The sequence below is a fragment of the Medicago sativa genome, chromosome 8 (genome assembly GCF_051527215.1).
Source record: "Medicago sativa cultivar Bolivia chromosome 8, Bolivia_mono, whole genome shotgun sequence".
In the NCBI taxonomy this organism is placed as follows: Eukaryota; Viridiplantae; Streptophyta; class Magnoliopsida; order Fabales; family Fabaceae; genus Medicago; species Medicago sativa.
The window spans coordinates 81345300-81417388 of NC_140756.1; the positions used below are offsets into that span (position 1 = coordinate 81345300).

Below are 72089 nucleotides of genomic sequence, written 5' to 3' on the forward strand. Positions count from 1 at the left end.
ATTCCCGTTATTTTTTCAAAAGGGCCCTATAATTAGGGACGGAGGTAGTATTATTTAGTGTTATATTGTATTGAGAATGATGAAAGTTGTATTGAAAATTGAAATGAGTCAGTTATTTTGGGACACTTTTTTTTAGAAAATGTGTCAGTTATTCCGGGACGGAGGGAGTACTACTAGACTAGATTATTATTTGCTTAAAAAAATATTCAGTTTGATCGTAAATTATTATAAATATAATGATTTGGTTCGTGTATCAGCGATCAGTTTTGAATTATGTGAAATTAATATTGGAGTTAACTGAGGTCAAATTTGATTTATTTGGTTTGGTTGATACTCGAACATGAAAAAAATATCAAACTAATTCAATTGGTTTGGATTGGATATTAAGTTTCATAGAGACAGACGTTGGTTCGATTCTTACCTTTGCCGATAGCAAGTATTTCAACATATTTTGGATGTACCCTTATTTTATCTTAGAATTTGAGTTAGATTTAAATATAGCAAGTATTTCAACATATTTTGGATGTACCCTTATTTTATCTTAGAATTTGAGTTAGATTTAACTCAAATCTATAAAATCGACTTGTAAGATAAAGATCGCACTCAGTTCTAGATACATGTTCATTAATTCAATGTGTGATTTGAAGTGTGATTTGAATGGCTCTATGGTGATATTATAATAGCAGGTGATCCAATAGATTTTGGATAAACTTTGATATCTTCTTAAAATTTGGGTTGTCTCAACTCTTACAAAATTGGCTTACGATGCAGGAATGATCGGCTACTCCTTATAAAGACGTATTTATATCATACCTCATTCAATGAGACATCTTAATACAAGATCTCACGCCTAAGAGTGAACATTTGAAACATGATTGCACCACATGTCTCGTCTTTTCTCTTTTTTTCTCATTTAAGTTTATTGGTGTGATTTTGAGTACCAAATTCACAACAATTGACACCCACGGTGGGGCAGCGGCTGAAGTTTGTCAAGTGAGGAACATTAGTACCCAAAGGTTACATCTTGGAAATGGAAGCAAGCATGGTTCAATGGAAGTGTTTGGAAGTATTGAAAGGTTTGAAAGGTGAGACGGTGATGTCGGTCAACCTAGCACAATCAAAGGTTGCAAAGTGTTAAGAGAAGAAGCCTTGATGGTCAAGTTCGGCGGTGATGTGTGTTCCCAAAGGTCAAGTTCAGAGTAGAGAGACAGAGGTAATAATAGTCATGTTCAGCCTATGAGGCAAAGGTAATAATGATGTTTTTATTTAAGTTGCTCTTTAAGTATGCACCTGGAAATATTTTTTTGAATAAGCTAAATTAGCCTACCCAAATTAGCACCGGAGAGAATCGAATCTGAAACCTTAAGGAGGAAGCACTTGAAAATATTGAACGGTAGTCAATTATCGTTTGACGTTTTTTAATCAATATCTGATTTAAAGATTACTGATTTAAAAAACATCGAACGCAATTGACTACCAATTATAAAAATGTCAAATGACAATTAACTACCGTTCGATAGATGTATGTGAACAATTGCTAGATGTCTAAAAAAGCAATCACCATAACACATATAGAATGATATATTCAAATCCACAACCCAGCAAAATTAGGCCATGAGTAGACTACCAAACAAAAAAAATCCATTTCATTCGAGATATTTCTTAAATGCCCTTGCAAGATTTCTCTCATTTTCCCCAACCAAATTTTGATTGGAAAAATAATAATTCGTACGAGGAAAGAAATAAGGGAATGATGCTTTTTGTCTTGGCATCAAAAGCCTGAAGGGGGAAAAACAAAATAAACAAGCAAAAGGCAAGTTAGCGTCGTTACAAGTGATAAAGTTTTTTTATACATTGAGATAGTGTAGGCAGATCATTGATTCATAATTAGAATGTGAGGTCTCTATATATATAATACTCCCTCCGGTCATTTTTACAATAGACAAATTAGTCAACTAAAGTTGATGTATTTGGTTCAAAATATAGATCAAATACATCAACTTTAGTTGACCCATTTGTTTCTTGTAAAAAGGACCGGAGAGAGTATAATTAATAAAAGAGAATGTTATTTGAACAACATTTTTCTTAAACTTTTTCTCTCTCTCGAATCAATTTGAACTATTGTAAGTTTTTCTTTGATACAATTGTATTATATAATATAAAAATATATTGGAAGTTTTTCTTAGGATAAAAACAATTAAATTCAAAGCATGTCGTTTAATATAGAATCAATTTAGAAGAAAATCAAAATCATGGAGACTATGTTTGAAAGTGACCACCTTTGTTGAGTTATTTGATGTTTATCATGATTTTTTTTTGTTATCAACAACTCTATTCAAGGAGCTATTTGTAAGATAAATCATCTATAAGTCTTTCACCTTCTTCAACATCCGAATCACTTGCATATGCATGTATAAGTTTCTCTGTTAATGAAATTTTTTTAGTCCTAAGAAGTATATCCATGAAATTTCTTTCCGACATATGCTTATAGAGGGCAACAAGTGTGCAGGTTTCTTGGCCAAACTCTAGTCACTACAAGAAAATACTAGATAATCTTGATAGAGATATCTTTTCTAATTAAATCTCGGTTCATTAGCTATGCCTATACTACAAACAAAACTACCCTAGCTAATAATGCTTAATTTTTTAAAACAACACAGTTTCAACCATTTTTTTCGTTCAGTTCTAAAAAAATAAAAAACAATTTGTTATATTAAAAAAATCATTTTTTTTGACATAGATGAAAATAAAAAAATAAATACTTAAATTAAAAAACAATTAGTTCAGTTTCAACCATTTTTTCTTTCAAAAAACAACTCTCTCTCTCTCTCTAAACACGTTCAAATCAATTCTTCGCACCATCAACGATTCATTCAATGGATCTTCATAAGTGTCTCTGATCTCGTTCTTCATCACTGGATCTCTGATTCACCATCACCAATTTTGTTTCATCATCGAATCCCTGATTCAACGCGGAATCCATAATTTATGTTATCGTTCGCAGAATCGTGCTCATTATGAGAAGTTCTAGTTATCATTGGTTCTTGATTTCACATCAAAACCATTCTCACCATTTCTAGATCTGCTATCGCAAATTGTGCTTGTTCCAGGATGTTCTGAATCGCTAATCGATGTTCTCAGATTCTCAACCGAGGTCGTCTTTTCTCCAATCTACTATCAATCTAAGGTATATACCGGCTTAACTTCTCTTTTATGATTAATCAATTCAATTTGTTGTTCTGAATTTTTCAATTTAACATGTGTGATTGATTATGAATAAGGATTTAGGTTGAAAATTAATTTCATAGCACATCAGTTTTTTGTTGTAAGGAAGAAGTTGAAGCATGTAGACAAAAGTTGGAGGCTACAAAATGTTATTTTTCTTATTTTTCATTGTAAATTATTTTAAACGCATAAAAGAAAGCCATTTCATTTTTTTATCACTAAAATAAATTGTTAGTTGAAATTTCTACTATATCCAAAATATAAATTATGCATGTATTAGGTGTTAGGGTTTACAAGCATGCTCGATGCAGTCCTCAAGCATCTCAGAGGTGAGAATTGAAAATGTCGTCACACAAGACCTTGAGAATCAAGAAGTTGGTGCAGAATATAAGGAAGAACAAGGACATCCCTTACCCGATCCGTATGAAGACCAACCACACCATCAGGTACATTGTTAATGCAATATTTAGGATCTATTTTCAGTATGTCCTTTCAGCATCCAGTGAGAGAATTACTCAAAGGACTTACTGAAAATAGATCCAAAATATTGCATTACCAATGTACCTGATGGTGAGGTTGGTCTTCACACGGATCGGTTAAGGGATGTCCTTGTTCTTCCTCATCTTTTGCACCAACTTCTTCTTGATTGTCAAGGTCTTGTGTGACAACATTTTCAATTCTCACCTCCGAGATGCCTGAGGACTGCACCGAGCATGCTTGTAAACGCAGACACCCAATACATGCATAATTTATATTTTGGATATATTCGAAATTTCAACTAACAATTGATTTTAGAGACAAAAAAATGAAATGGTTTTCTTTTATGCGTTTCAAATAATTTACAATGAAAACATAAGAAAAATAACATTTTTTAGCCTCTAACTTTTGCCTATATGCTTCAACTTCTTCCTTACAACAAAAAATTGTTGTGCTATGAAATTAATTTTAAGTAAATTAAGGATATGAGAATATGTACCTTTACAGGGGTATCATCTCCATTTTCCTTGACCTTATCCTTGCACTTTGCTTTAAAACTTTTTAACATCCTCTCTGACATGTAACAAGATAGATTTGTATAATATTAGTTATAGAAACTCTTGTATTATTCTAATAGAATAGTAAATTAATGATGGATGAAAAAATATTGATTAATACTTACTTTGATGTTGTCTCTAAGCAAGAGACTCATGGCTTTGCCATAGACATCTTTTTGATTGCTATCCATCGTACCTTTGGAGTTTTTTCTTTTTTTTTTCTCTTGTGTTGTTGTAGTGTGTTTTTTCCATTCATGAGGCTCTCCTTGTGCCTTTGCGTTTTAATAAAGTTTTAAACAATGTAACTTCTCTTTTAGGTTGTGCTTATTATGAATAAGGAGTTAGGTTGTATTTGATTTTGATTAATCAACTCAACAAGATATCTATTCATACAAGTTACATTGTTTAAAACTTTATTATACACAAAGGCATAAGGAGAGCCTCATGAAAGGAACAAACACACTACATCAGCACATAAGAGAAGAAAAAAAAACAGGAAAAAACTCCAAAGGTATGATGGATAACAATCAAAAAGATGTCTATGGCAAAACATTGGGTCTCTTGCTTAGAGACAACATCAAAGTAAGTATTAATCAATATTTTTTTATTCATATTAATTAACTATTCTATTAGAAGAATATAAGAGTTTCTATAGCTAATGTTATACATCTATCTTGCTACATGTCACAGAGGATGTTAAAAAGTTTTAGAGCGAAGTGCAAGGATAAGATCAAGGAAAATGGAGATGATTTGTACCCCTGTAGAGGTACATATTCTCATATCATTAATTTACTTAAAATTAATTTTATAGCACAACAGTTTTTTGTTGTAAGGAAGAAGTTGAAGCATATAGACAAAAGTTGGAGGCTAAAAAATGTTATTTTTCTTATGTTTTCCTTGTAAATTATTTTAAACGTATAAAAGAAAACCATTTCATTTTTTTTGTCACTAAAATCAATTGTTAGTTGAAATTTCAACTATATCCAAAATATAAATTATGCATGTATTGGGTGTCAGGGTTTACAAGCATGCTCGGTGCAGGCCTCAACCATCTCGGAGGTGAGCATTGAAAATGTCGTCACACTAGACCTTGAGAATCAGGAAGAAGTTGGTGCAGAAGATGAGGAAGAACAAGGACATCCCTTACTTGATCCGTATGAAGACCAACCACACCATCAGGTACATTGTTAATACAATATTTTGGATCTATTTTCAGTAAGTCCTATCAGAAGCTTGTGAAAAACTTATTGTCGTCTGTTAATGATGTTTAACACTTTTTTTGAATCAAATGGGATTCCTTGCAAATAGAAAAAAAAAATGAATGTATTGAGTAATTAAGCAACCTACTATTCATTTATTTGTTATAAGATTTTTTTTCCATTTTTTTTGCAATAATTAAAATGTTATAACAAATAAATGAATAGTAGGTTGCTTAATTACTTAATGTACTCTTTTTTTTTATTTTTGCAAAGAATCCCATTTGATTCAAAAAAAAGTGTGAAACACCATTAGTAGACGACAATAAGTTTCTCACTAGCTGTTGAAAGGACTTACTGAAAATAGATCCAAAATATTGCATTAACAATGTACCCGATGGTGTGGTTGGTCTTCACACGGATCGGGTAAGGGATGTCCTTGTTCTTCCTCATATTCTGCACCAACTTCTTCTTGATTCTCAAGGTCTTCTGTGACAACATTTTCAATTCTCACCTCCGAGGTGCGTGAGGACTGCACCGAGCATGCTTGTAGACCCTAACACCCAATACATGCATAATTTATATTTTGGACATATTCGAAATTTCAACTAACAATTGATTTTAGTGACAAAAAAATGAAATTGTTTGCTTTTAAGCGTTTCAAATAATTTACAATGAAAACATAAGAAAAATAACATTTTTTAGCCTCCAACTTTTGTCTATATACTTCAACTTCTTCCTTACAACAAAAAATTGTTGTGCTATTAAATTAAATTTAGGATATGATAATATGTTCTTCTACATGGGTATCATCTCCATTTTCCTTGACTTTATCTTTGCACTTCACTCTAAAACTTTTTAACATCCTCTATGGCATGTAACAAGATAGATTTGTATAATATTAGCTATAGAAACTATTGTATTTTTCTAATAGAATAGTTAATTAATAATGAATGAAAAAAATATTGATTAATACTTACTTTGATGTTGTCTCTAAGTAAGAGACTCATGGCTTTGCCATAGACATCTTTTTGATTGTTATCCATCCTACCTTTGAAGTTTTTTCCTTTTTTTTTTCTCTCTTCTGTATTGTTGTAGTGTGTTTGTTCCTTTCATGAGGCTCTCCTTGTGCCTTTGTATTTTAATAAAGTTTTAAACAGTGTAACTTCTGTTTTAGGTTGTGCTTATTATGAATAAGGATTTAGGTTGTACTATGGACTCAAGTAATTTAAACAGTGTACCTTGTATGAAATGATATCCAACTTTTAGTATAAGTAAAATCTACTCCACCTTTTCCTGAAATTACATTATATATACTTTGTCTTGCTTTCACTCATTCGAAATTCATACGCTTCTAACTTCTAAGGCATGCTTCCAAGTCCACGACATCCCATTCAATTCCTCCCTCAACGCTTCTAAAGTTTGTCACATCAGAGAGATTGTTGATAAAAATTATTTAAAATCTCTTGTTGACTCTATTACAATATAATAGATCCAAAAATACAGATAAATAAATGTAAAAATACATCAACGAATGTAATTACCTCTTAAAGAACAATTTTCAAATTTATGCATGATAGTGAATTTAGGTTCAATTAGTCAAAATAGATATAAAACTACAATATCAACCCTACTTGTTGCTCCAAAAAAATTGGTTAAGAGACTTAAAGAACTTTTATATATAACATAATATAGGTAAAATCATTCTTTCAAAAAAAGAATAAAAGAAAAAAAAATTAGGAAAATTGTAACAACCGTCTTGCCTCCAAAAGTTTGCTTAAGAGACTTAAGAACATTTATATATAAGTAATGCGATAATTTTCTAAAAAATTAAAGAAATAGCAAAAAATGAGGAAGGATATTTGCGACAACTTTTTTTACCTCCAAAAAGTTGTCTAAGAGACTTAAGAAGTTTTGTATATAAGATATGCGACCACTTTCTAAAAAATAAAGAAAGAGCAAAAAATTAGGAAGGAAATTTGAAACAAATTTTTTGGCTCCAAAAAGTTATCTAAGAGACTTAAGAACTTTTATGTATTAGATATGCAACCATTTTCTTAAAATTTAAAGAAACAATCAAAAAAAAGGAAGAAAATTTGCAACAACTTTTTTTGTGCCAAAAAGTTGTCTAAGAGACTTAAGAACTTTTATATATAAGATTCACAAATAAGAGAAAATAAAATATTTTTCCAATAAAAAGAATATTCTCATATTTCTCACTTAAAATTATGATACACAATATATTTAAAACTTTTAAAATATACTCAAAAATTATAACAAGTCAAATCATTCTTTGTGTTTTACACAAATAAAAATAGATATTATATACAGGGGTTGCTTACTTACTTACTCTCATTCAAAAACATGAATGAATAAGTTCGCAAGCATTACTTTCACTTGTGTTTTACCAAAAAAATCTAAAGGGTTAAATAGTGTTTTACCTCCTTGTAATATAGGTCATTTTCTGGTTTACCCACTATAAAAATTTTGTTTTGGTTTTCGTCCTTGTAAAATTATTTTTTTCCATAATACCCCCTAATAGGCCATTTTGAGATTTTTTTTCAAAAATTTTGGTTTTTGAATGGCCTATTAAGGGGGTATTCTGGAAAAAAATTTTACAAGGACGAAAACCAAATTAAAATTTTTACAGTAGGCAAACCCGAAAATGACCTATATTACAGGGGGTAAAGCACATTAACCCAAATCTAAATATTCTGTTTAATCTACTTTCAATTAGAGGGCAATAAAGTAATTAACCTTTTTAAAACACAATTAACTAGTTTCTCGTAATCTTTTTTTCGCTCGTGTTTTCTAGACTTTTTTTTTTAAGGAATTATTTTTTTTTTTAAAGGAATTATGTTTTCCAGACTTATTTCTTTTTTAGGACTTTATACACTTTTTTTTTTCACTTAAAGTTTTCAGATTTTTCTAAGAAAGACTACCGATTGTGTATTTTGTTTAAATTGAAACTGGTTTTTTTGTCAACAAATTAAATTGAAATTGTTGTCTTTATGATTGGAGTGATATGTCTTACTAACTTACTCTTTCATATTTTTTTGGTGGGAGTAAGTTACCAACCCATGATATATGTATCAATAAGGTTTTTATTTTTGGTTACATATCAATAAGGTTTAAACATTCATTTCAATATATAATATGGTAAAAAAAATTAATTTCAATATTTATCCGATTTTTATCTTCTTTATTTTGATGTCCAATGACATGATAGTTAAATCTTTTGATTGGTAAATTACGAACTAAAGAAATGGGCATAATTATAAAATAATTAACTAAACTAAAATGTAAAACTAGTGCTGTCTAGTATATTTAGAATATATAAGAAATAAAGTTGATTCCTTACCAGCAAGTATAAGAAAATTATCTACCAAAAAAGGGCATGAACATTACATAAGTGTTAGAAATTCTATTCTTTTGAATCCAATAATTTATCAAAAGCTCTAATTCATGTAATATAATCGTCAAATGGTCACTGGATTCGAATTTAAAATTCTATTCAACTTGGATAAAAAAGAGAATTGTATTAGCTAATGAATGAAGTATTATTCAGTTATATGAGGGAAAATATTCTTGTGGGCTTTGTGGAAAGCCAAGGACAGTTCGTCTACGGGTCGAAGAATTTTGCATCATAATATATTATAATAGAGAAATGATATTTTGACAACCATTTTGTGACATCCTTTAAACAACTTTCTCTCTCATACTCACATGATGTGGTTATTCTCTCTCTTTCTTTTTCTCTCTCCATTGCTATTGACCAATAAGAAGAGAGAGAAACAAAGTTGCAACCAAAGTTGTCATTAAATTGATGTCAAAATATCATTGTTCATTATAATATTATAACATTATACAATAATATATGAGATAAAGAATCTCTACTGGACCTGTTGACTAAATAAAAATAAAAGTATATTACCAATTACAGGATTATTCCTCTAAAAATTCTGTGATTCACTTGAGGATTGATTCTCAGTTCTTTTTGGCATCAAAAAATGAAAGGAAACAAAAAAAAAAAAACAATTATGTGATTATTCACTTTTTATAATAATAAATAAACATTGCTATCTAGCTGTTTGCAAACTAGCTAGCTTACTTGCAGGTGGGCTAAATCCATAAATAACTCTCTGCAAGGTTGAACTTGATCAACCTCATTTTTCCAACATGCTTTCATTTTTTATTTAGCCGGAGTTATAAACATGACATGCTCTTGACCAAAAAAATAAATAAATAAATATGACATGCACAACGATATAAATCATCTCAAAATGAATCTCACTTTAAATTTTCAAAATAGTAGTTTTTTTTAATTGTATCTCTGATTAATGTTACCATCTGTATCACTTTCGGGTCAATATCTTTTTATAATTGGTTAAAATATTGAAATTAAAAAAAAAAATATTGAAATTATTAGGTCAAATGTTATAACTTATAATTGGGATTCAAACTCTGACCATTCCACTTATGTGTGTGAGTTTTAATGGTTATTTGTCATTTAATTACATGTATCACTTTCGGGTCAATATCTTTTTATAATTGGTTAAAATATTGAAATTATAAAAAAATATTGAAATTATTAGGTCAAATGTTATAACTTATAATTGGGATTCAAACTCTGACCATTCCACTTATGTGTGAGTTTTAATGGTTATTTGTCATTTAATTTATATATAAAAAAAATATTTGCTTCTAAACTGATTTAATAAAAACGATGTCAAATATCATATGTCGTATTTAAGCTATATGATTATAACAAGCTAGTTCTTTAAAAAAAATCGTTACAAATTAGTCATTTAAGTCTTAAAATATCTACATCATTATTTTATTTTCATCAAACTCGATTAAAAAGTGTTTATGTAGACTTTTAATGTTAAGTTGGTATATCAAAGTTCATCGCTCTCAAAACTAAAGTTCATATCTATATTATTCAGTTTTGATTTGAAACAGAATTGATCGCATAATGTATTTATAATATTATTGATGAAATATTTATACGGAAAATTAGATTTGAATTTAAAAATAAGAAGAAAATATGTTTTAGTAAAAGACTTATAATTTGTTGATCGGTTTACAAGAAGATTCGTACTATATTTCAAAAAAAAAAAAATCGTACTAAGATGAGATATAAGGACTGGTTAACTAAAAGAAAATGAAACTCATGACTGAATATAAACATTTGTATCTTGTTCAAGGTTTGCTCGTTCCTTAAAAAGAAAATCATCAATTATATTAAAACAGACTAAAATTTAACATTTATTTATCTCTTAAAACGACCTCCATAGAATTTGCTTTTAAAAACGAGTACAATGAACAATTTAATTTGTATGTACCAGGTCCGGCCCTAGAGATTAAGAGGCCTAAAGCAAAAAATTTAATGTGGCCTTTAAAAATATATTTTTCTAACAAAATATTTGTATAAAATCAATTTTGTAGAGATCAAAATTTGAATTCATATGACCAAGAGTAATTGAGGCATTTTTAGTAATCAATTATGTTATGCAAATGTCTGTAATTTATCTATCATATAATATACTTATAACCAAATTAATTTTTTAGAGGCCTTTTTTCTCGCCCATAATTTTGAGGCCTAAAGCCCTTGCTTGGGTTGTTTGGCCCTTGGGCCGGCCCTGGTATGCACTAGAAATACAATTTACATTTACATAGCATCCAATTAAATTATGTCTTTTAGATACACGATAATATAATGTTATTACTTAAAATAAATGCATAAATATTGTACCCAAAAAAAATGCATAAATATGAATGTGAGTGTAAAATTATTTTAAATCCAGATCTCTATCGAAATTGGGTTTAACTCATGGCTCATTGGCTTGTAAGGTGGGAAATTCTCTCGTTATAAAATTGCATCAAAGAGTCTTGTGTATCTAACGTGAAGCTTGAATTTTATTTTTTTCAATAATCTCGTACAAATGAAATTCATTTTTTGTTTATAATTACGAATGAAATTCATAAAATAATATACACTCACACATTATACACTCTTCAACAAAACAAAAAAAAAGCTTAATTGCACTTTTACCCCCTATCTTTTGCCAATTGTGCGATTTTGCACCCCTCCTTTTTTTGAGCGATTTTGCACCCCATCTTTTGTCAATTGTGTTTTGTTCAAAATCATCATTAAAAGAGGGGAAAAAGGGGAAAAAGATATGCAAAATTGCACAAAAAAAAGAGGGGGTGCAAAATCGCACAATTGGCAAAAAGATAGGGGCAAAAGTGCAATTAAACACAAGAAAGTCCATCTAACCAGAAAAGGGGCAAAAGATGGGGTGCAAAATCGCTCAAAAAAAAGAGGGGATGCAAAATCGCACAATTAGCAAAAGATAGGAGGAAAAGTGCAATTAAGCCCAAAGAAAATTATAATACAGATAGATTACTAGTGTGATAAAAAAAAGAGCTTACAAATGCTTTTATCACGTAATTAAGGTGGATGAATATTGTATCTCAGTAATCACAAGCCAAATATGGACACGTGACCAACGTATCTTCTGTAGTAGTTTTCATGTGAATGTGATGAGCACATGAATTTGAAAGAGAAGAACTAGAATACATGTGCATGCGGGGGTGTGTTTAGCATCTTAAGGATATAGAGAAATTAGTGGAGGATGGAATAGAATTTACGTTGGTCGGCCTCAATTAAAAAGATGAACTTGTAAAGAAAAAAGCCACACTAATTCAAGTGTGTTGCTCAAGACTCGAATTTTGAACATTATACGTTGAAATAATTCTTGACTTACCATTATTGTTTTTGTCAGCATGAAATAAACTACCTACATCAAACATCATTGTCCCTAAAATTCTGCACTACTAAAGTCATGACACTGAGATTGAGTTTTTGTGACAAAGTTCATGTATCTTTTTCTTTCATGAGTTTCGTGCATTGCAACAACATCAATCTTTTGTGTTTTAAAATTTGTATATATATGAATAAGATTAGGATAAAAATAAATTTAATTTTATATTCTTAGTAGTTAGTAGTTAGTTGTGTGCCATAGCTTATAGTACCCTATAGCAATTCAGAAAAATTATTGAAAGCTTTCGTTTGATGTTTCAGCAAAAACAAAACAAAAATTTAGATGCAAGTACAGGTGGGTTCAAAAATCATTTAGTGATTTATCTTAATATATTAAATTAGAACTTTCACACACTTCTTTATCTCTTTATTTTAGTCTTCATTTTATGCTTGGTTTAAAGTTGGTCTTTATTTCAAGTAGATGCACACAAAAAAAAGTAGAAAAGTTACTTGGGCTTGTAGTGATTTGCTAGTTGAGAATGTAACTTTCGCCGTGTGGATTGCTTAAAAGTCTCTTGGATTTATCATATCGTAACGCTTATCGTTGAAAAATTATCGGAAATTGACATTTTTGGAGTGGATCGTAACTCCCGATTAACTGTTCTAGAAGTTGAGCAATCCATAGGGTGTATAAAGCAATCCTCATGTCTGATGGGTAATTTGTCTTAGGCCCGTATACTATATTTCTATTTGGACTTACTGTGAATCAATTAAACAAACCTAAATATAATTTGGAAACTTCTTTTCTACACCCCATATTTCTTAGGATATAATTTGCGCTAATCTAATCTGTTTTAGGTCCGTTCATCTATCCCCGCAATTCTAAAAATTTTAAGATATATTTGATACATTTCTTCCAACAGTTGGGAGTAAATTAGATAAACAATGCATTCGTCGAGTATTTTTTGTTGGATCATCCGCCGGTATTTCTGAGCAAGGATTCACTCAAGAAATTATTTTAGCCTTTATTTGCGAGTTTGAAGGAGAAGGAATGAGTGTTTTAGAAAAAAGGAAGACCAAGTGGAAGAATAGAAGACTTTGAGAAAGGAGGGTTTTGGTAGTTCATTTTCTTCATAATACAAAATCTCTTCATTTGGGGAAATTCAAAAAGTTATATTGAATGACTTTTGAGGGTTTATATGATTCTACAAATTCAATATATGTTGTTATAATATTTTCAAAATTAAAAGTATATAATCTTAGAAACTAATTTATCATTCTCTAAAAAATATTCTTTCAAAAAAATGTGAAACTTTTTTCCATTTTTTTATATTCTCCCCCTTCCAAAATACTCTTTCATGAGCGATGCAACTCAAGTAATTATTATCTTTCTTTAAAAAATAAATAATAGGAGTATTATATTGTTTTAGGTGAGGGACTCACTCAAGTGATTGATTATTTAGTGATGGGCTCTCTGATTAGTGTACATACCTTTTTTTTATGAAGATTACAGTACGTACCTAAAAAAACACATTGAGTAGCCCATGAGAGAAAATAAAAATAAATAAAATGTTACATTTTCGACTAAACAATTTAGAAACAAATAATGTGACAATGAAAGTTAGGCATACATCATACATTGAATAGAACGTACATTGAATTTTATTTTAATTTAAAGGAAACATGAAGAGGAGTAAGCCAAAAAGAAATTCTAAAGTAATGACCACCAAGATACGCATAGTGATTCGATCAGCTGCTGTATCTTCCTCCATGTCCTCATCCGAGGTTCAAGCAATTGGTCCGCTCTCTCGGCTTCATGTGAATAGCCCCTACTTGCTTGCGCCTGCTTAGGGCCATGAGCGGAAACGGACGTGGCCAAAACATATAAAGATCCACGTAGTCGCTCATAGGGACATATCTATCCCTTAAATAGAAACGATTGATTAAGCACACATGAATAACGAAACCTTTTTGAATTTTGCTCTCCACCCAGCACAAATTGCCCGCGCCCTGCAGCCATGCCAAATATGCCCTTGCGCAAGTTAACATGTGCAAGTGTTAAACATGCGCCACTTAACTAACGCCACGTGAGTTAACTAACGCAGCGTTAGTTAACTCACGTGGCGTGCTGTCTTAAGCATCCAGACCACCTCATTTCCTCATTTCTCATTTTACACCACGTGAGTTAACTAACGCAGAGTGACTTAACTAACGCACCTTATAAGTTGTGCGTGAGTTAACTTGCGCAAGGTGGCCGGTACTAAAAACTGAAGCACAAACGTTTCTTGGACAGTAGTCAATGGTCTTCAATGGTTTTTGCACGTTTTCCTTAATATTTGACCACGTTTTTGGACCTCATTAAGTGTTGTATACCTATACCACCTATAAAAACCCTCACATACTTCCTCTTTTCCTCACATTTTCTCCTCCCACCCCCCCCCCCCCCCCCTCTCCTTCTTCTTCTTCTTCTTCTTCTTCTTCTTTGTTTCTATAGTTTCTAGGGTGTTTATACCGCTTTAGGTATATGTCGGTGGCTTATGGGGGAAGTAGTGGTCGGTCCGGTGGGGAAAAGGGCATCTTGATGTCGTTTTCCCCAACAGGACTGATCACTATTTTCCCCATGAGCTATTGGCATATACCGAAGAGGGTATCAAAAAGTAAAAACCAACAAAAGTATAAAAAAAAGTAAAAATCAGTTTTTACACAAGTTGCTCAAGTTAACTTGCGCATAGCTTATTTGGTGCGTGACTTAACTCACGCATAGGTTACAACGTGCGTTAGTTAAGTCACGCTACGTGACTTAACATGCGCAAGGGCAATTTTGGCATCGCTGCAGGGTGCGAGCAAAATGTGCTAGGTGGAGAGCAAAATTCAACTTTTTTTTTGTTCACAGCTGACATGAACAAAATCTTGAAAGCACATCTCCATCAGAAGTTGCAACATATTGTCGCATCCAAAATAGTCATCACCTAACATATAATGATGTAAATATTGTCGTGCATAATTATTAACTAATTCCAATCTCTGTCCATTGGATGATGCTCCATCTATCTATTTCTTAACACATCACTTAGTGTTAAAATTCTAGTCCAGCATGCTAAACTTTGAGTCGGGTATGAGGAACCCTAAAATAGGAAATATGTGTCTTTTTTTAAAAGAAACATGTGTTTTTTTACTTTAAAATTTTATTTTCACTCATAGCCACTCAATTATCTCTCCAAAAAAATATTCTCACTTATTTGCACGAGGGAGGAAGAAAACAAATGTTGCAACACGAGGGAGGAAGTAATTAATTAATATACTATCACGTGTAGTATCTACACCTCCTATCACATTTCATGATCACTTATTTACTCATCAGATAAGGCTAAGGCTGTTTCAAAAAAGGCTATTTTTGGGTTAATTGTTGATTCAAAATGTTGGTGATCTGGTCTTGTTAAGTATTCTACTTGTTGATTAATTTAAAAAAAAAAAATGTGTATACGTATTGCTATTTGGTGATTTATTTTGAGATCAATTCTAGTCTTTATTTTTGAATATTTCCGTCTATATTGAACTTGTACCTCATTTAGAGCTATTGGGTAGGCATGGCAACAAAACCCGTGCCCATGGGTACCCGCCCAAACCAACCCCGATTTTACGGGTTTTCCCCGATTTGACTGGGTTTGGGTATGAGTGTGGGTTTTCTCCGATTTTAAAACACGGGTATGGGACGGGTAACGGGGATATATGTACCCACCCCGAACACATACCCAAACCCTACCCGAATGTAGAAATGTCATTGTTTTGTTTTTCTTGAGGGGGTTGATAATGATATGTCATGTTATTTAGTTTGATAATTGTCATGATATAAGAACTTTTATTGATAGTTAAAGGAGCAACTGAATTATTCGGTAAGGAAATGTTAAAATGAGCGCAAATTGTTGGATAATGCATCACAATATTACCATTGAAGCTTAAAAAAAAACTTTTTTTATTAAAAAAATTTGATTCAGCGCGGGGACGGGGATGAGATTCAATTTCTCATCCCCGTTGGGTATAGGTAGGGTAACGGGTAAGTATATGGGAGTCAGGGTCGTTCCTACGAATATGGAGGCTCGGTGCTGGAATTGAAATGAGGCCCATAATAAAATAAAGATGTATTTTTTTTAAAAGAACAGTGTAAGTGTTGTTTTGGAAAGGGGAAAACATCAATTGGATGGCCGATGATGATGATGGTATGGTCAGAAATCGAATTGGTTGAGAGATGCAGTCGGAGGAAACGTTTGAGTAGTCGACAATCGCGTTTGAACCATGAAGGAAAAAGAAAAACGAAACACTGATGGTGAGAGGAATGGAACGCTCGTTGGTATGTATCAGAGAAAGAGTTTTTTTTTTTAGTGGGGGGTACTGGGCTATAAATTTTTTTTTAGGCCCATACCCAGGGGAGGCTCGGTGCTATAGCGCTGCTTGCACCCCCTAGGGTCCGGCCCTGATGGGAGTAGGGAATGGGGATGAGGAAGGCAAAACCCGTCCCCACCCTGTTCCATTGCCATGCCTACTATTGGGTTTAGGGTTGGATTTGAGTCTAATTAATTAGTCCACTCTAATTTTAGGGACGAGTGAGAGACTTCCGGCCGACATAACCTGCCATTTATACATCCCTTGCATGACACACACATACTCTATCAATTTGGCGTGGTTGTTTTTTTTTTTTAGATAGAGTGAGTCACACATATGTGCAATTTCAAAAATAAAATTAAGTGACATGAAATTTGAGGTTCATGCTCCTTGGAGTATCTCACTCCAGGTTGAGATACCTCTTAATAAGGTTCATGCTTCAACCTGACATTCATATATTATATATGGGTCATGTTAACTTGTGCCCTAATGGCACATGTTAAGAAATCCAAAATGAGTAACTTTGCATTGGAAAACATAACATTTTAACTTTTAAGAAATTGACTGCACGACTTTTAATACGTATATTTCTATATTGAGTTCCTTAAATACGTATATTTTTATATTGAGTTCCTTAACATGTGCCCTTGAGGGCACAAGTTAACATTTGCCATTATATATGAGTACATGTTATTGGAGAGTCCAAGGAGCATTTAGAGGGCAATAATAAACTAATAATTCAAGACCATCAAGAAATCAAACAACACGTCTCCCCTCAAAACCTCTTTAAGACATTGAGAATATGAAGCTCTTATATATCAACCTTTTAGTTCATTCGTAGCTGATGTGAGACTAATCACTCCTGTGTAAATTTAAAGTTCTCCCACTCAAAGTGTAAGTGGTTAGTTTCACTTTAAATGTGAATGGACTAAAAGTTAGATGTTCACTTTAAGTGGTTAGTTGTGCACTAAAAGTGGATTATTTGTGCACAACTCTTGGTTGTATTTGTTAATAGATTTTAATGAAACAAGAAAATATAGTTGGGGATCAGCAGTTTTGTCTTATCTTTATCGTGGCTTGTGTGAGGCGTCACACCCAAATGTAAAAGTAATAGTTGGATGTCATTTCCTGTTACAAGTTTGGGGATATTGTCGGTTGAGTTATATCGCTCCAAGAAATGGTAACCCACTCCAGTGGCCGCTAGGACTAAAGTAAGCGTGATCACTTCATTTTTTTTTATTAATTCCCTCCCATATTCTTGCTTCTTATTAGTATTATTATTTGATAAATTAGTTACTAATTTGTTTATATCATTTGATAGATGGACAGGTGTAGGTTCAAGATACTACGAGAATCCAAGCCATGGCACTATATCTTACAGAAAAAAGTTTGATGAGATACTAGAACATGACGTAATATATCATTGATTTTTGAATTAATAGTTTATTTTTTTTAGGGAGAATTATGAGTTTATATATATATATATATATATATATATATATATATATATATATATATATGTGTGTGTGTGTGTGTGTGTGTGTGTGTGTGTGTGTGTGTGTGTGTGTGTTAACCTTACACTAAAACTTCTCTCTTCTGTCAGTTTAAATGGAGACCATACAAGAAAGTTCCGCACAATTTGCCTGAAGACTATTGGGATTGGACTGCTACAACTTACCTTATATGTTTTGACAAAGTTGAATGGCATCCAACTGATAGGGTCATGCTTCAATTTGGTTTGCCGCAAGAAATACCAGGGCCCCCACGAGACATGCGACAATTCCATAAGTTGGACAATCGGTTCAAGACGTGGTATGAATCAAATGGTTTTTGCTTTCCAGAAGAGTGCAAACATTGGGACAACCGACGACGTTATACTTTACCTCGCTTGCGGCCAAGATCACTCACCCCAACTCATGCGTATATTGAGTGGTTGACAACCATATGCAACCCACGTCTAACTATTTCGGTTGTCACAAAACCATCAAATTCAGATCCAGATCCAGACATAGAACAAGAGCCGGAACGTCAACCTGAAATTCACAACAACCAAACACCAATTCATGATGATTTTTGGGATCAATACATTTTTTCTCAACTACAAGATCATCAATCCCAACCACATACAACACAAAACACTCAAGGTTCTGTAATGTATGAATTTCTCGACACCCCCCAACAAAATATCATCCAACCACCACCATATACCTCCCCGAGAAATGCATATGAGCCCCATTATCAGTCAACTTACCAACAAAATTCCATGCCAAACTATGGTTACAATGACCCAAACCAAGCTAGCACATCGAACACCAACTACTTCTCCTATAATGACCCAAACCAAGCTGGACCGTCCAACACCAATTACTCCCCTACAACAACCCACAATACCCAATGTACACCAACCAAAACTACAACTACCCACCAACACCAACAAACCTACTATCTCACTTCTCTCCGGCTTCGATCAACTCTAATGAACAATTTCTGGATATGGGATGACCAACACGGGAACACGATGTGTCGTTGTCGTTGGGTTATGGTAGTCAAATACAACCAACTACAGATAACAATGACGAAGACCAACATGACTCTCAAGTAAATCGCGGAAGAAATCGTCGAAGACGAGGGTGTGGGACAGGAGGGCATTTGTTATATAATTTTATTTGTTGTATGGTAATTTTATTTGTTATATAATTTTATTGTATGGTATTTTATTCACAACAACCAAACACTTTATTGTATGGTAATTTTATTTGTTATATAATTTTTATTAGTTTATTAAAATTAAGTTAATTTTAATTTATTATTATTAATATTGCATGCATTTACGTGTGGGTGTTTTATGGAATTTTTTGTCCTTATTATACCTCTCAACTCCAAGTTGAGAGGTATTTAAAAATAAAAAAAAAACCCACAAAATAGCACGCAAGCTGCAGTGGCGTGGTATACCAACTTTTAGGTACCTCGCTACTGGGAATGACGTGGTACTGAAAAGTAGGGTATTTTTGCATTTTTTCGAAAAAGTATAGTATTTTTGTATTTTTGGGAATAAAGTAGGGCAAAAAAAAAAATTCTCGTTTACCACATGTCAGCTACTGATAGCTCCGAATTATGGAGGGAATGAATGCGACGGGACAACATGTTTTGAGGCGTTGGCGCGTTCACCTACGTTCTCCAGTCAAATAGTAGTAACTCAACAATATTGAAAACAGTATCCTTCTTTAATCCGCTGTTACTTTTCATTACCGACACAGCTTAATGAATAAATAAAACTGCTTTATTAACATTAACAATTGAAATCAATTGGTAATAAAAAGTAGTACGTACTCGATAATAAAATGGAGTATGCAGTTTCCACTTTGTGAAACGCCATATCCCTGTCCATCGTTTACTTTGACATCCAATTCTAATCCAAAATCTAATACAGGGACATGTTGTACGAGGACGAAAGGAGAGAAAAATGACTTGTGGCAAAAAAATTGTGACACGGATGTAGTGACTAGTGAGCATGTTTTTTTTTTTTTTAATTGAAGTATAGTGAGCATGTTGGTGACGTATGACTATCATGATGTACGTGATTTTTAAGGAAACATGCTATTAGGAGACGAAACTATTAACCCGAAAGAAAAAAAGAAAAAAAAACGGCACATGAATGGTAACATACTCGAGGGTGTTGTCATTTACGAGACTTGATCTCTCCCGTAAAAGGAGAGTCCGGTGATATTTTAAGATCATTGCAAAGAGAAATGTTATTTGATCAACTTTTGTTAGAAACAATTTGTTAAACAATTAAAAAGAGATAAGGTATGAACACAATGTAAGAAAGAGAAAATTATAAAAAAAAAAATGATTGTTCAAATATTATTCATCTTTTACATAACACTCAAAATCAATTCTAAACATACACCGAGCATAATTAGGTCAAAAGCTTTTCGTTACTCACAAGTCACAAAACTCTGGCCAGCCTGTTCTCCATGTTAGAATACAGCAAGAGTTGATCACATTCATTATTCATTATTGTGTAAATAATTATAGTTAATTGTACAATAACTATTCATCATTGTGTAAATAATTATAGTTAATTGTACAATAACTCCCACCTTAATTGGAGTTAATGTATTGTTGTATATATGTTTGCCAAATCAATGAGAATAGACAGGCAGTATAATTCTTACATTTAGAATACAGCAAGAGTTGATCACATTCATTATTCATTATTGTGTAAATAATTATAGTTAATTGTACAATAACTATTCATCATTGTGTAAATAATTATAGTTAATTGTACAATAACTCCCACCTTAATTGGAGTTAATGTATTGTTGTATATATGTTTGCCAAATCAATGAGAATAGACAGGCAGTATAATTCTTACAATCCATAAAAGCAAAATAGGAAATTCAATAATCCCCAAATTGGATTAACATAGACACATAGTTTAAAGAAAAAAATGTGGATTAATGTGGCCACTAGAATGTCAATAACAAAAGAACATTTATGATTATCTCAAATTATAAGTACCACAAGAACACAATATCATACTCGACAGGAGTATTGATATTATACATTGTACTTACTATTTATGACCTCAAAAATGTAGAATGTTGGCAAAACAGAAGCACAATGTATATTTGCATGCCAAGAAGTTATTGTGCATATTCCAACAAAATTGACTTAAGCATCCAATTATGATGCTCATTGAGATCGATAGAATTTTAACATATATCTCAATATAATAGAATGAGACTAAAGTTTAAAGTCTCTTAAGCTATGCCATATTTTATAGTGTGCACAAGAGTATATGGCGATAACGACAATAATATTGTGTACACATTTCTCTTGATCTCACATACATATATATATATATATATATATATATATATATATATATATATATATATATATATATATATAAACAAGAGTGAGAATTCTCATTTGAGCTCATAATATATAATATTGTGTACACACTCCCACTGATCCCACATATATATAAACAAGAGTAAGTGGGATTCTCATTAGTGATCACTGATACAAAATATTATAATAATGTAATATTCAACAGTGGGATACTCAATTACTAGTGCAAGATTATCAACATAAGTGGTTATATAATTTTAGCCAATAGAGTTTCATGAACTCAACCACATATTTTGCACATGAGCATAGCAGAATTATTAACACAAGTGGTAACTCAAAGATAATATGAAACCCCATAAATACATATTTTATCAATGGCAGATATTATCAAGAATTGGGTTTCGTAGTTAACCACATATTCTGCATTTACAATTAAGGAGAACGTAAATTTTCATTTAAGAATTTTATAACACAAGATCTCCTTTTCACAATTAAAATTCCACAGAATTTTATAAACATAGTAACCGTTATATGACAGAGTATGATGATTATATAAAAAAATTATCATCATATGAGTGAGATGAGTCTCTAAAAATAGGATATAAGACTCTGTTCACAATTTTAATAACTCACTCAAAACTCAAATGCTACAATTATACTTACACAAATTTGAGAAACAATTAGGTTACAAGCAGCGGAAATACACAAGACTTATATTTTATTATTATTGAGGATATAAGAGAAAATAGTCATAAGCTTCCATAAGTATTAAAGAATAGCAATAGCATAACTAATATCCTCAATATAAGTCTCTACAAAAATTTCATATCTAAAAATATGAAAACAAATAAATATATTTGTTTATGAGATATAGTTAGTTGACATGTAGAATTTTTCTCACTTGTTGAAGAATGATATTTTCTCCACTTGGTGGAGAATGATAGTTAAACTATCTTACCCACAAAAGGATGATTATGTTAAGTAATGTCATACCGATAGGGTATGTCGATCACGTTACACAATACATAGCAATGATTCTCCCACTTGATAGAGAATAGACAATGATAGTTGAATTAAAAAGTTTGAAAGATATTTTAAATAAAATATTCAACTATTTCTCTATCACAAAATGATATGTTAAGTAACGTCACACCGATAGGGTATGTCCGTCACTCACATAACGAAGGGATATTAGCAATCCAAAATATTTATATATATATATATATATATATATATATATATATATATATATATATATATATATATAAGATCACAGTTAGGTAGAAATTTAATTCAAAATATAATAATATTGGATTGCAAAATTTATACAATTTTCTACATGTCTTTTAACTATGTAACTTACTTATATTAATCTCATTCAAGGATCTTAACGATAATAAGTAAGAACTATATCATCACAATGTACCATTCTTATGTCTTACAAAATTTAAACATTGATAGAGTATTATAATTGACATAAGTATAAACGTTTTAGGTACATTGAATAATAACAATTATATTAATAACAACACACCGATAGGGTATGACTGTTACCAATATAATGCTAATCTATTTAACAAAATTTGCATAATTGTACCCACGATAGGTGAGATTACAATTATACAAATAAATAATGTTTATGCTTAAGAGAATATGATACAATAATATCATGCATAAACAATTATACTTAAATTTACTCAACTTCGGTCATATTCAAATGATAGAAAAATGTGCTTAACAATATTTTAAATTAGCACATCATAAATATGACTTTAGAATTTCTTTTATATGAAGTAGTATAATAACAAAAGTTGTTATTTGGAATAGAAGTGTGTCAAATAGTTTTCTAATTTATCCAGAAAAGAACTCTTAGAATAAAATTTTTCAATACTCCCACTATAAATTAGAAAAAACACAAATACAAAATGGAGCATTATAGTAAGAAAATAGTATATAACAACAGAGTTCTGTTTAGAATATTCTGAAAAAGGATTTCACTTCTATATAGGATATCATAATTGCACAACAAAAGAGAAGAAGAACTAAATTTCTTCATATGTGCAATAATAAGCAATAAGTCACAAGAGGATAAAATAATTAAATAACAACTTACCTCGCAGAGTGTGACATTCATCCTTATACTTAGAGCCACTGAATTTTGATGACTTAACGAGAATATCTTATAATATAGTCATCTCAAAAATATTCATCAATAGAGAATAAGCAATTATAAATAAGCATATGTGAGACTCTAATTATAAATCAATATGATTTATATAAGAATTCAGATGTAAGGATGATACATATACATATTTCAAAAATTGCCTCAATTCTTACTAAGTTGTTTTGATAATAATTAACAGATAAACAACAAAGAGACGTACAAATTTTAATTCATAATTAGAATTTTAGCATAAAAAATGCAACAATGCATTATTCACTATATATATAGTTTAATATTATTGTGATCCAAACATTTAATTGCGACAAGACACATAATTATATAGTTAATGGTGTTTGTCACAAAATTTAGAGTAATAAACTACGGGTCTAGATTAGAGAGTATAGTAGAAAGCATAATGTATATTAAAGAGAAATATGCCAATTTTAGATTCAATTAATATAAATGACATATGTATACAACTCACTATACTCATTTTGAAAACAAAATATTATGAGGACCCTTCAAAACAATTTGTGACAAGAATCAAAGACAAGTGTCTTAGTTTAAATATGTCGCCAAAAGAATGATCAATTAGTGAACTTTGGATCTTTATGCTAAGACAATATGAATTCAAGAATATCTTACATTAGAATATTTATAATGCCAAGAATATTTAAAATCGTAAAATATAAATTAATTAAACTTGGCATTAAAATTAACAAAATTGAGCCTTCTATAAATTCACAATAGTAAATATAAGAGAGAATTTTCAAAAACAGTTTAAGCTCAAATATTGAGAATACATGATTTGAAATAAACTATTCTCAATTTAATCGATATATGATCTTTTCAAGATTTGACAAAATTTTGAAATCCATGCATCAAAAAATACAATATCAACAATTCTCAAAAATATATTAGTTTATACAAGATATTTGAGACAAGAATATAAGACTGAGTCTAAAGATTCTTCACAATACTAACACTTAAAAAGAATAATTTACATAAGTGTTATATTTTAGACTCAAATCTAAAGAATGCATGATTTAAAAGAACATATGATTCTCATATTAGTATACATCAATTATTTAGACATCTCATAAACTAATTTAAATCCCAATTTTTATGAGTACAAAATAAATCAAATCTCCTTACGAATATTTTGGGTGGAAGAAAAAAATTATATTTTTATCCCAAAATAATATAATATTTACTAATTAATTTGAGGGTATAAAATTCCTCAACACATTAATCTTGATCTACTTGCATCAAAATAAAATTCCAAAAAAAACTTTACCAAACAGTATAGAATAATAAATAACTATAATTTGGCAATTAACATGATAAAAAATTGGAATTTTCTAAACGTCTCACGCGCCCCAAAGCAGATGACACGTGAGGGCTTTCAACAAAATTGGAATTTTATATGTGCGTGTATTGCACGCGCCGGGTAACTTCTTCTCCGCCCGGATGGCCTAAAACGGGTCGAAACGACCCACGATTGATCCGATTGGATATCACTCATTAGTGGACGAAATTCGATGATTCAAGTGGGGTTGAAATCACGATTGAGAGACAAAGGGAAGCCATATATCAATTTTGGGGATTATCTCTTAATCAACGGATGTGAAGAATTAGGGTTCATCACAAAATCAAGTTTGGTTCTGAATTGATCAATTAAGTGAAGCCCTCATTAAATTTGAAGAGTCATTAATCTATTAAGGGAGATCATAGACCAAAATTGGGTTGTTAACCGAACCCCGAAGAAGGAAAAAACATGGTTTCTGGTGGATTCAGTAACGCATCATAATGATTCAAAATAAAAAAATTTTTGAGATCGTACAGATCACACAGCAATATACCATTCATAGCAAAATTACCGATCAAGGGTAAACACAATTAATATAACTGTAGAGAATATCAAATCCATGATTTATAAACATGAAGAATGCTAGCATACAAGAATTAAGGTTCATGCTATTCAACAAAATGTGATTCTTTGATTTAATAGGATTTGCAGTATATAGTATTCAATCACGTAATGCAAAATTGTGATCGTGATACAAAACATAACAATCGTATTATAATTTATTTAAAGATTAGCCATAACATGTATCTAGTTGGCTCTGATACCAATTGATGAAAGTTTTAGTGTTTAACCATAGATCACTAGATACAAATTATAGCATATCATCAATAACAAAAAGAACAAGAGATTGTGTACCTTTGAATTAGGTTGATGAAGAATAACCGTAGACAACGCCGACAACTATGAGAGGGTAACTACCCTCATTCCGTCTAGCTCTAGGTTTTCTCACCAATCTTCAGAATAATTAACCGTCTAATGGGATGACGTTTAAATAGCTAAACGGCTGAGGGCAGGGACCTCTCATTGGGCTTATCTAAATGGTCCAACCCATCACGGTCCATTTAGTAACAAAAGTCCAATCACTCAAATTCATCATATAATTAGTGCTTAACACAATAGACCATAATTTATATTATGACATCAACTTATAATAATTGATTATTGTCGATCCATAATTGATTAATTAAATAATTAATCCAACAAGCTAGTGCAATATATTCCAAGATCGATCGTTTCTTATTTAGAGCTATTTGAAGAATTAAGGAACTGAGCAAGAATTTGATTCTCTGGGTGGAAAAACTTTGCAGATTGCATTGTGTTAAATCTTGATTTAACATCATCTTAATAGCAGCAGGGTACATCATCTTGGCTCAAATTGAAGTTTGTCAACTTAGGTACGTGAAACTTGATTGAACGTTATTGTGTGTGTGCATTCTTTATTACTTTAATATTTTGGTCTATCACTTTCATTCGTTGGGGTCCACATAGAATTTTGTGATTTGTACCATTCGTTTAAGTTTTTATCTTAATAATGGGTTGAAAAATCTGAATTCAAGGTCATGTTTATATTTGTTCATAACTAGTATAGCATATATGTTTATTAATATAAAAAATTCTACTATGCCTGTTCGTACATTGAATTGTTATGAAAAATTCCAAAAATTGTGTCTTTTTGTGACTATGAACTATTGTTTTCTGCCATGCAATGTGGAATTATGTACATTGATATTATTTTCTTTTTCTTTTCCTTTCTTCTTTCATTTCTTTAGCAAATTTTTAGTTTTATTGAGTTAATGTACATATAATGTACTTCATAAGGTAGTATATTAGTATATTATATGTTATGGTGTTCAATTTCGGATTGAATTTCAAGTATATAAGATTGCATAATTTAATATATATATATATATATATATATATATATATATATATATATATATATATATATATATATCAGGTAAAATATAAATGGGGTGTGTCAACTGTAAGACACAAAAAGGTGGACGACTTCCTAGGCAGCAGGATCAAGCAATTCTTGCATCACAGACTATGCAGCAGGATCCAGCAATTCTTGCATCACAGACTGCTTGTATGTCTATCGGTTAATCCAATTAGATTATGTTAATTAAGCTTTAATTAATTCTTGTATATTTCTATGATATAAGATTGTGAGTTATTTTTGCTAGACAGTTTTTTTTAAGGGATATTTTTGGTAGACAATTCAATTTATTTAGTTTATATAGTTATAAATGGTGGACATGTAAAACGGGTCCACCTTGTAATATATCCTAACTTGGGTTATACGGGAGGGAATTATAGTACTCTATTTTTTCAAGCAATAAGTTAGTTTTGTAGTTTAAATAAACTTGTGTACAAATTTTTGGTTTTGCAGTCTCTCACAATGATGTTGAAGCATTAGCAGAGCTTTTTAAGAGCATCAGCAATTCAACTGTCGCTGATGGAAAAATAAGCAAGGTACTACTATACAATATATATTATATTATACATTTAATTTCTGCACAGGCTTTTTCTACAAATTATATTGTATATATAAGCTGTTGCATATATAGTCCAAGTAAAGTGAAAATGTCATCTAATCTAGTGAATATTTTGGTTTGATTGTATATATAAGCTTGTTTTTTCTTCGATCACATGGAACTTGTAGCCCTTAATTAATGCGATTATGTGTGTTTTTTATTTGTAGGAAGAATTTAAATCAGCATTATTCAACAATAGTGAAAAGCAACATATATCGGCTGATCGGGTACTATACTCTAGCTTTCTTAATAATAACTATACTACTATTTTTTTATGTCATTCATATTGTGAACTAACCTTTTAATTAAATTGACTATATCTATCTATTAATACAAAAAATTGAAAAGTGCAGATCTTTGATCTATTTGATGTCAAGAAGAAAGGAAAGATTTATTTTGAGGACTTCGTTAGATCACTTAGTATCTTCCACCCAAATACACCACTAGAAGCTAAGATGGATTGTAAGTTAAAATTTGAGGCCTCCATTCATTATGTTAGATTTCTACATTATTTTTCTAACACATTAGGTTCCTTATCAAATGTTTTTTCTAAATCATTTAGGGTCTTTGACTTGAATGATAACGGCTTTATAGAGCGAGAAGAGGTAAATATTATTGAAAGTTTAATCTATTATAATTTTTTTCCAAAGTGATAATTTTGGTGGTCCTCCTTCTAATTTGATAGGTCAAGCACATGATTATTACAACTGTTGACGAGCTTGAATTACTTGGTGTGACTGATGAGGCAATAGAAGCAAATCTAGACAAGGTGTTATGTTTGTGATTTTTTTTCTCTCTCTCTTTTTTCACAAATTTCTTAGATAGTATTACATTTGAAAGCCCATGCAGTTTTGAAGAAATAAAATCGCTCTTAATAGAAGCTGTACTAATTGTAACCTCTTGTTAAAATTGAATAAAATAATTAATTAGTTTGGTATTGTATTTTTCTGGCAAGACATTCTTGGCTATGGACCAAAACAAAGATGGTCAAATAGACATTGATGAGTGGCGAAGCTATGTTACTCAAAATCCAAATATGATTAAATTCATGACTACACCCAGCCTACGGTATGTGCAAGATTATTTTTATGAATATACCTTTTTTATATATATATGTTGATGTTGAAACTATAGTGTAATTTACTTGGTTACAATTGTCATTAATTAATGCAGGGAGATAACTACCTATTTCCCAAGTTTTATATTGAATACAACCATGACTGATGATCAACTAATTGGAAGCTCAACTTCAACTGTGGGTCATGCTCAACCTCATGCTCAGCCTGAATGCTCAACTTCAACCGCGCGCGATGCTCAACCTGGGGGCTCAACTTCAGCCGCGCCTGATGCTCAAGCTGGATGCTCAACTTCAGTGGATCATGGTCAACCTGAATGCTCAACTTCAACCGCACGCGATGCTCAAGCTGGATGCTCAACTTCAGTGGATCATGGTCAACCTGAAGGCTCAACTTCATCCGCGCATGATCCTGGATGCTCAACTTCAACTGCGCGTCGATGAAGCTCCACTTGCTTGAGAGCACAAAAAACTTTAGACTTTTGCAATTATTGAAAGAATTAGATGCATTGAGAGTTTATGGGTTTTGAAAAAGGCACATTGAGTAGCTTCTTGAAAGCTTTTACGTACGGACCATTTTATACATGAATCCCTCTTCCAATCTCTATGTGTGCCTTTTGTGTTTTGATTTTTCTAATTCTTATAACTGTTCTGCGTTTATTTTTCTGTGTTTCTTCTGCTATATATAACCTTATAACTTCATGCTACTACTAGGTTTTTGGCCTGAGTATTTCACTTTTGGTCTCCCATAGTTTGTCTCATCAGTGGCGCTGCCAGGACCCCGAGTCAGGGGGTTCAACATGTGTTTGATACTGAGACGGCAAAAAATAATTAATGCGGTTGAAAATTTAAAATGTGGATTATAAAAAAGGATAAAGAAAAATATTAAGAGTCATATATTTAGAGACGGTGATATTAAAATTATAAATTTTAATATATATTTAAAAACTTTAAATACTTTACATTTTTTTGTTATATAATCTTTTTCTTTAAAAAAGAAAATTTAGAGTGAGAGGATAACGCTCTGTTATAAAATCTTATATCAATTATAATTTGTAAATACCATACTAAACATCCTAATACAATTCAAATGCTATAAATATATATTCATGTATAGAACTGACCCATAACAAACAAATTGATTGGTCTCAAATGATTGATGAGCATCACTTGAGAGAAAATAACTTGGAAAAACCTAAATTCGATTTTTGAATGAAACAATTCTTCATCAAATTTTACTTATCGTTTGACCGAACTCAATATTTCTTCGTCCTCATTTCCATAGGAGCCATAACATTAAACACTAGAAAGAACCGGGTCGTAAGATAAATCTATGAAACAAAGAATTGCATGACATTGCTTTGGCTCATGGTCATTTTCGTGATTTTATGTATACTATTTTCATAACAATATAAAACGTGTTGAGTCAAGCTTTACAGGTTGGACACCTAGCATGCAGTGTCACGATGACTTCATTTAACTTATTATTGATATTTGAGAGAAGAGATAGAGTTTGTGCATGAGCCAATAAGGTGCAAGATAGAATTGTGACGGGGTTCAAAATAACAAAACATATGGAAATTGGTATAAATTTCAAGAGTTGAGGGGGTTCACTTGCATCCCCTGACTGCAAGGTAGCTCCGCCCCTGCGTCTCATCCACAACTTTCGTTCCTTTTTTTAGAAAACTACAATTTTGGTGTACTTTTTTGAAAAAAAAAAGGGAAAAGTCTGCTTGCATGTGAAATTTGAAATGTGACACGTGAGTGAAATATACATTGTCATTTAGGTGTATATTTATGAAGCAAGTATTTTTTTTTTTTTTAGTTTTCTATTCTTTTTTTGATAAAAAATAAAAGAAACTGGATGGATATTGCATATTATATCCACCTAGACATCTTAGTCATGTACCACATGATCAAAATTGTGTGAAACAATTTATAGGGTCCAATTTGTTACATTTGGGAACTGATCTAATATCGTATAAAGGTCTTTCATTGTGGATAAGACTCCTCTATTTTTTATTTGATTTTAATTTTGTACCAAGAAAATTGTGTCTCTATTTACCGGTACATCAATGATCCGATGAACCCGAACATCTAAACTAAATCAATTAAATTGATCCGATAAAAATATATAGTATATGAGAAAAAATATTTTTAAAAAAATCTTGTAATAAACTTTTAACAATGTAACACAATGAACCAAACTAACGAACTCGTTCTTTATCAATTTGATTTGGTTTGACTTCAAGAGAAGAGATTGCAAAAACTGAATCAAATAGACTATGTTTGATTGAGTCGAATTTCTCTCTCCCAAAATTGGAGCCGAATTGACTCATTATACCCTTAGAAGCGAAGGGGAAGAAAGGAGTGGATTTTGTGTGAATGGTGTATCATTGCATTTATCATCTAATATTAAAAAAAAAAAGGTTAACATGTATTCTTAAAACACATGTTAACATATCATAATTCTGTCTCAAATATCTTGTATTTAAATTCTTAAAAATACAAATATTGCTCTTTTCAATATAAAATTACTACATATAAGTTCCTTAATATGTGCCTAAATGTTAGAGCACAGGCAAGCAAGCACCATTAAGAAATGATCTTGCATGGTGCACCGCTTAGATCACTTGTGCACGTTAGAATAAGCTGAGTATATCAGGTAGAAGCCCATTTTAGTCTTCCAACTTTACACGAACAAAACAAGAAAAAAAATGTTGTTTCTTTCGGTTGATTTCTCTATGTGGTAGGGCGTGGATTCTACATACTCTAAACTGTTTTTTTAGTAGTAAACTAGTAGTTTATTGATTCTCAACAAAACATTATATTGGACAAATAATCTCTAAATATATTTTTCTCTATGTGACGGAGAATACATTTGTGGCTTCAATGGTATTGGCAATTCCAATAGTCTCCAATTCCATGCTAAAATTATGCCTTTGATGCATGAAATTCAAATATGTTGAAAGAAAGGTCTTTCGAGTAGTATATATGTTACACTCACATACTATCCACTTATGTTACACTCACATACTATCCACTTAGTATGTATAATATGTTGATATTTTGACATACAAGGTCTTATATATGGACCATCTTAGGTGGCATACACACTTTGACACCCACACACAGTTATGACATGCATATGTGACAAAACATTGAAAGAAGAGATGAAAGGAGTAATGTTATGATGTGAAATTACTAAAATATCTCTGCCACATGGGGGTGTATATACATGAGAGGTACATTAAAAAAGTGTATGCCTATCTTTTTCCTTCGACGTACTATTATCCTAATAAACAGCTGTAATAAATGATTGGACTTTCCATTTTTATACTCCAACATTTATGTGAGTGTTATTTCAATGAATTTTGAGATTTTTCTCAAAACGAGAGTCTTTACCTTTTGAGAAAAACTATCAGCACATATTCTAACACATTTTTAAACACACTCTTTTTGATTGGTTAAAATTTACATGAGTCATGTGAGTTCTATATAAATTTGGTGGATCTCATATAAATTTTAATCAATTAAAGAGAGTGTGCTAAAATGTATTTCGTAACTTTTCTCTTACCTTTTTTGTTGTTGTGGATGACCTCTTTTATATGATGCCACGTGCATGTGGAACCATAGGAGGTAGGACTTCACATCTTAATGTAGTTATGGTTCATAGCCCTTAAACCTTAGGATTGAACTTTGACCGAGTCTTAAATAACTTGTATTGTATAAAAAAGTGTCTATATATATATATATATATATATATATATATATATATGGTGTTAGAGTGATTTTTTCACTACCAATCATACTCTTAAATAAAAAATTTCTCTATAAATGTTATATTGTTGGTGTCATTGAAAAATATTAGTATACATTTTTTTTGTCAAGAAATATAAGTATACTTTATTACAATATGAAAATGTAAAATATTTATTTATATAATTTTTTTTTATAAAAACAAATGTTCGTAATTTATGCGCATTAACGTAATAAAAAGAAAACAGACATTAAACGCTACTTAGTTTATAATTAAAATAGATTTAAACATGTATTAGTAATTTACTCTCTTCATTCCTAATTATAGGATCTTTTACACAAAAGAAAAAAGTTATCATTAAATATAAGATTTTTTAGACATTTTTAAATACATATATTAGTTTTTTTTTTCAAATATATATCATTAATATTACTAATTTTTTTCTTTCAAAATATAAATAAATTTATTATCCAAATAATTTGTTAAACACTCGTGAATTTTTATTAGAAAGATATTATAAAAAGAGATGTACTTCTTCCATTGTCAATTATAAGCCAATTTTGATTTTTTATCATTAATTAAATGAATTTAAAAAATCAAAATTAATTTATATTCGACAACGGAACAGTGATTATAAAGTATTAACTAGCAACAGACCCGTGCTAAGCACGGGCTGATCCTTAAATCATGATTTATGCGTCAAAACACATTTATAATATTATTTACAACGATAAATAAGAAAAAATAATAATGATAAAGATGAAGATGATAATAAAAACATTGAAATAGTTGTTATTAAATATTATAAAGTGGTAGACTAAATATATGCCAAAATATTATAAATAATAAAATCACAATAATTATAACGGGGACGTTTAATAAGCCCCGTGATATATATATATATATATATATATATATATATATATATATATATATATCACTGAAAATATTTGTAATATTTTTAGCTTTTTTGTATTTTTATATGAATTTATAAACAATAAATATGTATATCGTGCAAGATTCTTATATCAAATTATAATTAATATATTATAATTACTCCCATTAATATTTAGAATATACAATTAGGCATGGCAATGGGGCGGGTGGGGACATGTTTTACCTTCCCCATCCACATACCCTAGTACCATATACTTACCTACTACTCTACCCATATCCAACGGGGATAAGAAATCGAATCTCATCCCTATCTCCGATGGGTTCGAGTATCCCCGTCTCATCCCCACAATGGATTTTTTTAATAAAATAGAAGTATTTTTCTGCCTCATACGCAATGTTGCAATGCATTATCCTGCAAAGAAATGACGACGATAGATCATGTCTATGCGGATGGAGAATAGAGAGAACTCTGAGAAGTTAGTATCATCTAATAGACTGAGACTCTGATTGTGTGACTGAAATGATTTATGGTTTGAGTTTCTTTTTATTTAAAAGGGGGAAATAAAATGATTTTCTACATTTGGGACGAGTTTGGGTATGGGTTCGGGGAGGGTATACCTATATCCCTGTTACTCATCCCGTACCTGTGTTCTGAAATCGGGGAAAACCCAAACCGAGTCAACGCGGGGAAAAACCCGTTAAATTGAGTTTGGTTCAGATGGGTACTCGCGGGTATAAGTTTTGTTGTCATGCCTAGATACAATACATAAAAAAAAAATTAATTTAACTAATTAATATCTGACTGATTGTTGTCCCATGTATGATTTGTACAACAATATTAGTTAGTGTCTAATTAATTAGAGAGTAATGTTTGTCTTGTGTTTTTTTTATAGTCATTCTTTGAAAGAATATAATGATTAATAATGAATAACGATTAAAAATAATAATTTTATAATATGACATTAAGATAAACCAAAAAACTTATGAAAATCATTTATACAAAAGAAGTAATCTTGAAGATGTCTAATTTTATGTAAAGTAGTTGTATTTCTCATAATAAATACTAACCCCGTGCATAATTTATAAATGAGAAAGATTTTGTAACTCTCCCAAAGTTATCATGATAAAAACCACCTCTTTAAAAAAAACAATTCAGGACCCGTTTTGTTACAAATTAAAATAAAAGTGATTTTGATATCTATTAATTAAGAGCATTTATAAAACAAATCATGATTTATTGTGTTTGGTTATTGTAATTAAAATCACATGTTTTAAATAATTTAATTTGTTTAGATACAACTATAAAAAAAATTGGAAATGTAAAAAAAAAACTATAAAAAAAATTGGATTTATTTGTTACAAAATTACATCATCTTTAATAATTAGAGACATATTAACATTAATAATTAGAGAAGGATAATATATTGTAAATTGTTTTTTTTTTGTTGTAGAAATATTGTAAATTGTTTTTAACTCTTTAGATATTTAGAAGTTGAATTATAGAAAAATTAATTTTGATTGGGATTAAGATTAAGTTTGTTTGTTCTTTAAAAAAAGATTAAGTTAGAGTGTTTTATCAAGTTAGTTTGTTTTAATTTGTTTTTAAGAGAGAAAATATAGGGGGAGGTTGAAGCAAAAGACACAAAATGATATAATTTTGATGACGACTCAAAAAATTAAGAAGGAGTAAAGATTGTATTTGTGGTACACATTAAGTTTTATAATTAAATAATAGATAATTAGAAAATAAAAGATTAAGTTTGTTTGTTATTTAAAAAAAAGATTAAGTTAGTGTGTTTTATCGAATGAGTTTGTTCTTGTAAAAAAAAATCGAATGAGTTTGTCTTAATTTGTTTTTAAAAGAGAAAAAATAGAGGGAGGTTGAAGCAAAAGACACAAAAGGATATAATTTTGATGACGTGTCAAAAAATTAAGAAGGAGTAAGATTGTATTTTTGGCAGACATTAAGAATAGATTTTTTTTTTAGATTATTATTAAATAATCTAAAAAATGTGAAATCATTGCATTTGCACCCGTTTAGATAAGTGAGAAGTCATGGAGTAGGTAGGTTCTTAACATCATACTCCAAATGAAATCAAAACAACATAAATCCAAAACAGTATTTTGGCACCTTTCCCATTTCATACAAGACACACCTAAGAATTAAGATACCATTGTTTTTTTTTGAGGAAATTAAGATACCATTGTTACCATCGACATTCCTCAATAATCAACACCATTATCTCCGAGTTTCCCTCTAATTAATCATTAAATATAATTAAGGTACCGCGTTATTAAATAAATTTTTATAATTTCATTCACTCTTTCCATTTTTATTATTCATTCGTCTAATACTTCTCGTGTTCTTTTGTTTTAGGGTTTGTGTTAGGGTTTTCAATTTCGAACATTCTTTGATCGAAATCGAACGGTGATTCATTATGTTAGGGGAAGTTCAGCTACAACCTCCACCGATTCAACAAAACCCTAGCGATTCCGATCCCTTACTCGCTCATCAAGATGAGGTTGAAGATGATGATTCCCATGGAACTGGAAATTCTAATGAGATTAAGGATCAAGAAGATATTGAAGCTGGCTCACTCCCTTGTTGTCGAATTTGCCTCGAATCCGATTCTGATCCAGGTGAATTTTCGTTTTCAGTTTTATGCCAATTTTTTTGGAATTTTTGGAATTTTTAAATTGTGAATTGTGGGTGTGAGAATTTTTTGCCTTTATGTGATTTGGATTATTAAATTAAGGATTTTTTGGTTAGGATTAGATTAAGGATTTGATAAGGCAGAGTTTAAATTGAAGGGTTTGTTGAGTGTAATGAGTGTTCTTAAGATATGAACCGGTTGGGTTGGTATCAAGATTTGTGACATTTTGATCAGATATTGTGGTTTTGGCATTTGAATTGATCCCTGTTGTTCTTAAGATATGAATCGTCGATTTGGTTGTTATGTAAAACAGAAAAGCTTAAGATTTTTATTTTAGTTTTATCGCTTTTGGAATATAGTAGTTTAGTTTTTGATAATGTTTGTCACTCGCTGTATCTAATGGAAGGTGAAAGTGGATAACTTGGCTATCTATGTATGTTCGTTTGTGTTTGATTGTGTAATGTTTTAATTTAATTCTAAGTTGATAAAAGGAACCTCGTAATGTTGATGGCATAAACTAGGCCGTAGGAAAGCAGGAAACTATTGTCATTCAATATCAAAGATTTTTATTTACGTCCATTTCTCTGTGCTAAATATTTGGAAAGAAACACAAGATTTTCGATGTGAAAACTTCTTGTTTTCAGCATAAATCAATATTGTGGTTATAAGAACTTGAATTATCTTCTGTGTTATGCACATTGAAGGACCCATGTTTGCAACTATGCTGGCCATGGCCCTCGCCTCATTTCTCGTTTAACTTGCTTATATATGTCTCATGCATAAATTTAGCACTACCTCTAGAAGAGAAAAGGCAACATATGCACCACCTCTAGCCTTTAGTTGTTAACAAACTACACAAAATCATTATATATTCTGTATATTACATGTATTCCTATATAAAAGATGATGTCATGTTTTTAACAAACTACACAAAATCATTATATGTAGCCTTTTGTACTCTTTTTTCCTCCTATGTGGGTTAAGTGCATCTTGTGCTAGCCGTGCTTAATAATAATATTTGCTGATTAAAAAAAAAAAACTAATATTTTAAAATTGTTGTTAAGAGTCTCACATTTGATGAGATACGATATCACAATTTGCTTTTAAGTTTGGGCAATCCTCACCTTGCAAGATGATTTTGTAGGGTTGAGTTAGGTCCAACCCAAATTTTAAGATGATATCAGTCTATCCAAGATCTGTTGGGCCGCTTGCTTCCTCTATTGAGCCACTCCAGTCATGTTCTAAATGTGTTTAGAGTTCCACCGATTTTATAGGGTTGAGATAGACCCAACCCAAATTCCAAGAGTTATATATAAATAAATTTTGCCATCACTATACAAAAGTTTTGGGTCTGTCACTGGTTGTTATGCATAAGAATGTTAATGATAGAATGATGATTAAGTTTTTTGTGCTTTTCTCATTGATACCAGCATATCCTATTACATGGCGCATAGCCTGTTGAATTAATTAGATAAATGCTACTTGATAGTAGAAAAAAACAATTCGGCTGGTATTACATTGGTAGTACGTGTTTCCCTAAACCTATTTTTTGTTTGGTTTCACAGAGGATGAATTGATATCTCCATGCATGTGCAAAGGAACCCAACAGTTTGTTCATCGTTCATGTCTTGATCACTGGCGCTCAGTGAAGGTGAATGTTTTATTGTGTAATTTTAACTGCTAGTTTTTACTGGTTGAGTTCAAATGACAATTACATGACCTATTTATTTTGTGCTTCATAGGAAGGATTTGCCTTTTCACACTGCACCACCTGCAAAGCCCAATTCCATCTTAGAGTTGAAACGTATGAGGACAACTCTTGGCGTAAAATAAAGTTCAGACTTTTTGTGGCAAGGGATGTTTTCCTTGTTTTTCTGGCTGTACAAACTGTGAGTATTTTTTAACATTATATCCATTTCATATTGAATAAGTTTGCATTGCTTCTATTATTTCAATTTTAAGTCAATCTCTTTCTAAGCCATACTTATGGGCGTGTTATTTATTATATCAATTCCATCCTACATTAGAGCTCTTTTTCAGAGACAATATGATGCCAATCTTGTGTGATTGCTAAACTAAACTTTTATGTCAGCATTTTAGTAGCTTAGTTAGTATCTGTAGTTATTGAAGACAAAATGTCTGTATTCCATGAACCTCAGAACAGTTGGATATAGAAGTTGTGGTTGTGCTGGTATCAGGTTGGTAAGGAGACACCAATGCCACAGTATTGGTAATTTTAGACCTTAAGGAATTCTTTTTATGGTATTTCTAGTTTTGTTTTTTATAAAATTTGATTCCGGTTTGATCTGTCTAGTTGTTTTGACATATCTTGTCATATAGTCTAATGTTCGCGGGGGGATTACACAGGAAGTGCCTTATTCATTATTATTTACTTATTTTCCAGGTGATTGCTGCTATTGGTGGTTTTGCGTACATCATGGACAAAGATGGGAACTTCAGGAACTCATTTGATGATGGGTGGGATAGGATATTGTCAAGGCATCCTATACCATTTTATTATTGTATTGGTAAGTTAACATGCGTCCACTGGAGTTGTTTGTTTTAACCAAATGGCCGAGATTCCTCTGCATGTGTACTTGGTATTTTGCCGTGAAATTTTCTGAAATTAGGGGACCATAGTTCTCCATATCATCTGAGATACAGATACTTGTAATTTTCGTCGATATTTTCCTTGTCCTTCATGTTTTATGCAAGTCCGAAAGAATATTGGAGAGAATGTTGGCCTAGCTATAGTCATGTTGGAGAGAAAATAGGCATTAGCAGACACCTAAATTTGATTTGAATAAAGCCAAACGGTAGTAACATATTAACATGAGAGAATCCAAATGTTAGAACAGAAAGTTATCGCATGAGAAAACACACACACACACAAATATTTATACACATCTAAGTTTTCTTGTTTTGGGGGAGGGGAAAAAATAAACGTGGTAAATGAAAAGTTATTTTTAACACGAGTTGCTCATTCTACTGACTTTCCTTATTCGCATGGTTATTAAATAGTTTTTCATGTATTATATATCAAAGATTTTAATTATCTATATCATGTTCATTCAGTGGACTATTTTGATGCTTAGTACTAGAGTTAATTATCCGTGTTGTGATAATTGTTTGAAAAGCTATAGTTTTTCCTTCCCTGTACGTCTCTATCTCTTACACAATTTATATACATGTTCCAGGAGTGGTGGCCTTCTTTGTACTAATTGGATTTTTTGGCCTAATACTGCATTGCTCTTCCCTCAATAGCAACGACCCCAGAATGGCTGGTTGTCAGAACTGTTGCTACGGATGGGGCATCTTGGATTGCTTTCCTGCATCAATGGAGGCATGCTTTGCCCTTGTAGTTGTTTTTGTTGTCATCTTTGCAATTCTTGGTGTAGCTTATGGCTTTCTTGCATCCACCATGGCAATTCAAAGGATCTGGCAGCGGCATTACCACATCCTCACCAAGAGGGAGCTTACAAAGGTAAGATCGTTATGCTAGTTGAAATCTGTCGCCTGAAATGTTTTTCCTATTTTCTAAATCATTTGATACTTTATTTGAATCTGATGCACAGTGATCAAACTTTCTTTGTTGTAAATATTTACAGGAATACGTAGTAGAGGATCTACAAGGCAGTTATTTCCCACCCAAGTTAGACCCTGAACATGAAAGTCGCCTAAAAATGCTTAAGCTTTTGTGATTCACGGAACAAATCTGTAAAAATGTGCTTTCAAATTATTTTTCGTATCAAGTTGTTGCTTTATGTGACGGTTTCAATCTCTTATGCTTGGCAACCTTGTTTGCTAGAGCATGGGAATTGTTTATATCATCGTTTTTTTTTTTATATATAATTCTTGGATCCTACCAGATTCTGTATACTCCAAATCTGTGTCAGAAAAAATGAGGAAAATATAAGCAGTTAATTGTCAACTCAATGGACTTACCTTTTATTGATTCGTCACCTCGCCGATGTCATGTCATATGTTCGGATGACCAAGGATTAGAAAAAGGATCTCTACCAATTCAATGGTTTCTGAAAGGTGAAATAAACATGGGTTAAATTTTTAGTTATTTGGCAAGTGAAAAAATAGAGTGGAAGAAAGTATAATTTTCCTCCTCTTTTGTATAGGAAGTAGAAGGAAATAAAAAGATTCATGCATGATGTGAATACTTACAAAAAAATGTGAATGGGAAAAGGAAAACGGATATTTTTATAGTTTTAAAAAATTGGCAAAAGTGGGTCATGTATTATTTTCGATTCTGGAATTAATATTTTGTTTCTTCAAATGGGTTGTTATCGGTAGGCAGCAAAATGTCTGGTCAGGCTCATACGGATCGAAATCTGTTTTAAAATACCCAGAAAAAGTTATATGGTATATTTCCAATTTAGTTGAAGGTTGCATGTTCTTTATGATCGTTTCATTGGCATCTTACCTTTTTTCTGCAGCTACTCAAGGTATTTTTAAGTGAAATTTCATCTCGATTAGTGGTCAAACTCTGTCATATATGTATGATAACATTTTCCTATTTGTATTTAACTCCAAGCTCAAATCACGGTCTTTGGATATTAAGTGACATAAACCTGCAGTCCTTCTTGTTCAACATGTAACTTTCTTAAAAATCACCTCTTGATTCGGAAACATCTTCTTCTGTAACGTACAATAACAGTTATATAAACTGACTCTAATTTTGTAATGTACTCTAACATGTGGCTGTCGAGTTTCTTGCAAATGAGCACTTATATTTCTACTATTGATAGACCAGACCTCAACCTCTTTTCCTTTTTGTACTTCCTCTTCTCTTTTGCTGTAGTCATGGTTTTGGAAATCCATAGAATTGGCAACAAGCAAGATAGTATTGTTTGATTAATATGCTCTTCTTTGTCTTGTCACTAGAAAATTGGGGTCAACTTTTTTTTTCCTTTCCGTTTTGGTACAACTTTTTTGTTCCTTTTTACTTGTTTTTTTCTTGTTGCTCCTATATCCTGCCTAGCGCTTGTGACATTGGTTTTATGCCAAGTATCGTTTTTTTTTTTTTTTTGTTGTAAATTTGGTCTTAAATAATGTGTCACTCTCAATTCAATATATCTCGCTTTGTATTTACGTTAATGTACTATTCACTTTCATTCATTTATACATTTTCTTGATTTGTGTAAAATGATCAAATATGTCAATTATCATTGGAGCAATCATCATAAGTACACATTATGGATTGACACCATTAGAGGGTGTTGTACAATTGGATTCTAGCACCCCACCAGTACCAACAAAAACAAGATGATCACCATCTCTAATAACCTCAATATCATCAATTTCAGCTCCATCTTTGCAAACAACCTTTGTAGCAACTATACCAAATTTCTTAGATCCAATTTCAAGTAACTCTTGAAAACTTTCAGGTAGCAACACAAGCTTCCCAGCAACCTCACCCTTTTCAGGACAACTAATTGTTACTCTGGTTGGACGCGAAACACTCTTCACACCATTCCTTGCATTGTTATTCATTTGAACACTGAAAAATTGGTCATTTTCTCCTTTGGTTGCCGCTGACATTATCCCGAAGAGTGAATTATGAAAGTTATTATTCTTACGCCTTGGTCGATTTTGGATCCACGAACCATCATTTCCATGAAATGGTCCATCTTGAGGTGTAGGCATTGTTGGTTCACTTGTAAATCTACCAAGGTACCTTACTTTACTATCCTGCCTCTCAGGAATAGGCACAGAAACAAAAGATTGAATCTTACTATTATCTTCTCCTTTGGCTTCAAAAATAGCTTTGATTTCTGTATGTCCTTGTTGGTCAGCTAAATCTCTTGGACTCCAACCATATTTATCTTGTTTGTCAATGTTAGCACCATGTTCTAATAGGAATTTGACAATTTCAACACTGTCTTCGGAGACTGCCACGTGTAACGCCGTGGTTCCAACGCTGTTATTTGGAAGCGTGATGTCTCCACCGTATCGCATAATGTCTTGCAACAAATTGAGATTGTTCTGTTCAACTGCAGTGCATGCATATTGACCAACATCACCAATTTGCAAGGTAGCACCATTTTCTGCCAAAAGTTTTGTTACTGATTCATGTCCTCCAAGTATAGCCTCCCACAGTGCTACATTTCCATCAGAATCTGCAAGTAAATTACCATAATCAACTTATTTTATTTTTGAGTTATCAAATTACTACTTCATCAGGCATAGAAGGTGCTAATTGTAATTTAATGTCAAAAGCCTCATGAAAAGAAATGTTTATATTATAGTTTTTTTCTAAGTCAACACTAGTACATGGGCTGTGCAATTTGGATGAGATTGATGATGAATGTGAGCACTACAATATATAATATTTTTTGTGAAATTATTAAAACCATGACGACCCAACATCACAAAAATTACTAAAATTTTAATTAAGAATTTTATAGGGAAAAAGAGGTATGAATAAGTCTGGATTATGTAACCACATGACCATCTCTTGTTAGTAGAACATTTTATCTACAACTAGTAAGCTCTTGACTATGAGAGACCAATAATTTTATAATAAAGGGAAGGAATAGACTTTGCATAATACAAACTATGTTTTATTATTTAGAAATAAATGACATCATTTTCTAATATTATCTAACATCAATTATTTTTATTTTTTTATTTTCTCATTAAATTCAACGTGTATTGGTAAATGCCACTACTAAAGGCCGGTGGTATAGTCTAGATAAACAAAATAATACAAGGAAAGTCAATCCAAAGATTAATAATTCATAAGTTCATTGGTACTACATGCAATCCATTTTGTAAGTTTATTTAGTTGTCTTTTATTTTTTGAAGCAACCCAGAAGCACATGGCTCCACAGAAAGAATTTTTTAAAATTTAGACCTTTGCTTCCTCATTGAGTACAACATGATTAGTTTAATGCTCATTTTTAGTAAGTGTTGACTTCCTAATATGGAAAAGATAAGTCAACTAAGAAAATAAATGGCAGACACATACATCAGCATAAAAATAATAAGGCCAAATATTTATTTTTTAAATAAGCAGAAGTAGAAGTTTTTTTTGGTAGATAGAAGTAGATGTTTTTTATAATAAAGTAAAGAAACCAAATGCTTACTAAGGACTTCCAAAATATGACTTGGCAATAATTGTCATGAATAATAGTTTTCATCTGTCATTGTTTTCTAAATTGATTAGTCCATGTATTGTATATTATTATTACTTCTAAACTTATACTAGTACTGTACTGTATTACATATAATATACTATGACCAAAATTATTTGAAGTAAATGAATAAGAATATGGATAAAGGCCAAGAATAATTAATTAAATAGTTTTGCCAAAAAAGAAGTTTAGAGACAGTGAATATTTACCTCTAACGTTGGGATTTGCCCCATAATCTAACAGAAGTAAAACACAGTTTTCTTTTCCTTTACATGCTGCTATATGCTGATTTGTGTAAGAACAACGAATTAGCACAATAGATTAAGAAAATAGAAAATACAAAAAAGATCAACAATCAAATTTAAGCACTCACCAAAGCTGTTCTTCCATTATTGTCAGATTCATTTGGATCCAAACCTCGTTTTAACAATTGTTGTAACAACAAATCATCTCCTCTTTCTGCTGCAAAGCATAGACTTACTGGTAAGTCCATCCTACCGCGAGCTAACATGTTCTCTGTCTCGACCAAAACTCCCTCCATAATTGGATCGTTCAGCTCTTTCAAATGCTGCTCACAATAATAAGTCATGATCAAAATACATAAACATGTCAACATGCAATAAATCGTTATGATATTATACAAACCTGAAGAAGGTTATTCATGATTATGGTTCCGTCACCAACATTAGCTTGAACAATATTCAAGAAGGTGGTACGGTTCAGCCTCAACAGTTGACTTAATCGTTTGGTTCTAACTGTAAAATGCTGTGGCTTATAGCAAAGTACACCAATCTCGCCACAAAGTTCTCCTGTTTTCGCCTCACCGACAATCTGAAATCAATTACCAATGTTTAGATTTAGTTCATATCATATAGTTCAACACATTTTCCTATCATGCATTAAGTTGTAAATAAAATTACCTGTTCAACCCCGCCTTTGAGAACTACCAAGTCCTGTCAAATAGATTTATTAGAAACCACAAAAAACTTCAGTTTATATTATAATCAGCAGTTTTGAAAATCCGCATTTAGATTTCAAATTAGTAATTTGGACATTTACCACAGCACCAGTGACTAGAATGTAAAAATCAGTTGGAGCTTCATTTTGTAAGATAACATCTTCTTTAGGTGGAAAATACTCCGGCTTCATCTCAGATACCTTTTATAGTTGAATCGAGCAAAATACAAGTCATTAATGCAAGTTGAAAATGAAAACAAATATGTAACTAACAATAACAAGTTAGGGCTAAAAGGTGCAATTACCAATTGAAAGAGCAAATCATTTGAAACCCCCTTGAATAAGTAAACCTTATCCATCAGAGAATAGAAAAGATAATGTGAAATGCTTGATCTGATGGCTTTAGGAAGAGACTCAAGTGTCTCCTGTTGCTGCAAGCCCTCCGAGTCTGTTCTAAACTTCAAACACAAGTGAGCAAGCATTTGATCTTGTAGACGAGGAGGTAATTGGTTCCTATGAGCAAAACTTGATGCAGCTTGTATGGTATCCCTCTGAGATTTGTCACAAACAATGAGTCTTACGATTTCGAAAATATGAAATCACTAACTAAAAAATATCTTGATACTTACAAATTTTCTAGTTCGACTTGTGCCATGGACAACTAAGTTAGTCATGTTACCAATCAGATATGCTGTTAATCCTAGATTAAAGAGCATGTAAAATATGACAAAGATCATCTCCCTTTCATTCACCGGATGCAAATCTCCATAACCAACTGTTGTCAAAGTAGTGATGGACCAGTATATAGTTGTCACATATCTTGTCCACAAGGACTGCTGAAGGAAATTTGACATTGATTCGCCAATCCATGTCTTTGCTGGATCATGATAACGCGCGGCAAGAAGATAATAAAAGCATCCAGCACAGTGCACAGCAAATAGAGTAACCTGTGAAAATCATTCAGATTATTAGTCCATCTCATTTACATCTAATTTATCTTCCTTCTTAAAAGGTTGCAAACACAATATATTCAAAAACTTACACAAATAAGCTTTGCACACCGAACCCAAAAATAGTTATAGTTTCTGTCCTTCTCAAGCCTAGGCTCAAAGAAAACAACATTTACTGTCATAAACTACACAACAAAGAAACAAAATATATACATGATTTTATGAGATAAATGCATGTTTAGATGAGCAGCGAGATTGAAAAATCTAGTGAGCCACCGTGATTTTGTGAAGCTACAAAGTGTAGCTTTTGCGGAAAACTTGTGAGTGGCTCACTGTGCTTTTATCAATCTCATCGCTCATCCAAACATGCACCAAAGCTGTCAAGTTTCAATCTTACCGAGAAAACATAGCGCTGACTCTACGAAGACGCCAAAGCCTAAGCATGTTGAATAGGCCATAGGTTTGCATAGGAGCAGGAGATATATGTGCAACAAGCTCAGAAGGAATGATGGAGATAAAATCAAGTACAAACCAAGTTCTTGCATATTTCCAAGCAATCTGTTTTGGGTTATCTACGAACAAATAGGTAGTTTTGTCCAGGTAAGCCACAAAGAAGGTTAGAACTATATCTATAGCAAAGAATCCATTGACAATATTATCTGTAACAGAAAGGGGTTTTTGTGGTTTCTTAAGGAATCCAAATTCAAATGGAGATACCCAAGCAGTATACACAACCAATGTAACAAGGAAAGTTTCCCATATCCTGCAAATGCCAAAAAGTTTAAATTATTTAACAGTCTTAGAAAACTGTAAATTTCAAATGCAACAGTTATTTATGTTCAATAAGATGAGAAATAGGGATGCCAATGAGACGGGGTGGTGGCAGGAGTACTCCCGCCATCCAAAATGCTCATCATCTCCATTCCCCGCCTTGGGGAGTATTCTCCTCCTAAATCTCCGTCTCCGCTCCACGATCAATATTTAAAAATAATCAAATTTGTACAATATTCAATTAAATTGGTAGAAAAAATATTTAAATTTTAATAGTAAAATAAAAATTAAGACATTATCAACAATAGATATTTTCCCAAACCACCAAACCAGCTTGTGGGACTTTTCCCTCATCCAATTCGTGCGGGGAAACTTCCCGCCAACGAGACCCCAAATGGGGCAATCCGCTGTTGGGACGAGGAGTTTTAAAAAACTATGCTGACCGATTACATTGAATTGAAAGCAATCATACAAGTGAGATTAAAAATCATATCTTAATCTAAAACATCCTTAAATCATTAGGTGTATGAGTTTTGTCATTATTTATAGGTACCTAAAAAAATCTTATATTCAACGGGAGTCACAGTTGACAAATGAACCCTCACAAACCGCAGTTAAACAAATTGACATGAGAGAACATAATAAGAGAAACATAGATAATGACTCTTTACACAAACAGAGTAGCAGTTACATAGCCAAGAAACAAAACGGGTAATTTAGGAATTTCAGTTGAGAATCCAACATCAAATTTCTTTCGTTACAAACTCATAGCCATCATTAAAACACACCACCAACTTCTTGGTTGTTTCCTATACAAGGAAAACAAAGTCAAACTTTATAGGATCACTAGAAACACGTGTAAACTTTTTGGATGTTCCTTTGAAGAGTAAAAAAATAAATTAAACAGAACAAAACAAACACAATTTTTAAATGGGTTGGGTAGATCTCAAAATAAGAACATTTCGAGAAAATTGAGTGATTAAATTGTTAATTAAAAAGATTAGTATAAAACATAAAAGAAAACGAAAGATAACCAGATTTTTTTTTCTGTTTTAGTATAAGGCGGGGATCATTAAGAAGAGATATTGTTGGTTTATGTTTCTAAAGAGTAACAAAACAAACAAATATAAGCATATAACCATAAGTATTTTCAAGAGAATACAAATAATAGTAATTAATAAATAGTAAAAAGTAAAGAAAAATATTGTTTTTTTTATTTATTTATTTTATTCAACAACCTTCTATGTGAGAATTCCGTGAAGATGGAATTTCTTGAATGGTTTCAAAGAATAGAATAAAAGAGAGGACCAGGAAGAAAAAATTCAATAAAATAATAACATAATAACATCAAATACAAACAGAAAATGAAAGAAGTGAAACATTAACAGCTAACAATTTTCCGTCAGAAACAAAGCAACAGAAAAATCAATGTCATGTCTCTCAACTCTGTCACAAGAAAGGAAAAAAAACATTGAAAAAATAATGTGAAATACTGGAAAATTTAAAGACTAATCAAGACTAATAAAGACTAATTATAAACCTTAATACCATTCATTGTGTTTCTTAAAAACAAAGTGAAATCTTAAGAAAGAAGAAAACAATCAACGGGCGTTGGGTCTAACAGGAGATTAGACACCTCCAACCAAGATTTGAAACTCGGTTGAAACTTGAAACAGATAATCATATATATTTACTATCTGACACGTCTCAAATAAGATTACCAAGAACGTTGAAAAAAGGATAAACAGAGAAGGAATTACCGGTAACGACGATCATAAGGAGATATAATGAGAGGTCTGAGTTTAACTCTCCGGTTACTTCTGGCACCAAGAGAAGGTAATATTCCGGTTGTGAGACTATAGTGACTTCCATCTCTTGATAATTCAAGTTCTTCTTGGCCACACATAGTCATTGGAAGCACCATTTTTATGTTCTAGTAACTTGTTCCTTGTATGAATCTTTTTTTTCCAGTAGTTGTTAGTACACGGTTTTGATAGGCATGTTTAGGCGGTTCTTGAATTGAATCTATATTTATGTATACGTGTGAAAGTGATGGTATGTCATACACAAAGTTTCTAATGTCTTTATATATAGGGGTGGGAATAGGCCAAGCCGCCCGTCAGGGGCCTATGGCTCGGCCTACTAAAAGTCCGGCTCGGCCTAACTCGTTTAATAAATGAGTCAAGCTTGAACTTTTTAAAAAGCCTATTAACTTAATTAGGCCGGGCTTAGACTTATAAAAAAGTCTATCAGGTCGGCCCGTATATAAGTATATTACATTTTTCCACATTATATATATATATATATATATATATATATATATATATATATATGGGGGCATATCTAGTGAGAATTACTTATCCTTCAAATTCTCGTACCACAATTATTATTATTTCAGTTTTTATTTATTTATTTTGCATTTGGGATACAACACGACCCTTGATATTTCCCTCATATATCACACGAAGTTCATCTAACGAGTCAAGAGTTACTCACACCAATTGTGTTTTATTAGTTTAATTTGTATCTAATTAATGTTTATCTCTCTATTAAGTATGTTGCACAAATTGAAAGGAAAAAAAATTGATGAACAAACTCTGTTTGGAATTTATAACACAAACTAGGCTTTTAAACAGGCTAATAGGCCAGGCTAGGCTTTTAAAAAGGTCAGGCCAGGCTTAAAATAAAGTCTTTGACAGGTAAAAGGTCAACACTTATGCCTTAGTTTTTTCAACTAGGCCTAGCCTATTTAAGCAAAGCCCGGCTCGGCCCGGCTCATTCCCACCCCATTTATATAGAAACATAAAGTAGTCAATTAATGCATTTGGAAATATTTCAAACACACCTTAACAGAAAAAGAATTAGAGAACTTTTGGAAAAATGAAATAAAGATAATGATATAAATATGTAATAAATTGATTATTTAAAAACAATGTTGAATAAATATTTAAAAATTTGGGACATTCAAATATATGCTATTTATCAGGGCCTCTTATTGGCAAAAAATTTGGGGATTGAAGAGCTCGTTTGTTGCTCTTACTCTTTACTTTGTGTTATCCTCCTCAAAGCCAACTCCCAAGTTTCATGTTTATGTCGATTTGATTCAAGACGTGAAGGACTTGATAGAACAAAGTAATACTATTGGTTTTCACACTCTCAGAGAGCAAAATCAATGTGCGGATTTCTTGGCCAAGCTTGGAGCCTCCTTAGATCATAATTTGGTTCCCCATATCTCCCCTTCAAATGGTCTCTTATATCCCTTGAAGATGGATGTAGTTGGAACTTTCATTCCCAGAGTGTAGTTTATAATTGTTTTTTTCCTTCCATTCTTTTCTTTTTTCTTTAGCATTGTAACCAAAAAAAAAAATAAGAATTTTCCCTTAAAAGAAATATTATTTTTAATGATTTTTTTTAACAATATTATTTTTAATGATTTAAATCATTTGATATCTCCTTTATCCTTGGACTTGGATCTTGTACGCTACTAGAGAATTTTTTTCTCTTTCTCTCAAAATCTAACTGTCTTTCCGGTTTGCATACTTCGATGGTTTTTCGAAATCATTTAGTGGTTAGAAATTCACCTTTAACATATAATTCACTTTTAACATATAAGTGTATTGTCTGGGGTTCGAACTCGTCCTTGCATATATTATACAATGTTACTTACCAATTAAGTTAAGTTCACGAGTCCGTAGAAAATAATTATTGTGTTTAGAGAGGAAATAATAATAATAATAATAATGGAAATGTTAACCGTACCTCCGGACACTGGTTAAGGATACTAAAAAAGAAAATTATATAGTATTTATTGCATTCAATAGGGTCATACAAATTTGAATGCAATAAATACTATATAATTTCCTTTTTAACATGACCCTAATCGAAGTTTTTGATATAATTAAGTTTCACATAAATCACATTAATTTTATCTTTATATCTATCTCTCATTATTCATGGACCGAGAAATTTGTTTCTTTTAAAATTTAGAGAACTATCCATTCAATTCTTTTTGAAAAAATTGAGAAAAAATTATACTGTATTTTCTTATTCAAATAGAGTCCTTATTTATTTTAAAAAATAGTGGCATGTCTTAATGACACAATATCCTTCTTACTCTTAGGTCGTATTTCGTGCAGCTTTTTATTTATTGGGATGGGATGGGATTCATGAGTCAACGGTGCCATTAATTATTTAAATTTAATATATTACAAATTGCTACACACATCAAACTTGAGACGAGGTCGAAGGCAATATACAATTTTTTTATAAAGTTTTATCCACCATTTCATAATAAACCCTGTTCGAGGGCTACATTATCTAATTCGTTTATAAAAAATAAATCAAACATCTAATTTGTTTATAAAAAGTAAATCAAACTCAAGACTAACATATAAGATAATATTCGTCCCTTAAAAAATATAATAATAATATTCATATTTGGTCAAAAAATATATTTAATGAGTGAAGTCTATAGAGAGAATTCAAATCCAGAGCCATGAGTAAACTTTTGGTCACTACTTATAAAAAAACAATATTGAATTGATAATTTGTACTCTATTTATGTCTAGAATTTTTTGGCCAAAATTATATATAAAGGAGATGCTAATGAGTGTAATCATATCACTATTTAAGTGTATTAAATGGTTTTTTTAAGGGAAAGTGTATTAAATGGTATGTTATTATAAAAAATTGTGATATCGGTGTATTGAAAATTAAAGTATTTTATTTTTATTAAGAATAATTTTTTAATTTAAAATCCATAAAAAGAGTTCCTTTTTTTTTTTTTTTTGAGAGAGAGTTCCTGAAATATTTGTTAGCAAAATCCATATATTTATTACTTTCGAATGTTCAGTAATAATTATGGTGATTCCTTTGCCCTCCTACATTATTTTAACAAGAGTAGGAAGATATGATTTGTTTTTTTAGAGGAAGATGATTTTGATTTGTATATTTTTATTTAGAGTAAAAAATTATTTCTGATTATTACAACCATGGCCCTGTGGTGGACTGGAGAGTATGGAATTTGAATGTTCCAAAAATGGTTAAAAGTTTATTTTGTAGTTGATTTAGGAAAGGTGGAAAGTCTTTCATATAGACACAAACCACGTTAAATATTATTTGGACACACTCACATATAACTAACAAAATTAAATAAAAAAGTATTTAATCACATCAATTTGTAATTTTATTTTCTTTTAATTTTTTCTTCGTTTTGTGTGTGTGTCCAAATATTTTTATTTGGATTCGTGTCCAATCAAGTGTGTCTCTAAGAAAGGTTTCCCATGGTCATTGACCAATTTATTGTCCACGTTACTAAATTTTGACCGATGATCACTCAATCAAATCATTGAGTCAAAATATAACCGTGAATTAAACTTAAATGTTTTACTACCAAAAAAAATAGTAAATGTTCTTTTCATAAAGGTCCCTGACTCAGGATTAAATACAAAGTAGTCCTTGAATGTGCACTTTCGTTATCACTTCAGTCTCTGACGTTAAATAATTTTGTTAACTCATGATGTGGCAAAGATTTTATGCTGGCAAAGAATATAAGGTGTCACAGGGACTAAAGTGAAAGTTGAAAATCGTCACTTTGATCCCTGAACTGAAAATCAATATTCCCGAAAATCAATATCCATGAACCGAAAATCAATATCCCTAAACTCGTCCCAACGAAGTGTTGCTCTTCATCAAGAACTGTGTCATCTTCCTTAATGAAGGTGTTAAGTGGACTTAACTGACACTAAACAACCACGTAACAGTTTCATTGAGGAAGATGACCCAATTTTTAACTAAGAGCAACACTTCATTGGGATCAGTTTGGGGATATTGATTTTCGGTTCAGAGAATAAAGTGACAATTTTGTACTTTCACTTTAGTCCATGTGACACCTCATACTCTTTATCAACATAAAATATTTACCACGTCATCAGGTAACATAATTATTTAATGTCAGAGATTAAAATGATAACGAAAGTGCACATTCAAATATTACTTTGTATTTAATTCTGAGTCAGGGACCTTTGTAACAACGAAGTGCAGAGTCAGAGACATTTAAAAGACAACAAAAGTTGTTCCTCGTTATCGATGATATATTGATTCTCACACACATATAAGAAAAACAAAATTAACCTTTGGGGGGGTGGGGGGCAATGATAAATAGTGGATACTTTAAGGTGGTGGGGTGCAATAAAAGTATATAACCTTCATTTTGTTTGGTATTTTTTTATAGGCTTAATTACACTTTTGGCCCCCTAAGTTTTTCAAAGTTGTGATTTTGGCCCCCTAAAAAAAACAACTCTTTTCAGGCCCTCTAAGTTTACTTTATGTTGCAATTTTGGCCCCCCACGCCAATTTTGACCCAGTCAACGGACACGTGGGCGCCACATGTGTAATTTTTTTAATTAAAAAAATAAAAAAATTTATTTTTGTAATTAAAAAATTGTTTTTTATTACAAAAATAAAACAGTTTTTTAATACAAAAATAAAATAAAATAAAAAATTTTGTTTTTTTAATTACAAAAAATAATTTTTTTTGTTTTTTATTACTATTTTTTTGTTTTTTTTATTACAAAATAAAAAAGTTTTTTTTAATTAAAAATAAATAAAAATAAAAAAATTATTTATTTTTTAATTACAATATTAAAAAAATATTTAAAAAAATACAAAAATGAGTCTACGTCAGCGTTGACTGGGTCAAAATTGGGCTAGGGGGCCAAAATTGCAACAGAAAGTAAACTTAGGGGGCCTGGAAAGAGTTTTTTTTAGGGGGCCAAAATCACAACTTTGAGAAACTTAGGGGGCCAAAAGTGTAATTAAGCCTTTTTTATAATATTCATTTAACTTTCATTCTGGTTTTGTCCCCATCAGTTTCATATTCGATCGGTTGGTTTGATCTGAGTTTTAAATACCACTTATTGTGATAATTGTGTCGAAGTTGAGGAGAACGTTTTACATGTGTTTCATGATTGTTCTTTGGCTAGCTTTGTTTGGAACTACTTGGTGCTTATTTAATAGAGGTTGGATTTATAGTTAAGTCAGTTTAAAAAGCGTGTTTCCAATAATTTGAATATTAATGTATTTTTGAAAGGAGAAGCTGAGTAGAGAGTTGAGTAGGATAACAACACTTACTACCATCTCTAGTTATGGAGGCATTAAGCAAATTTAATCCTGGTTTTGAAGACATGTTTGTCCCTCTTGTAAAACTCTACAGCATGTAAATAATTACATGCGGGCAAAGACAAGTGCATGAGTTGTCTTGTAGAAATTGCAAGCCATTATTAATGTGCTTTCGTAGAAATTGAATATGCTCAATGGTTGTTGTGGAGTGATAATGGATGTGGATGGGAAATAGCCGGAAGGATTTGCAAAAAAATATTGCATGGCGAGTGCTTAGTGCGGGCTATAGATTTTTTATTTTATTTTATGTGGAGCTACATATGGACCTGTTAGTAATGGTAATGAGTCTTAGTGGGGGGAGGGAGGATGTTGGAATCGTTGGTGGTAGGAGCTTGATTAGGAAGATTCAAAACTTACTTCGAGAAAATTGGAATGTTAGAGTTCGCCATATCTACACGGAGGTGAGTAAAATACCTTTGTATTTGTAAATCAAATAAAATCTCTATTTTATTTGCTTTTATGTAGATATGAGGAACTTTAACATTTCAATTCTCACGAAAGAAAGAAGAAAAGTATGTAGTGTTAGAGTTCGTGGTATCTACGTTGATTCATGACATCAAGATTCTCCTCAACCTTGGCTGACTAGCTTCCATTGCTCACACCCTCAGGAAAGGAAATAGTTATGTAGCTTTCCCGGTTAAGTTTGGTGCTTCTAATACCATGATGTTTGTGGTTTACACCTTTCCTCCAACAAACTTATCAGAACTCCTCATTCCAGATTTTGTAGGAACCTCTCACGAAAGAAAAAAGTATGCATTGTTCGAGATCGTCATATTTACGTTGATTCATTGTAAGAGACTTATAATGTGTATCAATGAATTCATAATTCTATCAACCTCATCAAAAAATTGTCATCATGTGGTTCAACAATTGGTCCTCTCAAAGACACCAATAGTCGAAGTCGATTTATGTATTTTTTTGGAGTTGGATGACATTAAAAACCGTATCTATATAATATAAATTTACGGCCGATTCCGTAGCCCTTCTCTTATTCTTATGACAAGTGGCATTCTCATTCTCTTCTTTTTACAAATGCTCTCACCACATTCATCCTCACAAAATACTCTCACCACATTCATCCTCACAAATTTGTATTTAATGTTTATGTATAAAAGGAAGTTTTACAATTTCAAATTCTAATATTTGAAATTAAATTAGAAAAGGAAGTTTTACAATTTCAAATTCTAATATTTGAAATTAAATTAGAAATCAAACATTTCGTATTCAAAAAATACAAACTTTAATAAAATATGCTTTTTTTGAATAATCAGATAATTTAAATTAAAATATTTGAATTCGGATATTAAAATAAAACAAGTAATACGATTTAAATTAAAATATTTGAATTCAGATATTTAAATTAAAATATTTGAATTCAGATATTTAAATATCAAAGAGATCAAATAATTGATATATGTCAAATAATAAAAATATGATTTGATTTGTCAAAAAAAAATATGATTTGATAAAAGTGAAACTTTTTAAAGTAATTTAATTAGATTTTGTAGTAACCATTAATTTTTTATATAATTTAAGTTTATATTCTTTTGATTCTATTTTCAAAATATATATTGTATAGTAACATAGTAAGAATTATTCAATCTTTATTTTGGGAATGAAAAAAAATCGGATATTTTGTTTCAGGACAAAAAAAAAATCAGAATTGATTTCAGTTAATTGTATTTGATGGACTTGCTAAGATAAATGTTAAACCTTCCCTAAAAAAATAATCCTTAAACCAAAATAAAAAATAGGAATTGGATGTATTTAATTGGAGTTAAAAACGTATCATTGGTGATAAATGAATGAAATAATGTTCAATAATAAGTATAACTCCAAACATAACAAATCAACAAATTTCAGGATCAAAGGGAGGCAGGATATTTTTATAAGCAATTATAACAGATATTTTATAGTAAACCTTCCTTATAAACGTTAAACCTTAAAAAAACGTTAAACCATTGGGCTGATTGAAAAGGTTAATTATATATGCTCCTTAACAAAAGAAAAATAAACCTTCCCTAAAAAAAACTTAAACCTTCCCTAAAAAAAAAACGTTAATTATGGGCTGATTGAAAAGGTTAATTATATATGCTCCTTAACAAAAAAAAATTATGTATTACTTAATGACTGAGATATAAATTTAAACATGTGCTAAAATAAACCTTAAACCATTGGCTGATTAAAAAAGTTGATTACGCTCCTTAAAAAAAAATATTAAGACATTTAGTACATGCCGTAAAATAATTAGTCCTATTTAAGTCCTATTTACTTTTGCATTTAAAATAATAATTAAACAGATCAAATGCCGTAAAATTCATAGTCCTATTTAGTTTTTTTCATATGCAAATCGTGGAAAAAAAATTATATTTTACTTAATAGCTAAGATATGATTTGATTGGTTAAGTTACATGTTGTTGTTTTACGTAATTGTCCTCTAAAAGCTATTATAAATTAGACCCTTTGGCCAACACATTCTTCACACCACAACTTCTGTTTTGTAGTTGTCTTTCATATTCCTCTCTTTTTTCTTTGCGTAATTTTCGTATTAGTTTGTTAAGCTGAAATGGATCAACTTCCTTACTCCTTGGAAATGGTTCTAATGGACAATAAGGTAGTTTGATTCCATTTGTTTTTAGTTTTTATCGTTCTTTTTTTTATCAATAATTTTTTGTTTTTTTTTTGGTACAGTAAATTGATTCATTTTATTACTCGATTATTGTGATTAAAATTATTGATATATGTAGGCTTTAAAAAAATAAAAAATTTAGTGATTAAAATTAGTTATATAATTTACTCAATAGTTGAAAATTTATTGTGAAAAAACAAATAATTTAATTTTTTAAACCAAACAAAAAATTGAATTGGTATATGATATAACCTTATCATCTCATATGATTCTTTTTAACGAATTCACATTTTAATTAATGAAAATGAACTAACTTATAATATTAAGTTCTTAAAAGAATAACAAATAGTGACTATCAAATTAATTTTTTATACTATTCAAAAAAATAAATTTTTTATAAAAGAATATTCCTTTAAAAAAAACTAAAAATAGTTACACATAACCTAATAAGTTTGTTCCTCTTTTCTTCACTTTGTAACATGTATATGGAAATCAAAATCTGCAATTATTATAAAGATTGTTGAATAAAAAACTTATGCTTCAAAAAAAGGAATTCATATCATTTCGAATAATTTCATTTAATTACTCATTATTAATTATTAATTTGCCAATAAAAAAATGTATAATTCATACAATTATTGTATATATAAGGCACAATAAACTAGCCATTCCAAATTGCTCACATCTTTGTTCAAAAATTGTAGAGCTTTTTATACTTTTGTGCAAAACCTTCCTCCTTTTTTAATGTCATGCACCTCCTATAATCTTAGAGTTATATGGTTATATGGGTGGGAGCTATAAAGGCTATTAGGAGGGCATTCAACAATATTTTCATATTGCTGGTGGTGAAATTAATTTTGCTAGCATGGAATATCCTCACAAGTTGATGCAACTGGTGTGTTACATACTATAAATCAATTTCCTATATAGCACCTGATGCATTATTTGGGTTCAATTCTTTTTTCCTTTAAGTATATCGTTTATAATGACTACTATTTTTTTGTAGTCTTTATAAGGCAAATATCATATTGTAATATTATGTATAATCAAAGTACAAGTTGTGTTTTGTGTTATTCTTTATGTAGAATACATTTACATTTTGAAGGAAAAAAAATAGTCTATGACCCTGAAATGTGAAAACTTTTGTTGTGCCTTACTTTTACTGTTTTTGTTGTAGGAAATGTCTAATTATGAGAAAAAAAGTGAGAAGAGAGAGCACTGTGATAATTTTTTTTTTGTATAAAAATATATAGGGGGGAGAGAGAAATCAAATAAAGTAAATTGAATCTATTATTTGCGTCAAATAAAGAGAGAGCACTGTGATAATTTCTTCTCTTGCTCGGTTAGATAGAAAGTGATAAAAGTGATTTTAAAAATAAAACCATTTGCGTCAAAGTTCTTTTATCGAATTTAAAAATAAAAAAATAAAAAAAAACTTTCTTTTTTGGATTATAAGTGATCAAGTATACACATATTTTCTCTCAAAAAAGTACACACATGTTTTGAATAAGCAATCATCATGTACGATCTTTTTTTAATAATAAATTTCAATAAATTTTTTAAAAGAATAAAATAAATGTCAGTATATGCTAATAAATTATGTGCCTGTGATTTGTGAGATATTTTTTTATATCTTAATATATATAGTAGATAATTTGTTTTTTCGTTCCTGATATCTCTCATTGGAAAGAAATTTAGAGTATCACCTATAATAACCTGATATTTCTCATTCGAAAGAAATTTAGAGTATCACCTATACTAAATATATACATTCTACGTTGTATTTTTACGTTGTATTTTTTGAGGATTGTTCCACGTTGTATATTAATACGCCGTATCACCTATAATTGGTCTAAACATGAAAATATTAAATCCAATAAAATAAATATTTTATTGATCAACAAAATTATCTATATTTTATTTTAGTTAAGAACAACTAAACTAATTAAAATTATTTTATTTTAGCTAATTTTCTTTAATAGTGTACGTAGCAAAGTGAAACTGTGAGAGGAGAGAAGAAGTGTCTGCTTGCAAAATAAAAAGGAGTTCTAATTGAGAGTATAAGGGAATATCAATAAATTTTTATTGATGCAAATCATAGCCTTCAAGACGGAAATTAAAGGATCAATTAAGTCAACTAATTTTAATGGGAATATATTTTGCATTTATTGACAGGAAAAAAGGAAACATGTGTGATAAATTATTAATTTTAAAAGGTTATATTTCTAAAATGTATCATTATCTATATAATAATACATCTTAGATTTTTTTTCATTAGCGTTTCAATAATTTTCATTAAAAAGGTTTATATTATATATCATATAAATCAGTTCATTCTATTATAACTATAATGTAACAATAATAATGAGCTTCAGTATATATAAAAATACATATGATACATGAAAATAGGTTGACGATGGAATTCACATTTTTTTTATAAATCTATTCTAAATTGGTGCATGATGGTTCCAAAAAAATATTAATATGATAGGAACCGAAAACAGCTATAGCTATTCCAAATTGATCAAGAATATTATTGACATGATTTGGTCAAAGAATTATGCATTTAAACAACTTAAATATGATGTGGTATTTTTTATTCACAAAGAATATGATACATATTATTGATAAATGATTTAGTCATAATATATGGATCAAAACAATTTTAATAGAATTCACACATCTGTTAGGCGTATTCTCATATACAAGTATGCGAAAGAATTAAGTGAAGATCAAGTGTATTCTATTATTGTCAAAAAAAAAGTGTATTCTATTAACAAATTTAGTGTTGCTTCTGATGCATGGTCATACAGGACAACAAGACAAGGTTAACTTTCAATACGGTGCCATAATTTTATAAAATAAATAAATTAATATATGAATCAACCAATATTTGACTAAGAGAATGAAAAAAATCATTCTGAAATTGAATGAGCCATAAAAGAAAATGAGAAATTTTCCCTGAGAAAGTCATCATGGAATCAACACCATTTAAGCATTAAAATCATATTTTTGGTGATTTTGTTACAAATATACCGTTTTTAAACATATATTAAAAAGTTTTAGAAAAACACACACACACACACACACACACACACACACACACACACACACACATATATATATATATATATATATATATATATATATATTGAACATTATGGTTATGTATAATTTAAGAAAAAAAATGGCGATGTTTAAATTTTATCGCATCCATCTTTCCAATACATAGATTTTTTTTTTAGGGAATACACTTAGATTTTTAATTATTGTTTTAAATTAAATGAGTAAAATTGATTATTTTAATGAAATTTGGTATAAAAAAAAACATTGATATTTTCATGTTGATACAATCATTTGATTTTATACACAATATGCATGTCAATACAACTTAAATTATAGGACAAACATTTTGGATCAAAATTTAATTTGTTAGTTTACATGTAGAGATGAGTTTAATTATAATTTTAATTTGTTAGTTTACATGTAGAAACGAGTTTAATATGAATTTAATTAATTTGTGCTATACCTCAACGGCCAACGTAAAACTTTATTAAATATATATAACAAAAACCAAATATGTAATAATGTGAATGCTCGGTCGTTTCCTACAAGAAACATGATGTAGAGTTAAAGTACAACATTAAATAAGAAAGAGTCCTTATATCCCCACCTAGATGAGTGAAAAATGAGCAAGGTTCCCACATATTCGTGCACGAGTGTGGATAAAGAAGTTACTACATGAGAGTATGATACTTTTTGGAACATGAAATATAGGCACTCTTATAGCAAGATGTATGGAATTAGTTGATATTATGATTAGAAGGAAGATTAATTTTGTGTGCATACAATAAATTAAGTGAGTGGATAAAAAGACAAAAGAATTAGATAGTTCATGATTTTTTTTTGGTTACAGATAGTTCATGATTTAAGCATTGATACACTGACAAAGTTAAATTGAAAAATGAGGTAGAGATTATTATCGATAAAGAATGAAAGAAGGATATTATGGATGTAAGAAGGAAAAAAGATCATATCATAGCTCTAAGACTTATAGTGGAACAATACATCTTTATTATTGTAAGTTAGATCGAGAAATGGGGTAGGCAATATTGCAGATAAGGAATGAAAGAATGATATTATGGATGTAAAAATGATTGGAGATCAGATCATAATTCTAAAATTTGTAGTGGAGCAATACATATTTAATGTTATTAGTGATTACACACCTTAAGTAGGGTTGTAAAAACACCTTAAAGTATGGTTTTGGGAGGGTTTAGGATGCTTAATTCAAAATACAACACTAGGAGAAAATATTCATTAAGAGGGGATCTAAATGGGCATGTAGGTAGTGTTTTGAGAAGTTTTGAAGGTGTGCATGTGAGTATTGCCTCAGGGAAATAAATGTGGAGGGTAAATCCATCCTATATTTTATGAAATGACATGAGCATATTATCACATACAAGAGTGTGGTGCAATGTTCTCATATATATATATATATATATATATTTCTTTCTTATTAAGGAATCTAACAAATATTTATTTGAACTATAAAATATTACCTGGAGAGAATTTAACTACCCAACATATGTGATTGGTTATAAATTTAAGGGTTTCGAGGGAGTGAAGAGAAGAAGCCATAATTGGATTCCAAGAGTCAGGCGGTGGCATTTAAAGGGTGAAAATTAAATATTTACCAACATAAGATTTTATAGGGAGGTTTCACAAAACTGCACGAATTCCCAAATGATATGTGGGACAAGATGACACGTGAGGTTAGAAAAGTAGCAGAAGAATCATTAGGAGAATAAAGAGGTTTTGGATCTAGGTTAAAGAGTCTAGGTGGTGGAACTAAAATGTTCAAAGAAAAGTGAGAATCAAAATGAAATGTTTTAAAGAGCAGCCTATGTGTAAATGTGCCGAAATTTGGGAAAATTACAAGGCCTAAGAAAGAGACCACGAATGCGTTGAACGAAGCAAGAACCCAAACTTTTGATGGATGATACCAATCCTTAGGCACCAAGGAGGGAGAAAAATCTATATATAGTCTTGCCAAGGGATGAGAAAGTAAGATAAGAGATTTCGATAAAGGATAATGGAAGAATTATTTCCATAATTGATTTAATGAAGTTATGGGATCTTACCAGACTCTAACATGCTAGACATTTGATAGGAGGATTGAAACTATGAGGTAAAAGAATATGAGGTAAAAGAAACGTTGAAAAACATGAGTAATGGCAAGAAAGTTAGGCCTGCAAACATACCGGTTAGATTGTGGGAAAGTTTTGGAAAAAGAGACAACGAGTGACTCGCCAAAAATTTTAACAAAATTATGAGGTCAAAGCGAATGTCAGATAAATGGGAAAAAACAATTTAATTATAATTATAAGAACAAGGAAGATATACAAAATTGCGCAAATTATAAAGGAATTAAAATTATTAGTCATGCCATAAAGTTATGGACAAGAGTGATTGAACGGAGACTAAGAAAATAGACTAGAGCTACTAATAATCAATTTAGTTTTGTGTTTAGGAGGTCGACTATGAAAGTGATCCACTTACCACGATGTGCGATGGAGCGATACCGGATGGATATAAAAAAAAAATCACTAAAATTCGAGAATTGAGAAAAATATACAAATTTCTTACATGAGTTTAGCACGGCTATATGAATACATATAATTTGCTTATTTGGTGTTAAATTCATCATAATTATATGGAAATCCCATCTAAATATTAGTAGTAGAATATATATATATATAGAGAGAGAGAGAGAGAGAGAGAGAGAGAGAGATAGAGGTTAGACAAAAAAGAGATCAGTGGAACCGGCTAAATAGCATAAAAGGACATAAGTTGTACTAGAGGTATCTACTCCTTCGTCCAAGTTTTAACCCACGACATGACTCCAACTCCTTATCCTTTAACCAAAACCAGCCGAGATACCTAAAACCTCAACACCCCACTCCTCCAAACAAAAATTTATATATACTTTATACTTTTTTAATGACGAATGTTGGCAATTAGTTGTTAGATTAATATTTATGCATTCATCAAAGTTTGAACCCTGACCTTTCAACTCCTTATTCCTAAACTCAAACCAGCTAAGCTACCCAAACCCCATCCCCTGAAACAAAACTACTTATATACTTTATCTTAATACAACCATATAGTTTTTTTTTTTTTTTTACAAAAACTACTTTTAAATTTGTAATTTATACTTTTCATCAAAAAAAACTTTATAATATACATTAAGTTTACTTTAAATTTATGTTGATTTATTTGTCAAATAACTTAAATATTCACTAACTTTGTGTGATTTTTTTGTGTGTGAATTTTCAATTGAATTTAAAGTATTATTTATATTAAAATTTTGTTCAAAGATATGGGCTTATTGTAATGTGTTGAGACTTACTGTTAATATGAGATTGAGTGCATCTTCGGTACCTGCAGAGCAGGTAGAAATTGCTAATTTTAGCAAGTGGATACTCTCAATTGGAGACGACAACGACGCTTCAGACGAGAATGCTGAAATGAAGGTGGAAATTCCTGAAGATTTGCTCATATCGGACACAACAAATCCGTTGATGTCACTTATAGACTTTGTGTATCCCGATTTGAATGATAACCTCGGTGACCCGCTATTTTCCAAGAAAGAGGAATACTCGCACCAACGCTTGATTTAGTTGAGCATGTTAACAAATATATGATGTCACTAATTCCAGGTGAAGAGAAAGAGTATTTAAGCTCTGATTCTGTTTATCGATCGGGCGAAAATTCTGATGTCCAGAGCGAGTGGTTCACAACGGAATTTCTTACTGGTATGAAGAGCTCTGGAATTCCAAATCACCGGTTGAAACTAAGGGTTGGATGTCCAGTTATGCTGATGAGAAACATCGATCAAGCCAATGGACTGTGTAACGGTACGAGGCTGATAGTTACACATCTAGGGAAGAGCACGATAGCTGCTGCCATAGTTACAGGAAAAAGGGCAGGTACCACGGTATTCATTCCCATGATGAATCTTATTCCGAGTGATCCAGGACTACCCTTCAAATTCAGGCACATGCAATTTCCATTGACGCTTTGTTTTGCAATGACAATAAATAAAAGTCAGGGTCAATCTTTATCTCGAGTGGGAGTTTATCTTCCTAAGCCCGTGTTCACGCATGAACAACTCTATGTCGCTGTCTCTCGAGTTACTTCTAGAAAAGGGTTGAAGCTGCTCATCTTGGATGAAGATAATAATGTTTGCAAGGAGACAACAAATGTTGTGTATCATGAAGTTTTTCAAAAAGTATGATCATTGGTCATGTTTTAGAATTGTTGTTGCTATAATTTAGAAAACTAAAGTTGCGTATTGTTTGGAAGTCGGTTTTTTTAATTTCTTTGTAAGGCGTACTGGTCATTACATAACATGCAATTTCTATATAAGCAGATCCTCCTGCCATTGCCTTTTAATTGATGCACTTTTCAGGTATAACAATACGCGGAACTTTTTTTTTACATCATTGTTACCCTAAAATACAATATTTACATTAGACCATTGGTTTTGTAAAAAATAAAAGCAAATAACAATCGGCGTTTCTGTAGCCCAAACTATATTTATACACACCCGTAAAAAAATTAACGTTTGCATTCACAGACTAGCTGTATACATCTGACACTGACTATTATATAAAAAAAATATAAATTTTTTAGTTTTTATGATTTATTTTTTTATTTTTTTTATAAGGCCAGAGCAAAGGACATAAAAGAAAAGAGTTGCTCCCAACTCTGTTGGTACCCAACTCTAATCTTTTGTCAGATGCTCATAAATATATTATTAAAAAAAAGGGAAAAAATACATAAAAAAAAATTGGGGGACATAAACTTAACCTGTTTATCCAGAAAATGTAGGTCTACCCAAACGGGTGATATGAAAATTAAAAACAACACAAATGGATATAACAGCCTCTTAAGTAGAGGTCTAAGACCGCGGTGAATGGACCAACCGTCAACACAGAGCAGATCCACGTACCATCCTCTCCCTGCAAAGCACAACAAGATAAAAGCTCTTTCGAGCCCCAAAGTATATATCAAATAAGACCTTCCTTCCGACACGGGGAGGAATACTGGAGCCTTTAGCCCAGAATTGCAACCACCATCCAGAAACACGTGGATCAACACAACAGTGCGTCCCTTATCAGACCTTGAAGAACGAAGACAACCTTAAGGATGACGACGACGGTAGGTTGGGAATCCGAATTGAATCTTGCCGCCGAAGAGGAAAACGTCTAATCTGCCACATATACTCAACAATTCTGAATTGAACAAACATCAGAGACAAGCATGAACATATCTTTTTTAGGGATGGTGTCTGAATCGACCGCCAACATGAACAAGATTCAAGTACCAACAGCCCATGCGACAAATCACAGCAAGCATTTTCAGCCCTTTCGAGCTCAACGAAACCCGAACACCGTGAAACACACTAGCACAACCGCGACGGGTTTCTGAAGTAGAACCACGACCCCGGACGACAACGAAGGAAGCCACCGTGGGGTTTGAAGATTGCGAACCGGGACCATGACGAAACGCAACTGCGTAACAACTACCACCACGCAAACACCATCAAGAAGGATGAGGAAACCCATCCATCTTTACACCAGATCTACTACCAAATCCAAATCAGAAACGACAACGATATCAAAAGCAACCACCGACCCTGTATAAGTTTTTAGACCAACACATGAGCGGTTTGGTGATGACGCAACCGCGAGGCTGATCGCATCACCGGCGGCCGCGATTACATGGTGGAAGAAGAAGGGAAGGAGGCTGAGAAGAGGGAGGTTGAAGGGGGCTGCGCGGTCAAATCAGGTTTTGCGAGTATGTTATCAGTTTTTATGATTAATAAAATACACTATGTCAACAAATAATAATATACAGTACGTCGGCATATTTTTGCAAAAATATTACATATGCCAAGCTTTACACTGAGTACAACTTATACTACAAATAATTAGTATAAGTATAAATCCAAATACTTTAATCGTTATCTGCAATGTTTAGATATTTCAAAATATATATAAAATTAAGATGATATTTTTTCCATGTCAAATTTAAATTATAACTACACTTATAACTTTAAGATAACATAATATAAAATCTATATATTTGATAAAAAAAGTTTTTTATTTCCCGTGCTTGGCACGGGTCACTATACTAGTATCTTGCAATATTATCAACATTCAATCATTAGTGAAATATATTACTTTGGTTATGAGGTTTTAAATTTCGTTTTGATAACGCCATAATGACTCTATTTTAGTTTTTGAATAAATGAATCATTTTAGCCTTAAAAAAATAGATATATGACTTACATATATCATCTCCTTCCATCTCTCCATTACATTCTCCATCCTCTCTGATTGCTTCGTCCTTTATATTTTTTATTTTTAGGAAATGCTAAAGAGTGTCTTTTAAGAATTTAAAATAGTAGGATTTTATAAAAGTGTGTGTATTCAATACATCAAAAATTAAATTATTCAACTTTTCAAATAAATACATTGTAATAACTTCTTTATTTATAATCTTTAAAAAGTGTCCTAAGACACTCATTAACAAAATCTTTTTTACTTTTCAATTCTCTATTTTCTCATTAATCTCCCATTTTATAATGTGAAGGAGAAGATTTTAACCACATAAATTAAATTCATTAAAAAAAAAACTACTTGGATGTCATTAATTTTTAAATAAATTCTAAGACAACAAAATCAATCAATAATATAATCTATCAATATGAATATTTCAACATAACTCTTATACCCCTAAATTAAAAAGTAATTTTATATTTTTCTTTTAATCTCTTTTTTATTTTACACAAATCTCACATCTCATGCACACACAAGTTTTTTTCTTTCTTCAAAACTAGTTATCTTTTTTGTTTACTAAAGGATCAACAACATTCTTCACCTCCTTCATTTACGACTCAAACCCACAACTCTTTGAACGTAGGTGAAACATCTTATCAACTAAATTGCTATTATTGTCTATCTAAACTAATTATAATCTCCGTAAATATTAACCACTCAAGCTAAGTAAGTGCACATACGTGCGACAAAAATTCCCCACAGAAGTTTTTTACTTTATTGCATTTTCATATTTTACTCTAAAGTAGAGAACTACCATTGTTTGTCTAATTCTTTCTTGTACTATATATATCCATAGTATCAATTAACCTACAAAACGTAAAAATGGATAGGGAATAAAGAGACAGTATTAAATACTAGTGCAGTAAAAAACTAGATTGTTTTAAGTTGTGTCTAGGTAAGTGTTTGTCACAATGTCACACATGTATAGACTGTGTTAAGTTGTGTAAAGGCAAGTGTTTGTCACACAATGAATTCTTTATATTTGATTGTAATTTTAGTCTCTCTATTTTTATTATTTTGTAAAATTGGTGATCCTATTTTAAAATTTGATGGTTCTGTTTACAAATATTTTATTAAAATATGACGATGTGATATATTTTTAATAAATTTTCAAGAAAAATTTCTTACAATTTTATCGATATTAATGTTTTCTCTCGTCAAATCACATACTACACCTTCCTAACCAAAAAAAGATCTTTGTCAGGATGAGACTAAAACTCTCCCCACAAGTTTTATTACGGATGAAAATTCACGTTTGTGTGAAAAGCAACACACACGCTACGCAATTTATCCATTGTTTCTGAAATGAAAAAATAGAATTGCTGCGTACTTGTCTTACATGCCAGGAATATGTAATAAAAAAAAAATACGACTTGATAATTTAATAATATTATAAAAACGATAATATAGTTTAAATGAATAGGGTAAAAATAGAAGAAAAAAATTCAACCCAAAAGAGTTTATTAGTTTTATATATTGTTATAGATATAGATAAATTCTCGTAATTGGACTCTCCAAGACTTTTTTAGTTTTTGTGTATTAAATAATCTGTTCATTCAAAGTCGGGACAAATATTGTGGTAGCTAGGTATGTCATCCATTAGGGGAAAGGATTCTCTCCCTTGACATTTTCTCTTGTGAAAATCTAGACTCTTAAATGTTTTTCTTCCATATTTATAATAATATATAAATGATTTTCCATCTTTTATTTTGAATTGTTTAGATTTTACTTATCATCTCCTTTCACCGGAGAGGATCTAGTTATTAGTTAATTCCCATCTATTAAGGTTTGTGATATTTAAGACGACTTAAGACCTGTAACATATGCAAGTTAAAAAAAGATTTTGCTAACAAGTGTCCTTAAGAAGTTTAAAGTAGAAATATTTTTTTAGAATTTGTATATTCAACACATTGAAACATCAAAAACAATTTTTTATACATGAAAATTATCGATTATTTCTATTTTTAAATCCTTTACTTCAAGCACTTGTTAGGTACATTTTTTTTAACTATAACAATAGAATGTCGAAACAAGGTTGATATTGTAATGTAAACGTGAATTTCGAATAAGCAAAGTTTGGAAAGTTGGTCTCATGCATTTGTTGTGGGTTATGTTAAAAAAACCCTATAATTATCAAAGATTGGGAAGACAAAGGGCAAAATGACGATTACAGACAAAAAAAAAATCTATTAAGAAAAACTCAGTGTAAATGTTTTTTTTTTTCATTTTATTTTTGACCCACCTAAAGTTTAAATGTTGAATATATGGAATAAAGTGGTAACATATGACATTCTAAAATTTTATATAACAAAGAAAGTACAACCATAATAAATCTCAGATTTTAATTTTGTTTATTTATATATTGCATGGTATTTACATAATTTCTCAATGGGTTTCCTAAAAAAATATAAAACAAAATTTCCCAATGTGAGAGACATGTTTGATTAAAGGATGAAGCTTCAACTCCCAACAAACTACTCATAAGTCAATGGTTCCATGCAACACAGTTAAGAGTCAACTCTCTTGCAATGGGTCGGTTTCCTGCTTCCATAAATGGTCCCATGCAGCATGTAGCTCACAGTATTACTATTATGACTAAGTTCTTTGAATTGAGTGCTGGTTTGTTTCCTCTAATTCATTATAATATCGATGATATTGCTATCTAAAAATTGTTTCATTTATTTATTGTTTGCTTAATTTCCAGTTCACCCATGTCGGCGGTATATATCAGTTGCAAATCAATCCATATTCTTGGGTTGGTTGGCCACATTTAGTAAATATTACTCTCTCTCTCACATAGTAAACGAGTCATTTGCAAAAAAATATTGTCCCATAAAAATTAATTCATTTCACTTTTCAATATAATATTAATTACTTTTTTTCAATTATAACTTTAATTAATACTACTTTCACCATTTCTAATTCAATATATTCTACTTTGCATTTATGATAAAGAGGTATACACAAATACTTGATAAGGACACTCAAACCCATTTTTCTCTCTCTCTTTTACTTATACACTTTTTCTTAATAAACATGAAATAAGCAAAAAGCTCAATTAAAATAGAACGGAGAGAGTAAGCAATTTTATTCGCAAGGCATAAAAACGCCACAAAAACTCCAAATTAAAGTAGATAAACCTATCAAAACAAAGTGTTTTAAAGAACACACTCTTTCTAACAATCTCCTATTTAAAATTGACCTTCATATTGAATAAAACTCATATTACTCTCACCACTTTATATAAAATATATTTCTAAAGTGCGATACACACATAAATGTTGTTTAATATAAGAGTTTGTATCGGAGAAAATGATAAAATAACAGTGTTCGTACCACTTCTAGGATTTAAATGCATAAAAAGTGAGCGATCAAATCTAACATAAAAACTCCATCTAAACTCGTGCAAGAGTAGTGTGACCACCGTTCGTAATAAATGGCCAAAAAAAGAAAGAAACCTTATGGAATGAGCAATTTATTAAATTGTCAAAAGAAGCAGCATCCCAACTTCCCAAGGGCAAGGGTGATCAAGATAAAAAAAGAATGCTTGATAAAAAAAAAATTCAAATTCCCACATGCACAACAACAATTTTCACCAGTACGTAGAAGAAAAAAAATAATTTTTACTTTAAATATAAAAAATATTTTTCACCAACTCAACTAAAGATGTCAACAAGACTCAACAAAAGCGGAAACTCTTCTCCCACACGTCAAAGTGTACGTTGTTCTCCACTATTAGAAGATTTCTTCTGTCTTCATTCTCGCTTATCTCCATGTAGACAACTCCCATAATAGATAAATAAATAAATTTTATGTTCTTGTCAAAAAAAAATGTTATTTTCAAAATAAACTTCAATCTACATAATTTATTTATTTTGAAAATAATAGGAGTAAGAGTATGATTATTATGTTTATAAAAAAAATCATAAAAAATATTATGATTATTATTATGGTAATAATATCATGAAAATATTCTCGAGGATAGAGACCATGCTAGGTGTGGGAATGATTCTTGTCCTCACCCTCAAACTTCCATTGGACGTTTGGGATTTTCTCACATATTCATGAGAAGAAAAAAATTTATTGGTAGGATTCCAAATGACCGCATACTCATAGTAGAAATCTCCATTCACAGACAATTTAAGATCTCTTAATCCAACTCAAGTAAATTTTTACACGGCGTAATAGACTTAACCCAACCCATGAACACATTTGTCATGTGTAGTGATTAAAAACTTGGATTAAACATTTTATTTTTGTTGAATCTGAACATTTTCCTTTCATATACATACATCAATGATGCAAAACAAATCCTCCAAATGACCAGCCAGAGGCCGGTAAAGAATTGGAGTATTTAATTGTGATTTTGAAATGCAATATAATTCAAGACCACTAATGACTTTTGTCAAAAAAGACCACTAATGACTATGAGTAAGAGAATAGAAGAAGGGGATAAAAATTGTCACTTAGAGCAATTTTTGTGCGGAGACAAAGATTACGACGCATCTTTTGACATACACTCAAAAAAAATACACATCATATAATTATTTTAAAATACATATTATTTTTTTCCTTTTTGCTTGTGCGACGAAAATATGTATTTGAATCTTTGTGTCCACATAAGAATTATTCTTCCATTTCTAGCTCCCGACTTGATCTCATGGAGTTAATATCATCTCCATTTGCTTAGAATGAATGAACAATGTTAATTGGTGAGAGATAAATAAAAAAAAGTTTGTAGTAGATCCTATCACTAAGTGGGTCCCGTCACTATTAATTATTTTCAAATTCCTTTATGTTTTTATCTCTTCAAATGAAATAAATGAAGAGACTAATAAATAGTGAGGGTCTTAACTCAATCTCTTGGGTCCATGCAAAAAGAAAATGTTTGAAAAAAGTTGTCTTTCTTTGAAGGTCTAAAGTGTCTCATATAGAGCATATATAAAGGGGTGGGGCGTTCATGAAGGATTTTATTTTTTGACTATTAGTTTGACAAAGCTCCCTAAGTTTGAGTAGCTACCAACCAATTCATGAATCTTCCTTGTAATGAGACAGATTTGATATTTATAAAAGCATGTTTTAATTGCACTTGGTTGCTTCTCGTTCCTTCATTTTACTCGAGTACTTTTCTTTCCGATTTCTTTTTTTGTTTCATGGAATAAAGTATATCATCCACAATGATAAAATTAATTCTTATTTTAGCATTAAACGAAGGCCGTAGGTGAGATTTTCTTTGAGTCAATTGATGTGGGATGCGAATTTGAATATAAGAACTTCCTAAAGTATATGTAACATGTATATTTGCTCCAAAAAAATTGTCACATGTATATACAAATAAAAATAAAAATAATGAACAATTGGACCGTATTAAGTGAGTGACATTTGTGACCCCTTTACTTTACAAAGAGAGATCGATGGCTGTGTTTGTTTGTCGCTAGTATAAATGCATGATGATGATATACTGTTAGCATTGCCAGGTTGCAAAGTAAAGGTCTGGCTATATGGGAATAATAAACTAGTGACTAGTGTGTTTTGTATAAATAATAAGTAGAAAAATTCTTTGTATTTTGGAGTTTTATTGACTACAAGTATCTTGTAAACAAAATTAATTTAAAATTGTCAAGTTTACTTGATATATAGTTAAATATACAAAGTGACATGTTAATAAATAAATAATTTGATGATATGACTAATATGACTATATTCAAGTCTCCGGAATACTCATATCTCCAAATCTGCAACGATGATGACGCCAAAGCCATTGTCATTGATCAGATCTGCACTTGCTCAAAGCTAATCTTTCAACCTGAATCAAATAAACGCCGCACTAAGACGGAAAATCAAAAACAAACGAAAGAAAACAGAAAATGTGTGAAATCACTTATTCAATTAGGATAGAAGGAAAAACAACTCGGAGGGGTGATTTTTGGGTCAAAATTGACCATAAATCACCCCTCTAACAAGAGGAAGAAAAAGAAAGGGGTGACGGTTAGTGGTTGAGAAGGAGAGAAGAGAGAGAGATATTTTTGTCCAAAGCAAAATCTCCCCATTTTTATATTAAATAAACATCTCGTATGTCGTTCATTTGTATTTTTCATATATTGTATTATCAATATATACTTTTGCCCTCTATTACCAATTATAGAATAATAGATGATAAACTAAAATTTTCAATATAAAATAAAAGTGAAATACTGTGAAATGGAAGGAACACTAGGTCTAGTATTCTTTAAAGCCCTAGGACTTTGGTCTCGAGCTAGCATTTGTAACTGATTAATCAATTAGGTTAAGGCTAAATATTAAATTAATACAATGATACCACTCCTTTATTATATTACTAATAGGAACCATTTCACGGATGGTACAGAAACATAACAGAGGAACCCCTAATTTAAACTAGAAAACAAAACTAACTGCATGGCACTAAAGAAAGCTTAAACTATTAGAGATAGCATATTGAATACGCAATTTAAAAAGAGTTAACATAATCGAAAGAATCATTTGGCACAAATAGTATCTTACTACAAATTAAAAATGTGTAACAAGACCATGTGAATTGCATTAATGAGAGCACTTTAACATGAGAGGTCCATGTGAAGTGGACTAAGGCTAACAAGCACTTTAAGGAAATCATGGACCGTAATTTAGGTGCATAAAGAGAAAAGCCTATGGAAATTAGCAATGACAAGTGCAACCATTTGGTAAAACCCACATGCTAGTGACAATGTGAATACCGATCTTAACGAACAAAATGATGTGAAAGTGGTGTTGATATAGCTAGGCCCCTGAATCTGGTTGATATATCAAACTAAAGAAAAGGCAAAATAAAACATAATATGTGTCTTGTGTTAGATAAAGACATACCTAATTGTCAAACTAGATTGCCCCAATTGATCCCCACCTACTGAGCATGTATGGAAGGAGATTCAAACATGAAACATACCATGCACTTCGTGTTTTAGCATAATCATCCTGAAACTTACACATTAATTTTTTCTTTTAATCTAATCATTAGGTAGGCCGTGTATAGAAAATTTGGACAGACAAAATTGTTAAAGTGAATTGGTATATGACAGAAAATTTATCCTTAAAAAAAACAAAATTAATTTATGGTTTTTTGAGTCACAA

At 30.9% G+C, this 72089-nt stretch overlaps 4 protein-coding genes across 4 annotated transcripts; 3 read left to right on the forward strand and 1 right to left on the reverse strand.

Moving 5' to 3' along the window:
- Positions 1-4775: 4775 nt before the first annotated feature.
- On the forward strand, positions 4776-19241 carry LOC146902173 (uncharacterized). Its single transcript, XM_085737119.1, has 6 exons — positions 4776-4841; positions 5277-5438; positions 17562-17812; positions 17923-18013; positions 18205-18235; positions 18371-19241. Exons 1-6 carry the CDS (start codon positions 4776-4778, stop codon positions 19201-19203), a joined length of 1434 nt encoding a protein of 477 aa, XP_085593245.1. The 3' UTR covers positions 19204-19241.
- Positions 19242-26962: 7721 nt separating this feature from the next.
- Positions 26963-29207, forward strand: LOC146902174 (calcineurin B-like protein 1). The gene is made up of 8 exons (XM_085737120.1): positions 26963-27083; positions 27387-27469; positions 27699-27758; positions 27885-27996; positions 28087-28136; positions 28217-28300; positions 28487-28599; positions 28705-29207. Exons 1-8 carry the CDS (start codon positions 26963-26965, stop codon positions 29048-29050), a joined length of 969 nt encoding a protein of 322 aa, XP_085593246.1. The 3' UTR covers positions 29051-29207.
- Positions 29208-35440: 6233 nt separating this feature from the next.
- Positions 35441-39848, forward strand: LOC146902175 (RING/FYVE/PHD zinc finger superfamily protein). The gene is made up of 7 exons (XM_085738974.1): positions 35441-35546; positions 35641-35903; positions 37483-37568; positions 37660-37806; positions 38322-38445; positions 39115-39401; positions 39526-39848. Exons 2-7 carry the CDS (start codon positions 35702-35704, stop codon positions 39616-39618), a joined length of 939 nt encoding a protein of 312 aa, XP_085595100.1. The 5' UTR covers positions 35441-35546; positions 35641-35701; the 3' UTR covers positions 39619-39848.
- A 1219-nt stretch (positions 39849-41067) lies between these two features.
- Positions 41068-47802, reverse strand: LOC146902176 (K+ transporter 1). The gene is made up of 11 exons (XM_085738973.1): positions 47504-47802; positions 45370-45735; positions 45065-45122; positions 44652-44969; positions 44328-44573; positions 44125-44223; positions 43986-44018; positions 43711-43896; positions 43439-43633; positions 43275-43350; positions 41068-42048 (listed from the first exon to the last, which is right to left on the reverse strand). Exons 1-11 carry the CDS (start codon positions 47665-47667, stop codon positions 41123-41125), a joined length of 2667 nt encoding a protein of 888 aa, XP_085595099.1. The 5' UTR covers positions 47668-47802; the 3' UTR covers positions 41068-41122.
- Positions 47803-72089: the final 24287 nt, after the last annotated feature.

Bases quoted from the DNA above. Each gene is read 5' to 3' on its own strand.
- LOC146902173 (XM_085737119.1), top strand. From the start codon at position 4,776: ATGGATAACAATCAAAAAGATGTCTATGGCAAAACATTGGGTCTCTTG. The intron at 17,813-17,922 runs GTAAGCGTGATC...ATCATTTGATAG, and splicing joins CAGTGGCCGCTAGGACTAAA to ATGGACAGGTGTAGGTTCAA. The intron at 18,236-18,370 runs ACAATTTGCCTG...GGCCCCCACGAG, and splicing joins ACCATACAAGAAAGTTCCGC to ACATGCGACAATTCCATAAG.
- LOC146902174 (XM_085737120.1), top strand. From the start codon at position 26,963: ATGGGGTGTGTCAACTGTAAGACACAAAAAGGTGGACGACTTCCTAGG. The intron at 28,137-28,216 runs GTAAATATTATT...CTAATTTGATAG, and splicing joins GCTTTATAGAGCGAGAAGAG to GTCAAGCACATGATTATTAC. The intron at 28,600-28,704 runs GTATGTGCAAGA...TAATTAATGCAG, and splicing joins ATGACTACACCCAGCCTACG to GGAGATAACTACCTATTTCC.
- LOC146902176 (XM_085738973.1), bottom strand. From the start codon at position 47,667: ATGGTGCTTCCAATGACTATGTGTGGCCAAGAAGAACTTGAATTATCA. The intron at 44,574-44,651 runs GTAAGTATCAAG...GACAAATCTCAG, and splicing joins CAAGTCGAACTAGAAAATTT to AGGGATACCATACAAGCTGC. The intron at 44,224-44,327 runs GTAATTGCACCT...CAACTATAAAAG, and splicing joins ATGATTTGCTCTTTCAATTG to GTATCTGAGATGAAGCCGGA.
- LOC146902175 (XM_085738974.1), top strand. From the start codon at position 35,702: ATGTTAGGGGAAGTTCAGCTACAACCTCCACCGATTCAACAAAACCCT. The intron at 35,904-37,482 runs GTGAATTTTCGT...TTGGTTTCACAG, and splicing joins CGAATCCGATTCTGATCCAG to AGGATGAATTGATATCTCCA. The intron at 37,807-38,321 runs GTGAGTATTTTT...CTTATTTTCCAG, and splicing joins TTTTTCTGGCTGTACAAACT to GTGATTGCTGCTATTGGTGG.